This window comes from Ursus arctos, unplaced genomic scaffold, assembly GCF_023065955.2.
Source record: "Ursus arctos isolate Adak ecotype North America unplaced genomic scaffold, UrsArc2.0 scaffold_19, whole genome shotgun sequence".
In the NCBI taxonomy this organism is placed as follows: domain Eukaryota; kingdom Metazoa; phylum Chordata; class Mammalia; order Carnivora; family Ursidae; genus Ursus; species Ursus arctos.
This window is the reverse complement of record NW_026622863.1, coordinates 53,711,378-53,777,232: the sequence shown is the minus strand read 5'-3', so window position 1 is coordinate 53,777,232 and position 65,855 is coordinate 53,711,378. Positions and strand designations below refer to the sequence as shown.

Genomic DNA, 65,855 nt, shown 5'->3' with positions numbered 1-65,855 from the left:
CCGGAACAGCGCCCCCTGCCCCTTCCCCAGTTCCCACGGCCTCGCCAGAGCCCTCTGGCCCACTAGTGACCTCTGATTCTGTGCCAGAGCTCATTCCCGAGGCAGCTTCAACGCAGGAGGTGACCTCTGACCCTAATGACACTTTGACACCCAGCCCAGATCTGGCCTCCAGGATGAACTCTGACCTCACCTTGACAACCCCTGGCCTCACTCTGTCCACCCCTGACGCTGCTGTGATTCCAGCGCTGACACCTGATCTCTCACCCACCCCACCACCCACCCTGCCCAAAGAACTGACCTCTGACCCCTCTGCACCAGCAGTGGTGACCCACTTTTTTTCTACCTCAGAGTTGACTCCAGAATCTGACACAACCCCAAACTTGGACACTGCTCCATACTCCAACACAGTTCCAGATCATTCCAGATCCCCAGACCCCTCCACAAGCCCCCACCCCACTAGCACCCCTCACTCCACCTTGACCTCTCACCCCTCCATGACCTTTCAACCCATGACCACCCCTCACTCCACAACGACCCCACAACCCACCACAACCCCACAACTCACCACAACCCCACAACCCACCACAACCCCTCAACCCACCACAACCCCTCAACCCACCACAACCCCTCAGCCCACTACAACCCCTCAACCCACCACAGCTCCTCAGCCCACCACAGCCCTTTACCTCACCACAACCCCTCACCCCACCATGACCCCTCAGTCCACGACACTCCCTCAGTCCACTGCCGCTCAACCCACCACAACCCCTCACCCTATCACAACCCCTTACCCTGCCACAACCCCTCACCCCACCATGACCCTTAATTCTACCACCTCTACTCACCCCACCATGATGGCTGACCCTACCTCAACCCCTATGATCACTATCAAGTCCATTCTAACTTCCTTGGGCACAGAACTCCTCTCACCCACTCCAGCACCAACAGTCAAGCCTAGCCTATACCCCTGGTTGACATCCATAGGGTCCTCTCATCTCTCTACATCCCAGATGTCAAGCCTAGTGCCTTTTCCAGCCTCAGAGTCCAGCCACTCCAGGCCTTCTCCAGCTTCAAGCATGGACATACTGTCCACTGAGGACTTTGAACCACCAAGAAGCCAGAGCCCCAAACCAAGCCCACCACCCACCCAGACCCCACACTCAGCCTCTGACCCCACTGTGACCTCTGACCTCCACCTGTCTTCCATGGCCCACCCCTTGGATCAACCTCTCCCTGACCATCTCACCCCAAGGGCAACCCCTGGTCAGAGCCCAGACCCCTTTGGCCCATGTGTGGCTCCACCACCACCTGTAAGGGTCATGGCTTGTGAGCCACCTGCCCTGATAGAGCTGGTGGCTGCTGTGAGGGACGTGGGTGGCCAGCTACAGAGGCTGACCCAGGTCCTGGAGCAGGAGCAGCAGCAGCGCCAAGCCCTGGGACTAGGGCTGACGCAGTTGGTGGAGGCCACCCGGAACCTAGGGCAGCTGGGTGAGGTTGTAAAAAGACTGGCTGAGGGGGCCTGGCCCCCCAGCACATCTGCACCAACCACCACCACCCCAGAGGAGGAAGAGAGGCCTCTGAGGGGAGACGTGTGACCCTATATGGGATTTGAGGGGCTGAGACACACCCAACAAAAAATGAAAACCAAAGTATCTAATTAAAAACAAGATATCAACGACATTTGTGGGGACCTAGGGAACTCCAGAGAGATGGAATCACAAGATTGGTCTTGATTCGTGAATCCCACAGGCACCATGCAAGGTAATGATGTTTATGGTGATGGTTTGGGGGATAATGGGTAACCACCACGATGGTCATTGTGTTACAGTAGTGAGAAGGATGATGGTGATGACGGTAATGACCGTGGTGACAATGATGGTGATGGAAGTGATGTTGGCCGTGATCAGGGCGGTGATGATGATGAAGGTGATCGTGAGCATGGCGAGATTGTGGTGATTGTAGTGATGAAGATGATGCCACCACTGGCACTGACAAAGCCCCATGACGGCGGAAATCTTTGTCTTGTTCACGGATGCACGCCCAGCTCTTAGAACAGAGCCTGACGCAGAGTGCACACTCCTTAAATATCTTTTGAATGAATGAGTACATGATAATAATAATAATGACTAATATTTGTGGGGTACTTCTTCTGGGTCAGGCTCTGTTTTAAAGGCTTTAAGTGCATAATGTCACTTTATCTGCACGAACACCTGCTGAGGAGGGTACTGTTACCACAGCTCAGCAGAGAAGGGGTGAGCTTTGGAGCCTGAATGCCTGAGTGCTTGTGGCCATGAACCTGAGCCAGTTACCTAACTTCTTGGTCAGGGTTTTTCCAGCCACGAAAGGGAGATAGTAAGTACACACCTCATGGGTTGCTGTGCCGATTAACTGATAAGTTAATGCATATGTGAGAGTGCTTAGCAAGGGCCTGGCTCTCGATCATGCTCGTTCTGTGCCAGCTGTTACTGTATTTATCCCCATTTTACAGATCAGGGCACTGAGGTCCCAGGTCACTCAGGGAAGGTCTAGTGGAGCCATGATTGGTGCCCAGGCCTGTCTGATCCGGGGTCCTTGCTCATAAATCAGATTATCCTGGACTCGAGACCATGTCAGGCGGCAGGACTCTGGGGGGTTGTTTCCTTTCTCTGAACCTCAGTCTCATCACTGGTACACAGGGATAGTAATAGTACCTGCCTCTGGGGAGGTGGTGCTGGTGAGGATTAGATGAGGTAGTGTGGGCAGGGACGGAGCTCGGCATATCATGTGCTCAGTTAACGAGAGTGATCGTGATCCCTTCCTGACTGTGCTTCTCTGTGCCTGACCCAGTGTGGCCTCTTAACACACTATATCCCATCCTCACCACACAGCCCTTTGAGGGAGGGATTTGATCCCCATTTCAGAAAGGACACTGAAGCTCAGAGAGGGCAAGCACCTTGCCTGAGGCCACACAGCAAAGTGGGAACTCAAACCCAGAATAATCTGATGCAAATTCCCCTGCTTTGACCTTGGCCTGGGGTCCCAGGATAGGACTACCATGACGTCCCCTTTCTGAGTGACCTTGGGTGAGCCCCTTCCCTTCTCTGGGTCTCCGCTTGTAAACTGGGGGCCGTCTTGAAAGACCGAAAGAAGTTCAGATTCTGGTTTCTGTAGCCTCAGACAGGAAACCGTTCCCTCCTCCTCCTCTCCCTGAGCTTGGCTCAGAGGTCCTGGAAGGTCATGGAGCTGGCGCCCCCGCAGTCCTGCAAAGGCCAGCAGGGTCCAGTTACTTGTTGGGGGTGGGGAGGGATAATGTCCGGGGGTCCTGATAGATGGACTGTCTGCCCCGCCAACAGGCAAAGGAGCACGCAGAGAATTCTGTTCCCTGGGTCTCATTAAGCCCCAGACTTAAATAACTGCTGACTGGTAAACGGGGAGGGCTGAGGGGGCGCCTGCCTGCCTGCCCCTTGCCCTCCTGGGCAGTCAGGGGCTCAGAGGACAGCATATCAACCTGGAGGCGAAGGGTCTACTTTCCCATTTGCGGTTGGGAGCTGGTGCACCCCAACTCTGGGTCCCCCCAGAGGGCCCAATGTGAGTTTAGACTCCAGGCCCCCGTCTGTGAGCCAGACTTAGTGGGGGGGCGGTGCTGCTGGGCACTCTGGCCCCAGGTCCCTCCACCCTCTTCTGCCTTCTGCCAGCCTCAAAGAAGCGGGTGCTTAATTATCCGGTCACTCTATCCCTGCTTGGCCAAGCAGCTAAGCCCAAACATCTGGCCCCAGGGCTGAGGGCCAGGGTGGGTGGCCAGCCCCCACCTAGTGCTGGCCCTGACCTGGACACCTCCCACGGGACAGCTGAGCCCTATCCTATGCCTGCCAGCTTGCAACAAGCCCAGAACAGTAGCTGCAGAGGCCTAGTGAGCTTGACTGATGGAGGAAAAAAACATTTGACAAAATTCAACACCCATTCATGGTTTACACACACAAGCACGCACCCACTCTGAGCAGAGTGGAAGCAGAGGGGATTTCCTTAATCACAGGAAGGGTGGAAAGAAAGACACAGATCTGTCTTTCCCCGTGGGTGATAGGACAGTCCATGTAGAAAACCCCAAAGCATCCAGCAGACAAATGGTTAACGTTAATAAGAGTTTAGCTAGGATGCAAGCTCAGCACCCTAAAATTGTGTCCCTTGCACCAGTAAGTGTGACTCATGGCCCTGGAAGCATGGGCCTCACCAGCACCGTCTCAGACCCCCCCGGATCAGAATCCACATTTTAACAAGGTGGCGGGTGATTTCGTGGCCGGCTGCTGTCCATGTCTGAGAAGTGCTGCTCAAGCCATTTGCCTTATCTGCGTCCTAGCACCCAATGCAGAGCTCCCACCCCAGAGCTAGTTTATAGAGGCCTTGCCGGGCTGGCCCCTCTGGCCCTGGGCAAGCTCTCTCCCGCTGCAAGCAGGGTCCAGGTGGGGTGCGGCTGGGTTGGTTTAACACTATGCAGTCCCGGTCCCGACGTTCTTCGTGATTTTTGATTCTGTTTTCTTTTCTTTTCTTTTTTTTTTTTTTTAAGATTTTATTTATTCATTCGACAGAGAGAGAGACAGCCAGCGAGAGAGGGAACACAAGCAGGGGGAGTGGGAGAGGAAGAAGCAGGCTCATAGCGGAAGAGCCTGATGTGGGGCTCGATCCTATAACGCCGGGATCACGCCCTGAGCCGAAGGCAGACGCTTAACCGCTGTGCCACCCAGGCGCCCCTTGATTCTGTTTTCTAAGTGAAGTTGATGGGATGGGAGCCAGGCTCATGCTAAGTCACTTCGCTGATGGGTTCTGTAGCTGGATGCCTGGCCCCATCCCGGTGAGGGCCGGCCAGCAGGTAGCTCCATGCCCCAGGCTGAGGCGAGGGAGTGGCATCAATAACAAATAGCAGAGAGGGAGAGGGGAAGGAAAAGCTTTTTTTGAAACAAGAAACGCCACATTTTCACAATACACTGGACACCCACATGGTCCTGCTTGCAAGCTTGGGATTCCCAAGCTGGGGGGAACAGAGATTCCTTGGTGACCACCGGCCCGGGTATGCTTTAAAGGTGCTGGGCTGGGGTGAAAAGCAAAGACTCTGGAATCAGGCCAGAGCTGAGTTTGAATTCAGGCTGTTCCACCTTTAGACTTGTGGGTCTTTGGAAAGTAGGTTCCTCCCCTTTGGGGTCTCAATGGTCTTTTCTGTAAAACGGAGGGAGGAGTAGGGAGCGGGTCCTATGTTTAGGGGCTTGGTTTGTGATTAGTTCAGAGCTATTAGGAGGGCAGGGTTTTCTTTTTTCTCTTTGATGGGAATTCAGAGGCCCGGAGAAGGAAAGAAACTGACCAAGGCATGAGAACCTTGGAAATGCTTGTTTTGTGGTTTTTTAGCCTCATTGAGATGAAATCTACATGCCGTAAAATTCACCCTTTTCCCGTGTACAATTCAGTGGTTTTTAATATATTCAGAGTTGTGCAACACTCACCACAATCTAATTTTAGAACGATTCCACCAGTATCGCCACCCCCACGAAGAATAGCTGTGCCCCTTAGCAGCCATTCCCCGTCTCCCCCCGACAGCCCCACCCCCGGCAGCCAGCAATCTTTCCTCCTCTGTGGATTTGCCTATTCCGGACATTTTCAAAATGGAGTCCTGCAATGGCTCATCTTCCGCAACTGGCCTCTGTCTTCCCATGGTGTTTGTGATGTGGCATGTGTTAGGGCTCTGTGCCTTTCCATGGCCGAGTAGTAGTCCAGAGTCTGGATGGACCGCCTCGTGGTTCTCCGCTTAGCAGCTGGTGGACGTTTGGGTTGTCTCCATGGTTTGGCTATTGTGAGTAATGTCGCTGTGACATTACTGTGGATTGCTGTGGATGCATGCTTCCGCTGCTCGTGGGCACAAAGCTAGGAGCGGAATTGCCAGCCCACACGGTCATTCTGTGTCTAATGAGCTGACGAACTGCCAGCCTGTCTCCCACAGTGACTGCACTGTTTTTTACACTCTGCACTGCATGGGGAGTTCTGACCTCTTCATGTCCTCACTAGCACATGTCAGTGGGTCTGGAGGCTTCTGTGATCCCCCCACTTCTATCCCCATAGTTTTTCTGCCCCAAAGCCCGTGTCCTCCCAGGGAGGGATGGCCCCCTTACAACCCCTCATGCACACACAGCCCCTCAGCCCATTCACACGTGCACAGATACCAACACGCACCCTCTCACATGCACCCCAGGCGACCCATGTGGGGCCCTTTCAGCCACTGATGGCAGCAAGACACCCTGAAGTGGAGCACCATGGACCCTGGGCAGGACCCAATCTGGGCTCGAATTCTGGCTCTGTTCCTGCTGCTGACCCACGGTGGGAGCTCAGGTCCTACCCTGGCCGCCCTGACTGCCCTTGGGGCCCCCACCCGTGAAATGAGGAAGACCCTAGCAAGGGAGTGGATGTGTCTGCCAGGGGGGCTGCTCGAGGAGCAAGCTGCTTTGTTAGTGTTAAGTATCATGATTAGTATTAAGTCTTACTTAATTAAGTAACTAATACTTAATTAGCACTGCCCCTGCCCCCTTCAGGCCCTGCCTGGGAACTTTCATCCTCCTGCCGTGTCCTGGGCCCCCCACTGTCATTATCACTTCCCAGTTAATCCTCAGCTGCTGCCACCAATTAACACTCTCTGTAGCTGCCCCTGCCTGCCCTGCCCTCCCCTGCCCATCTCCACTCCTCTCCTTCCCACCTCCACCCTGCCCCAGCCACCTCCAGTTTTTTTGGGACACATTCTTGGCCTGATGGCTGGGGCTGTTTCATATTCACGGATAAGATGCCAGTAGGACCCTATCATGCTCCCACCTTGATGTACCTCCCTATCTTGTTCTCTGCAATGATCCCCTACTCCAGGAAGCTTACCTGGATTGCCCAGGACAGGGGCCAATGTCCCTAGTCCTCTGGATTGAAACTAAATTAAAGGGTCTTTGGGGTCACTCCACAGGTGCTGTTAACACCCCCCTCCCCAGTCCATGCAACAGCTAGGAGGCCACAACAGGGACCTTGGGGGGGATGGTAGGGACTTGGGAGAGAGTGACACACGATCCAGCTCTGAGTTGTAGACTTGGTCTGGGCGGGTGGCCAAAGAAGGCGAGGAGAGGAAGACAGAGTGTTTGCAAACAGGGCAGCTGCCAAGAAGGGGCCAGGGTGGGCGGGGGGGGAGGTGTGAAGGAGAGAGGGGCCCAGCTGGTGACTGGCAACGGCGCCTGGTGACTTTTCTCCTGCTACACACACGCGTACTCAAGGTCTTGTGGACACACAAACACGGGCCTGATGTCCACACACACACAGCCAGGTGCACGCAAACTTCCGTCCTGTCCCCTCACACACAGGCTCAAACACTCGGACACAGGAAACACACAATCACATCATCCACATGGAGTGGGACACAGCCACACCCTCACCCAGTCTTCCCACGCACCATGACTTGTGCACACCCATGGGCTCAGATGCTCATGGACACACGCATCTGCAGAAATTCCCGCCCCAGTGCAGTGGAAGCTCTTGTCCACGGACAGCTCTGATGCTCAGGGTCTCTGCTCTCACACAGGCCCATGCGGAGACAGGCTCACACCGTCCTGACACACACACGGCGGCCAGCATCTGGCACGCAGCACGGCCACACCACATATTCTACCACTCTGTCTCTCTGTATGTCTCTCCCTCACTCCATCTGTCTTCCTGACAACACACTGTCCAGTGCCCACACCCGGGTGCTGTCCTTTTCTTCCCCAAGGGGACAGACCAGCAGCATCATGGAGACCTAAGAGCTGGATGAAGTTGGGTGAGAGAAGAGAGGGCACATTATCGAGAGGGTGACAGCCTGGCATGTGGGTGCAAGACAGAGGGCAGAGGGAGTGAGTGAGACCCAGGCAGGGAGGAGGGACTGGGCCAGAACAGGGACACGGAGGCAGCAGCATAGAACTAGATGGGTTCATTTATTGAGCAAACATTTGCTGGCCCCTTTGTTCGGGCCAATATGGCTCCGGCTACGTGGGGTACGTCACAGGCTGGGCCGGACCCCTGCCCCCTGCAGCAGGACACGCAGAAGAACCACACTGACCTAAGTGGACAGCTGGAAGGGGATGAGCGTCACAGAGGAAAGGGAGCAGAAGAGAGAGAGGCAGTGGGAACATGGGCCAGGGCCTCCCGCCAAGCAGGCCTCACTGAGCAGGGCAGCGGAAGCACCCCGTTGTGCGGGAGGCGAGGGAAGGAGCCACAAGACTGCGGGCAAGGGGAACAGCAGGTGCCAAAGCCCTGGGGAAGATGGGACGGCAAGACAGACACACGGCAGTCTCAGGGACCCCCCTGCCCGCAGGCCACAGGAGGGGCACAGAATGCCCATGTGGGAGGTAAGGAAGGCGGAAAGGGGAAAACAGGCAAAAGAGAAGCCAAAAGCCACCACAAGAAGGCAGAGGTGACCTCAGGATGTGGGGCCCACCTGGTTCCCTTTCCGAGTCTCTGCAGGCAAGGTGGGCTCGGGCTGTCCCCCCTCACTCTCCGTCCTCCTCTCCATTCCCCTCCTCCTCCTCTTCACTAGCTTCCTCCTTCTTCTGCCTCCAGGGACGTCCCAGGTAGCCCCGAATGGAGCTCACTGGGCTCCTCTTCCGGGGGTGAGGGTCCAGCAGCCCCCACAGGAGACTGTCGGCCACAGACGTCAGGCCGAACCAGGGCTGAGGACGGTCCTCGGGCTGGCCAGACGCCTGCCAGATGAGGAAGTCCTCGTAGAAGGGGTCGGCTTCAGCCAGGGGTTGGTCCCAGGGGAAGTAGCCGGTGAGAAGGCAGAAGAGCAGGACCCCCAGCGCCCAAGCGTCCAGGGCAGGCTGGATGGGCAGGCCCTCGGGGAGGGGCGGGGGGCAGCAGAGCTCGGGGGCCGTGTAAGGGATGGGTGGCCCAGCCAGGCGCAGCAGCGTCCCGCGGGGCCTCGTGTGGCCGAAGTCGGTCAGCTTGACCCGCTGGCAGGCTGGGTCGCACACCAGCACATTCTCGGGCTTGATGTCCCGGTACACCAGGCCACGGGAGTGGATGTGCTCCAGGGCCGAGGCCAGCTGGTCCGCACAGCGCTGGACTGCCTGCTGCTGGAGGCCCACCTGTGGGGGATTGGCGTCAGGGCCTCTGCCCCTCCCTGGACAGCCGGCAGGGAACTGAGGCCGTGCAGCTGTTCTTCAGTCCCAGCGGGCCCGGGACAATGAAGGACCTCCAACAGACTTGCCATGGGGAGGCCCAGCGTGACCCTGTGAGGCCCAGTGTGACCCTGGGAGACACTGTGAGGCCCAGTGAGACCCTATGAGGTCCAGTGCGACCCTGTGAGGCCCAGTGTGACCCTGTGAAGCACTGTGAGCCCTGGGGAGGTCTAATATGATCCCCTCAAGGCCCAGTGAACCCCAGCGTGGCCTGGGATGAGTCCATGGGGGCAGGTGAATCTCACTAGAGTACAGTGTTGGGTCTGTGGTGCCCGTGAACTCTAGAGAGGCCCAGTGAGGGGCCTTTGGGGGTCTGCTCGGGCGCCACCTACCCACCTTGGGCTGGATGAAGGTAATAAGGTCCCCATACAGGACAGGCTCCGTCAGGAAGCTGTAGGAGTTGGCTGACTCGATGCCAATGCCGTAGGCCGTTACTATGGCTGAATGCGTGCCCAGCGAGAGGCCCACGCAGAACTCGTACAGGAAGCCACGGAGAGAAGTGGAGGCCTTTGGGAGTTGCTTCAGCGCCAGGGTTGTGCCTGGGGGCAGCAGGGACAGGTGTGGAGGGAGTGTGAGAGCCAAGGGTCGCCCTGGCCGCCCCCCAGCCCAGACTCTTTCCCACACGCCATTGCCCTCTCCTCCAAACCCTGCCTCCCTGCCACGCCACCCTTGACACAGTGTGGCCACGAACACGCCGTCAGTGGTGATTAACCCTAACAATAATGCAGGCTTTGGTGAGTTTCTGCTCTGCTGTGTTGAGCAGATGGAGGGGGCCCCTGGGAAACTGAACTCAACTTCAAATGACCTCGTTTGGCTCCTCGTTCCAGCAAACCCATGCCCAAAAGCCACAGGGAAGGCAGAAAAGACACTCTGCCATGAGGACTCCATCCCACCGAGGAATCACTATGCCAACAGTGTCCTGGAGTGTAAGTCCCCTGGATGCAGGAACTGGGCTTTCTTCACCTGCATAGTCACCCGCTGCCGGGGCCCCAGCCTCACCCACCAGGAACCCGTGAGGGAGGGAGAAAGGTCACTTCCTTGCCTAACGCGCTGACCACTCTTCTCCCGTTCCCCAGCTGGACGCAGCAGCGCCTTTTCCAAGCATCTGGGATGCCCTGGACTCCTGCCATGATGGCACATGCCACCTTCTATTTTGATGGTGTCTGTCCCTCTGTGCTGTGAGTGCTCAGCCCCTGCGCCTCCCAGCCCAGGGGCAGGCATCCAGAAGGTGGAATGAAGCAGGGCCCCTGTGCCCCATTATGGCTTGTGCCTCCAAGTTTGGTGATGACCCACGTCTGGATCTCTTGCTCTTTGCATCTTTCTCTGATGTAGGCTGAACTGTGCACCCCCCTCCCCAAATCCGTAGGTGGAAGTCCTCACTGCCCGTGTCGCAGAATATAACTGTATCTGGAGACAGAGTCTTGAAAGGGGTAAAATGTGGTCACTAGGGTGGGCCCTAGTCCACTGTGACCGCTGTCCTTAGAGGAGGAAATGGACACAGACACGCAGGTGTGAACACACCGGGAGGAGACGGCCACGGGGGAAGCAGCCCCGCCCACACCTGGATCGGACTTCCACCTCCAGAACCGTGGGGAAATGAACTTCTGTTCAAGCCCCCCCTCCCCGGACAGAGGACGCGTGCTCGCTTGGCAGGAAAGTACCAGACTAGGGGTGGGGGGAGTGTGTGCTGTACACCCACCGCGTGCTGGCCTTGCTGAAGGTCTGGCACATGGCATGGCTCCGAACCATCCCCACGGTGACCGCTAAGCTAGCCATGGGGGGTGACGCTGTTAGCTCCCCTTTCTCACCAGCAACTAAAGCCATCAACATGTGCTCAGAGAATCACGGTTTTTTCAGAGAAGGAATCATCACCCACATTTTTGAAGAAGGCTGAGGCTCAGAGAGGGTAGGGGAGGCTCCCAAGAACACACAGCCTGGAAGGGGCAGAGGCAACACTTGATTCCTGTTTACAGACTCCCTGGCCTTGGCTGGCACCTGTCTTGGCCCATTCCACCACCCGCTGACCCTCCTGCATCTGTCTCCAGGCCCTGGTACCTTTCTGACGATGGGTGACCAGCAGGACCCGGCCGAAGCGGCCCTGGCCCAGGGGACGCACTTGCTGGTAAAGCTCGTCCACCTCGGCTTGGACCAGGGTCTGGGCACTTAGCGCCATCATGTCCTCTAGCTCCAGGGCTGCCTCCTGGCCCTGCCGGAGCTCCTCTGCCGTGAGGCCCCCTAGGTCCTCCTCAGCTACGTTTTCAGCAGCCCCCGCCTCCACCTGTTTCTCATCTGACTGTTTGCCGGGCATCTCTGCAGGGCAGAGTAGAGACAGTGACCCAGGGCCCAGGTCCTGCTAGACCTGGGTCTGAGGGAGGAAGGGCTGGGGCCTGGACTCCTGGGTCTGAGGGAGAAGGGGCTGGGGGCTCGTTGGCACTTTCCATTGTGACTCAGTCTCCCTCTTCGTTAGAGGCATCTGAGGAGTGGGGAAACCAGTTGCTGGTTGGGGTGAGGTCAAGCCTAAGGTCACAGATGTCTCTCGCCCCCGCCCCCACATCCTGGCGCCACCCAATGGCCCAAGGATGAAAGATGAACCAGATAACTCGAGACACCCACCACCTTGTTTCCAAAGCAAACAGACTTGGGCCCTGGGGGTGGATGGGTAGCCTCTTTCTCCTAAGAGCAAACAGGTGCTCTCTGCCTCCAGGGGCTGGGAAGGGCGGCTGCGCACACCAGGGCCTTGGGGACGCCTGGGACCAGGATGGAAGCAAGCACTTGGAAGTGCCAAGTCCTTGAGACGTCTGGGGTCCAACTCTTACAGCCTCGGCCCCTCCTCCCTCAGACCCAGGAGCTCAGGCCCCCAGCCCCTCCTCCCTCTGACCCAGGAGCTCAGGCCCCCAGCCCCTCCTCCCTCTGACCCAGGAGTCCAGGCCCCCAGCCCCTCCTCCCTCTGACCCAGGAGTCCAGGCCCCCAGCCCCTCCTCCCTCAGACCTAGGAGTCCAGGCCCCCAGCCCCTCCTCCCTCAGACCCAGGAGTGCAGGCCCCCAGCCCCTCCTCCCTCGGCCCCAGGAGTGCAGGCCCCAGTCCCTCCTCCCTCGGACCCAGGAGTCCAGGCCCCCACCTCCCTCCACCCTCTGACCCAGGCCCCCAGCTCCTCCTCCGTCAGACCGGCAGTCTGGACAGCCAGCCCACCCCTCTCCTGGAATCTTATACAACTCACATATCTTCTGACTCCCAGACTCTGGCTCCCTAACACTCAACCACTCTACAGCCTCAAAGTTCAGCTCCTGACCCTCTGAGGGACGCAGGACTTTGGCCAGCTGTGAGGCTTCACTATCAGGTGCTCCCCACCTCAGGCTGTTTAACCCTTGCCTCCTCCTGACCTGGGCTCCGGCCTCCAAACCTCACCTTCTCCAAAGCTTGCCTGACCCTTCGCTGCCTGCTGTGGTCAGTGCCCAGAACTAGATCCCATGCCAGCAGAGGCCTGCCCAGGAGCAGACCCCGCCCCCACCTAGGGGGTCTTAAGCCCCGCCCCTGGACTCGTTTCTTTTACCCCACTAGGGCCAGAGCGACATCGTGTGTTGACTCCTAGAACTGGCTGCCACCAGAAATACGTCCCAGACCCAGGCCCCAGAGTCCCCTCCACTCTTACACCCAGGAGTCCAGCCCCCAGCCCCTCCTCCCTCAGACGCAGGAGTCCAGGCCCTCAGCTCCCCTCCTCCCTCAGACCCAGGAGTCCAGACCCTAGCCCCTCCTCCTCCCTCAGACTCAGGAGTCCAGGCCCTCACCTCCCCTCCTCCCTCAGACCCAAGAGTCCAGACCCTAGCCCCTCCTCCTCCCTCAGACCAGGAGTCCAGGTCCCCCCGGCCCCGCCTCCCTCAGACCCAGGAGTGCAGGTCCCCCGGGGCCCCTCCTCCCTCAGACCCAGGAGTCCAGACCCCCAGCCCCTCCTCCCTCGGACCCAGGAGTTCCTGCCTAGCCCCCCCACCAACTTTGAAGCCTGCAGACTCAGAACCAGGACCTCCCCTCCCTGTTTCTCCCAGTTGCTCCACCACCTGCTTCCCCTCTGCCCCAACTCTGAGATCATCTCTCACTGCATCATTCTGGAATCTGGTTGTCTCATCCTTTCCCCAAACAGGACCCCAGTGTCCCATCCCCTGGACACCCCTCACCAAACACTTGTGTCTGACCTTTCAATGGGGCATTGATGGGGCAGCTGGGTGGGGTCAAGGCAGGGGCAAACTAGAGAAATGATTTCATCCTCTACGTGGGACTGGACTCCTGGTCTGAGGGAGGAGGGCCTGGGGGCCTGGACTTCTGGGTCTGAGGGAGGAGGGCTGGGGGCCTGGAATGCCACATCTGATCCCCCGGTTTACAGCAAGATGACCACTGTGAACTCCTTTAATTTTTTTAAACAAACCTTTTATTTCGGAATAATTTTAGATTTCCAGAACAGCTGGAAGGATTGTGTGGAGAACTGCCAGGCTGTCCCCAGGGCCCCACAAGGTTGGTATCTCACGTGGCCAACGGCACTTTGTCCAAACAAAGAAATCACCGGTTGGGCGCTAGACCCTGCCTGTCTCACCCACCCTTTGGCCAACAACCTTCTGCTGTCCCGGGGTCCGATCCAGGACACTGTGCTTGGCGAACCCACTCTTTTGAGTCTAGAAAGCACGCAGGACTGGTTGCCCTGGAGGGGGAGCCGTTCCCTGTTCCTGACCCGGAGCTGGGTTGGGAGCTGGCGTCGGATGCTCGCCCTGGCCCCACAGGTGAGAAGCATCAGGCATCAGGCGGGGCAGGAGGCACATGGGGCCCGGGCTGGCGCAGGTGAATGCACGCTCATCCCTACCAGCCTGGGCTCTCAGTGCAGACGCCGAGGCCCACAAAGCTGGGACGGTCACACACCTCGGGGCTCTGTGCTGGCAGGAAGCTGGCACGGCAGGGAGCAGGATCGCTCCTCAGGCGGGAGCAGAACCGAAAGGATGTCGGAATGAGAAGAACCCAGTCCATCCTGGACAGCCCAACAGGTGAGGCCAAAAAACATGGGAGACCTAGATCGCCGGATATAGTTCCCGACGAGGCTGGAGAAGGCTTGGAGGCACGGAGCTGGAGAAAGGCATTCTCAGGGGAGGATACAGGGTGTGCGGACGGCTGTGGCAGGAAAGTGTGTGTGTGTGTGCAAGGATTTAGGTCCAGACGAGATGAGCTTTCCCAGTGTCACCCGGAGCCCAGGGAAATGGAGGAGTTAGAGAGTGAAGTTTCAATGGTGTTGGATCTGGAAAGCTCAGATTTAGTGCCGTGGATGGTGAGAGTCAACAAGGTCTTACTGGGGATGACTGGCCCCATCAGAACTCCATGAGAGGCCCTCAGCATGTCCCTGCACTGGGGAAATGTGTCTGCAGGGAAACAGTGCCTTCCTTCAAGAAGACACATTCAGGACAGAAGGAAGAGGAAGGGTCCTTGAGAGAGGGGAGGGCTGGGGGCTGGACTCCCAGTCTGAGGGAGGAGGGACTGGGTCTTGGACTCCCCAGTTGTCAGTTGAGAGGGGAATTGTGCGTCCCGGTCCAGCCCTCAGCAGGGAGAGATGCAATGTGTTCCATCTCTGGCCTTCTGGGAGCAGCTGTCTCCATCCAGGTGGCCAGGGCAGGGGGGTGGTGCTGGGGGAGGGGCCTTTGGCCCAGGCTCTGACCACCTGTCTCAGTCACCTGGTCAGGGAGCTCCCCCATCTGTCTCCGTCTTCCTGCCATCTTTGTCTTCCTCCTCCTCCTCGTCTGTCCACTCCTCCAGGCTTGCTCCCCTCTCTTCCTCCTCCTCCCCATCTTCTCTAGACATGCCCTCCAAGCTCCCAGGTCCCTCTCTGTTCCTCTCTAACCCCCAGTCATCCCCCAAGAAGTCCAGGACAACCAGTGGGGGGCTCCTAGTGTCGGGATCCAGGTCTAGGAGCCCCTGGAACAATGCCAGAGCTGGGGGTGCAAACTGGTCCCAAGGTGGGGGTGGCTGAGGGGGTTGGGGCCTGGTGGTCATCCAGCCAGCAAAGGCCTCAAACTCGGGGTCAGGGGCCAGTGCCACATCCCAAGGGAAACAGGCAGTGGCAGCGCAGAAGAGAAGCACCCCCAGGCCCCAGGAGTCCAATGCTGGTCGCAGGGGCAGGGTGTCAGGAGGCAGTAGGAGGCAGAGCTCGGGTGGGGCGGAGGGCAGTGGCCCCGGTGGGGCAGGGGTTGGACTGCCCTCAGGCCGGGTCAGACCCAAGTCACCTAGGGCCACACGGCTGCAGACGGGGTCAAAGACCAGCACGTTGTCTGGTTTGACATCCGCATGGACCAGCCCCCGGCCATGGAGGAAGTCCAGGGCTCCGGCCAGCTGGGCCATGACCCGCTTCACCAGCAGCTCTGGGAGGCCCTGGGGTCAAGGAGAGATGAAGGTCAGGGTGCCTTGTCCTCTTCTTTATTTGGTTTCTTGGAGTTCAAGAATTCAGAACCCCAGACCAGTGGCCAACTCTAGTGTCCCCCACACCTTCTCTGGATTATTGTCAGCCACACAGCCGCTCTCTCTGTACACCAGCCCCCAGTAGGTCTTCACTGGAACCCCAGACTGAACCAGAAGGTCTTTTAGCTTCCACCCAACTTCCCCTAACCCTAACACTCAAACTCACTCCTTACCTTTTTTATCTCCTCTAGCCCAAACACCCAGATCTCCAGTGGGAACCCAAATCTCATATTTAATCCTAATCTTAGTTCCTACTAATTTAGATGGTGTGTCTAACTCAGACCCCTTCTGAAGTCATTTTTCTTCATCATTGGATTGAGAAATCTATCCATCCAGCTAGCCAGGCAGCTAGGCAGCAATCCATCTGTCAAACCACTCAACAGTCTACACAGCAGGGTTTCTGCTTAACTTCTATTCCACCAACCAGTCAGCAATCCAATAATGTATTCAATTATTTATATCCAAAATTCATCCTTTCATTCTTCCTTCCATTTATCTACCATCCATCCACCCATTCACCCACCTATCAGTCCATCTTTTTATCTATTCACCCATCTTTTCATCATCCACCCACCCACTCACCCATCACACCATCCATCTTTTCATCCATCATCCACCCATCTTTCCATCCATCCATCCACCCAACCACCCATCAGTCTATCTTTTTATCCATTCACCCTTCTTTCCATCTTTCCATCTTTCACCCATCCACCCACCCATCAAGCCATCCATCTTTTCATCCACCCATCCACCCGTATTTCCATCCATCTATCCCTCTACCCATTCATCTGTCTGCCTCCCTTCTTTCTTTCCTTCTGTTTAGCTCCAACCCTATCTCAAATCCAAAATCTATTGCTAAACATGGCCCCACCCTAATCTTCAAACTCACGTACCCCCAGAAGCTCATGGATTCAGCCCTAACCTGGTCTCCTCACCAGAGAGAACCTCATTTCAGCCAATCTCCAACTCATTCTGTATACATATCCTCGACCATCCCTGCCTCACTCTACAACCCCACCTGTGCTTTTCATGCCCATTACCAATCTATAATCAACCCACCCAACTCCACCCACACCCACACTCCCAATCCCAGTGCTAACTAAAATCCCACCCCTAATCTCATTCCCAACCCAACCCCAACCCCCTGCCCATGCAAACTCGTGTTGGAGTGGTTGGATGGATTAGGTTAGGGTTAGGCATGGGATCGCACTGAGAGTTAGAAGTAAGGAGGGTGTCTGGGGGCTTAGGGCAGAGCTAGGTTGAACACTGTTTTGGGTGTCAGGATTGGAGAAAGAAATGGGTTAGGGACACAGTTGTACATGAGTTAAAAAAAGGATGACCTTTTTTTCCCCACCCGCCTCACCCGTTCCTTCAGCATCCCGCTGAGGTCCCCATATGGCGCGTACTCCTGGGCGAAGGCGAAGTGTCGGGGGGTTTGCAGTGGTCCTGCCAGGGTCTGGAGTAAGCCTGGGTGTGACGAGACACAGCGGCCCACACAGAACTCTCTCAGGAAGGTGGTTCTCAGGACCGAGTCCCGACGCAAGAGCTTCAGAGCCACAGCAGGACCTGCCAGGGAGATGGGTGCAGAAGGGAACTCAGGGAGCTCTGGTCTTGCTGTGGGGCCTTAGGCAAACTGCTGAACCGCTCTGAACCGCAGATGTTTCGTGTGTAAAGCAAGAGCGGCAGGGCATAGTGTCTGACCTCTCTCTGCTTCCAGTCTGTCCTTGTGTGAATTAGGGGTTGAAGGCGACCTTCCCTGAGGACGCCCTATTCTGCTCTGTGGCCTTGCATGACTGGTTTACCCACTCTGAGCCTCAGCTTTCTCTTGAATAAAGTAGGGGACGTGGTGACTTGGGCTTCAATCCAAACTGCGCTCCTGCCTTATTGTGTGACCTCAGGCAAGTCAACCGTCTTTGGGTTAGGTCTGTTCATTGGAAGATCAAAGCGTTCTTAACTTCCTGAGAGCTCCCATCAAGGGTTTCCATCATCTCCTGGGGATGCTCCTTGTCTCAGTGGCTTCTGAGAACCCTCTTATGGGGAAGTTCTGGAGTCTGCCCTTCGATGGCCAAACTCACCTCCTTGGCGAGGCCGGGCAAGTAGTACACGGCCATAGGAGCCGGAGCCGAGCTCTCGGATGAGACGGTACAGGACACGGAGGTTCCTCACTGGGGTCACCCTGGTGGCTGTCAGCTCCACGAGCCGTTGGAGGGCTGTAGCTGTGTCCTCCTGTCAGAGAGGAGCAGAGGTGGGGACGGGGTGAGTCTGGGGCCCACTGAGAGCAGTGGGGGAAACTGGAGGTCCAGCCCAGGGCTGAGGTGGGGGTGCCAGGGTGATGGGGTCATTGTCCCCCGGGAGGAGAATGAGTCACAGTGACTCACCAGCCTTGGGCCACCTGTTTTTGTGTCTTGGCAGGGTTAGGGGTGATTGTCTCAGAGACCCTGCCCACCACCATCAGGGGGAACCACCAGGAGCCCCCAGCCCCAGCTGGGACTGCAGCCTCAGCTAACGCAACCCGCACTGCGCCCATCTCTCTCTCCATCCTCTCCCTGTGCTTCCCCTTCTTTGTTTCTGAGTCCGTTGCCCTGACGGCCTCAGTCTTGCATTGTGCCCTCGGGTTTGTGTTATTCTGGGTCTCTGCTGTTTCTCTGTTTCCCTGTCTGTTCCTTCTCTCTGTGTGTTTGTCCACTATCCCTCTTCGCATCTATCTCTGACTGTTTTTCTGCATCTCTCTTTCTTTCTCTTTCCGTGTCTCCCGTCTCTCACCTCCGGGTCCCCATCCTCATGGTTCTCAGACTCCCCGAGCTCCGTTGCAGAGTCCCCTGACATCAGCTGGGCCTTGTGCAAGCAAGCACCCCTTGTCTGGGTTGCCCGTGTTCCACTGTACCCCACAGGTCCTCGCCCCACAGAGCCAAGGTCTAGAGACCGTCTGAAAGGGTCTGCCTCGGTCTCCCTCTGCCTGTTTAAGTCGGAGGATTTTTATCTGCCGTGCTCTGCCGGGCTCCTGCCTCGTTGTCAGCCCGGGTCTCTGTGTGTCTGTCTGTACTATCCTGCCGATCTCTCTGCTTCGTCTCACACCTCCTTCCCCTCTCTGACCTCGTAGGATCTTTGCTTCTGTGTGATTGTCTATCTCCCAGACTCTCTCTCCACCAGTCTCCCTGACCCGGTCTGGCCCCTGTCCCAGCTCTCGGATCTCCAGGTGGGTCTCCCTATCCTGTCTCTCGTCCCCACTCTCTCCCCACTGTTGTCACCCCTGTCTGTCGTTCAGGATATCCCACACTTTCCCTCCTTCTCTGTTCTCCTGCTCGGCTGTGCTCTGGCCTGCTCTCTCCAGTGTCTCTCTGTCTCCCTCCTCCTGTCTTTGTTCCTGACTCTCTCTCAGAGCCTTTGTCCCTCCCTTTCTCTGGGCCCGGGACAGGGGTGTGTGTGACAGCTCAGAGACATCCTGTCCCCCCCACACCCCTCCCTCACCCCCTCTGACCCGCTGCCCCCCTCCCTCCCCCTTCCAAACTTAGACCAGCTTGCACTCTGGGCTCTGGTCCCAGGACAGAGGGGACAAAACATATTGTGAACCCCCAAGGGCCAGGCCTGGCGGCAGTGAGAAAAGGGGAGACAGGGCTCCCTCACATACCTTACTTGGGATAGGAGACCCAGAGCTCCATGCTCTCTGCCTTCCTCCATGGGATGGGAGTCTGGCCTCCAGGAAACAGGGAGACTGTTCCCAAAACCGTGCTCTTTAATGTCAAGTCCCACCCCCAGCCCCCTCCTCCTTCAGACCCTGGAGTCCAGATCCCCAAACCCTCTTCCCTCAGACCCAGGAGTCTAGACCCCCAGCCCTTCCTCCTTCAGACCCAGGAGTCCAGACCCCAGCCTCCTCCTCCCTCAGACCTAGAAGTCCAGACCAGCCCCTCCTCCCTCAGACCAGGAGTCTAGGCCCCCAGCCCCCTCCTCCCTCAGACCCAGGAGCTCTAATAGCCAAGAGATGCATTGAGGGAAAGGACTTCTTTCCTGTTCTCAGCACCTGCTGTGAGCCTGGTTCTGGGCAGGGGCTGGGGAAGGGCTTTACCCTGGATCCTCGCAGCCATCCAGAAAGGGTGGAGATTTATCCCCAGTTCACAGAGCAGGAAACTGAGGTTGTGAGCCGGGACCGCCTTACACAAGGTCAGAGTGGGAGGAGGTGTCTGGTGGGACCTGAGCCAGGTCCGAGTGACTCACAGCCCTGAGCTCTGCCCAACTCGCTTTCCCTACTACTACAACCCTGCTATTAATAAAGACATGGCAACGACGCTACCCAGACTCCGGGAAACTGGCTCCAACGTTGTCCCTGGGAACCCAGGCAGGGGGTGGGGCAGGGGGCAGAGAGAGATCTTCCTTTGCTCTTTGATTTTGGGGGGGGGTTGACGGTGAAAAGCTTTGCAAAGGTGCAGAAAAGTCAAAAGACCCCCAACAGGGACCGCCTCCAGTGTACTGACCACACTTCACATGTCGACTTTTTCCGATGCTCGCTGTATCTCTGTTTTCTGTGGGGGGAATGAAGTATTTCAAGGTAAATTACAGCTTACTGAAATCTTTTTGGGTGAAACGGTATGCCGCCTGGTGTTCGCTTTCAAATATTCCGGCAAGAGAAAATCCAAGAATGCGTGCGGGGTGGGGAACGCTGGGACAGGAGCAGCACTCGCCTTACCAAGTGCGAAGAAGGGGATCCTCTACTCTTTATGTTTGGTTGTGCTGGACATTTTTCCCCATAAAAAGCTAAGTGTCGTCACATACACTACAGACAGCATGAGAAATTATTGCAACACGGGGTCTGCATCTCTATGAAAGCTAGGACCCTTTCCAGCTCTACGGCATTGCTTTTGTCAATCGCATCTAGTGGCTTTAACAGTAATTCCAGAAAATCAGCTGATACCCACTCCTGTTCACCCCAGTTTGTCCAAATAAATCCTCTGTTGCTGCTGTAGTTGGGTCAGTGATCTATGTCAACACCCAGCTTCGGGGGGAGTTTTCATTGCTGTGCCTTTTGCACTATTTGAATTTTTTCCCCCAGCATGGGTTACCTATTCAAAAACCAAAACTAAAATGAATAAATACAATGATGACTATTTATTCAATGCCTCTCAGATGCCAGATGCCAGGCCTTGGCTTTTTTTTTTTTTTTTTAAGACTTTGTGGAATTCTCCCTGTAAGCCCTGGAGGAGTAGAATGATGGTTTCCAAATTACCGATGGGGAAACTGAGGCATGGAGCAGCAGAGGCATTGGCCAGCAGACAGTGAGAGGCAGAGTCAGGATTCCATGAGGGTCTGGGGCCTCCAGGCCTCTCTCTGTCCCCTCTCCGTGCAGCTTGAGGGAGGCAGACCCCTGCATGTCCGACCAGAGATGAATTCTTCTCCTAGGGACTTGGGGCCGGATGTGTGTGCGCAGGGGGCCGTGGGGACCATGGAGCAGCTGCTACCTCGGAGCCAGAAGGTCAGCCTGCAGAGCCACCTGGGTCTGCCGGGAGGAGGGGGAGGGGGGAGGCTGCAGGCCTCTGCTCCTCCCCGGCCCCCTGAGAGGCTCACTGATGATCTGGGGAGCTTTGCACCTCCCCATTTAGCAACGCCACCCCACAGGGTCACCCGGAGTGACCTGGAGAAGGCAGGTGTGGGCAGGGGAGGCTCCAGTTCTGGCACCAGGGTGCACACACCCCTCATTAAAGTTGGCCTCTAGGCCTCCCGCCTGTCCCCTCCTGTGTCTGCTGTCCGCCAGTCCCCAAGGACTCTTCCAGTGACTGTTCTAGTTCAGTCCCTCCTGGCCCAGTGAGCACTGTCCTTCAAGCACCCAACTGCCCCCGTACCTCAGTTTCCTCCTTACAAGTTGGGAGTAATGGCAGGTTCTACCCAGAGCATTATCGTCAAAGAAACATTTAACATTTATAGTGTATGTTACATTTATAATATGTTATATATTGTATATAATACAATAATAGATGTATAATGCATTACCTTGTATATAATTATATTATGTATAATATATACCATCTTATATATAGTAGAGCATCTTATGTGTTATGTATATTTTTATTACTTTTTTAAAGATTGATTTATTAGGGAGAGAGAGAGAGAGAGCGCACAGCAGGGGGAGGGGCAAAGGAAGAGGGAGAAGCAGACTCCCCGCTGAGCAAGGAGCCCGATGATGTGGGGCTCCATCCCAGGACCCTGGGATCATGACCTGAGCTGAAGGCAGATGTTTAACTGACTGAGCCACCCAGGTGTCCCTGTTAGACATATATTTTAAAGATTTTATTTTTAAGTAATCTCTACACCCAATGTGGGGCTCAAACTCATGACCCCAAGATCAAGAGTCGCGTGCTCCACCCACTGTGCCAGCTGGGTGCCCCTATTATTTATATATTTTATATTTTTTCCAAATAACTTTAATGAATAAAATATAAATGGAAAGATCACATAAAAAATTGAGTTATACTTCAAAGACTGTGCCTTTGACAGCTTAACCCACCTGCCCTCTCAACCCAATCTTAGGCCAAAAAAAAAAGATCAATAGAAAAAGAAAAAAAAAAGTGGTAACATTGAATTGATTTGTTTTGTCTAGAAAGAATAAGATGAGGGGGTGCCTGGATGGCTCAGTTGGTTAAGCATCTTCTTCAGCTCAGGGCCTGATCCCAGGGTCCTGGGATTGAGTCCTACATCGGGCTCCCTGCTCAGTAGGGAGCCTGCTTCTCCCTCTCCCACTCCCCCTGCTTGTGTTCCCTCTCTCCCTGCCTCTCTCTCTGTCCAAATAAATAAAATCTTAAAAAAAACCAAAAAACGAAGAATAAGATGGGGGCACCTGGATTGTTCAGTCAGTGAAGCCTCTGCCTTCGGCTCAGATCATGATCCCGGGGTCCTGGATCAAGCCCCACGTGGGGCTCCCTTGCTCAGTGGGGAGCCTGCTTCTCCCTCTCCCTCTGCCCCTCCCCCTGCCTGTGCTCTCTCTCTCTCTGTCAAATAAACAAATAAAATCTTCTTTTTAAAAAAAGAAAGAATAAGATGATAAACTAGCAAAGCAAAATCTTGGCTTTTAATCCTTATCATGATGTGGCTGACAGTCTGGTGATGAAGGCAGGGTTGCTTTCTCTCCTGTTTTTGAAACAGTAATTCTCTTTTCTCTCTGGTGACCAGTGGTGCCCCTTGGCTCCTATGCACATTGAGTAAATATTCCTAAATAAAATAATCGATGAAGGGCACCTGGGCGGCTCAGTCAGTTAAGTGTCTGCTTTTGGCTCAGCTCATGATCTCAGGGTCCTGGGATCGAGCCCCACATTGGGCTCTCTGCTCGGCAAGGAGTCTGCTTCTCTCTCTCTCTCTCCCTCTCCCTCTGTATTTTCTCTCTCAAATTAATTAATTAATTAAATAACAGATGGAAACACTCAACACAGCACCTAGAATAGAGTGAGTGCTTAATGATGTCATTATCATTAAGGATCATCCCAATACTCTGATGGCGACGCGGACAACGGCACAGCTCTGGGGCTTTACAGACCCGTACAGGAATCACATTTAATCCGCACGACCTGCCTGGGATGTAGATGCTGTTATTTTCCAAGACACAGACAGGCCACGCATATCAACCTTCACTGCGCCCGACCGTAGGGCACAGCCGCACAAAACCTTGCTAAGGTTCCTCACGCAATGGAATATTTTGGCCATACACAGCAAAAATATCCCAAATAATATAACGAGCTCCTACACGTCCACCACTGTCCAGCTGAAGACAGAGAACTTTTCTGCTGTGGTTGGAACCTGGGGCGTACTTACCCACCGTGCTCCGAGGCTCTCCTCTGCCTCCCTGAAGTAACACTGTCTCTAAGGAGGTATTTGTTATTCATTTAAAAATGCATTTGCTTCCTATGTATCAACACAGCTACTATAGGGGGTCTCACCATGCCTGTGCTTAAATGTTGTATAAATAGTATCATGTCTGCGACCTTCTGCCGTTGGCTTTTGTCCTCACAAGCTCAACCCTTGTTTGCGAGCTTTCTCTGTGTCCTTACATGGAGCTCAGGCTCTTTCCTCTGCAGAGAGGCTGCATGTTTCAGCCTGGGAACCTGCCGTGTTCTAGGGACCCGTCCTTCTGATGCCGGGCACTCTGTGTTACTCCCATCTTGCACTCTGACAAGCAGGGATGCAAAGAATATTCTCACACGTCCTGCCCCCGCGCTGAGGGGCACACGTTGGTACTGCCACGTGCTCTCCAAGGTGGTTCTATCTGGCATTGACCTTTTATTGTCATTTTTTGAAATCGTAGGCCCCTGTGAGAATCTGAAGAAAGCCATAGAGACCTGCATTGTCTAATACAGAAGCCACCAGCCACATGTGGCTCTTAAGCACTTGAAATGTGGCTGGTCCAAATTGAGAAGTCCTGTGAGTGTAAAACAGACCACAGATTTCAAAGACTTAGCACGAAAAAGAGAATGTAAACTCTCTCACTGATGATTTTTGTATTAATTACATGATGCCGTGATGTTTTGGATACTCAGTCAATTACAGTCGTTGCGGATCCCATATTTCCAATTCGCCAGCCCACGGAAAGTTGCCTGCAGTCCTCAAGTCACCATCACGGCACTCTGGTGGGCTCGCGCTGGGTGCTGAAAGTTTGAGCCAGCCATGGGTGCACACGGGGACCCTCTGCCTTCTCGTTCCACCTGTCCCCCTGCAAACAAGCGTCCTTCCTGCAGCCTGGCTAGTGCCACGTTTTTCGCAGTATTCTGCTTTTTTGTTGGTGACTCTGTGGTTGAAAGCGGCCACCAAGCACAGCGCTGGAGGGCTGGCTGGTGCTCCCGGGCGCAAGAAGGCTGTGGTGGGTCTTACCGAGGAGTATGTGTTAGGGAGCCTTCAGGCCGTTGGCCGTGAGTTCAGTGTGAGCGAGTCAACGGTATTAAGTAAGGTGTCTTTAAACAGAACCCACGGAAAACAAGGTTATGTACTGAGCGGTTAGTGAGAATACTGTGACAAAGGCTCGCGAGAACCCAACGCCGTACTTCGCCCAGGGGCAGCGCTTCCATATTCCTGAGTCAGCCGCATTCACTATGACTTTACAGACCGTAACCAGGACGCGTAAGGAGAATCAAGTGTATTGAGCCCCTGGAATAAGGAAGACACACTGTATTGAACCAAATCAAGCATCAGAATTATTTTCACCGTGTTTCTTTTTTACTTTTGGAAAAATGGAAACACGATTTGCCAGACAGCATCCAGGCTGACCGACCCTGCTGGAATGCTCTAGAAGTCTAGAGACCACAGGTTAAGAATCACCGCCTTGTCCATGTCCACTGGGCTGCAGGCCAAGGTCCCTCACATATGTGGACCAGAACCCCACCTTCCTCCTGACCTCCAGTGTCTCCCGGTAGAGGGTCCCACCCACCACCCCAAAAGCATCTAACACAGAGACAACATGGGTCCCTCTCCTCAATAGCTTCCCGTGGCTCCCTCTTCCCCTTAGGATAGAGCCCAAGCTCCCCAGCCCGGCCTCTGGGCCCTTCTGGGGCTGGCACGTGCCCCATCTTATCTGCCGCCCCGCCCTGTCTCACCCGACACCCCAGTCACACGGAAGGACTCACAGTTCCCTGGAGCACACTGGACTCTCTCTCCCTCTCTCAGGAAATGTGTGTGGGACGAGACTGACGGATGGCTGAGGGCACTTGTAACCGCTCCGTAAATCCCGCGTGATTAACGATAATTATAGCTAGCATTGACTGAACTCTGTGTGTTACCGGCCCCTGTGCTAATCCTCACAGCAGCCGGGAAAGGTAGGTCCTATTCTTAGCTCCCTCCGTTTTATAGTTGAGGGAAGGGAGGCTCGCAGAGATTAGATCTCTCCCTCTCTGTCCCGCTAGGGGTCAACGGCACAGTTGGACTCGGCAGTTCACACCCCCCCTCCCCCGGCCTCCCTGCTGTGGGGAGATGTCTGCAGGCCAGGAGCTGGGACAGATGTGTGGCAAGGTTGCTGACTTCGCTCGTTTCCATTCAAATTCAACACTCATTTCCTGGGGCCTCGGTCGGAGCAAAGACAAGCAAATAGGTTCTGTCCCGGCTGGGGAAGAGTCTAGAAGGCGCCGTGGGCAAGGGTGCAAGCAATCATAAAACAAAGTGTCCCCTGTTCTAATGGAGGGAACAAAGTGGGGCCCGCAGGTGACTCTGAAAGGGCTTGACAGGATGACGAGCGGGGGAGAAAAAGGCCTCCAAGCAGAGGCCTGTCCTGTCTGGGGTTGACGTTGAGACAGGTTGGTTGAATAAGCGTGGAGTTACGGAGCAGGACTGCGGGGTCTGGGGTAGAGAGAAGGCCATGAGAGCAACGGTCCCTGCCCTCGAAGGCAGATCTGCAGAGGCCGGAATGGGACGGGTCGCTGCCCAAGGCCTAGAGGGGATGGGGCACTGCGGGGCAATGTGTCAGGGGGTTCTTTCTGGGGTGACAGCGTTCTAAAGTTGGTCATGGTGACAGTCACACGGCTCTGCGACCACACCGGAGGTCATTGACTGGTACACTTTAAATAGACGAATGGTGTGGTAGGAGAAGCCTATCTCAAAACTATAAAAAAAAAGTCCCCGCTCTGGTGGCGCCGGCATCCTCGCGGGGCCGCAGAGAACGTGACGGGGTGTGTGACACCCCTTCCGCCGGTGGATCACAGAGCGATTTTCAGCAACGATCATGGAACAACCATCAGCATCATTTTCTTGGTTTGGGGGAGGGGTTTCTTTCCTCTTTTTCTTTTATTAATAAACTTTAGTTTTTATTTCTTTTCAAGATTTTATTTATTTGTCAAAGAGACAGAGGGAGAGAGCACAAGCAGGGGCAGAGGGATGCGGGACTCGATCCCAGGACCCTGGGATCATGACCTGAGCCGAAGGCAGACGCTTAACGGCTGAGCCACCCAGGCGCCCCAGTAAACTTTAGTTTTTAGAGCAGTTTAAGTTCATGGCAAAATTGAGAGGAAGATACCGAGATTTCCCACAGACCTCCTGCCCCGACTCACTCACCCCCCCCATTATCAGTGTCCCCCGCCAGAGGGTACATTTGTCACCGTTGATGACCCACATTGACTCCTCAATCACGGAAAGTCTGTAGTTGACGTGAGGGTTCGCTCTGGGCGTTGCCCATTGCACAGGCTTGGACGGATGTATGACGTGTGTCCTCCATTAGAGCATCGCACGGGGTGGCTTCAGCGCCCTAGGAATCCTCCGTGCGCCCCTCTTCGTCTGTGTGCCCCTAACCCCTGGCAGCCACTCACCGCGTTACTGCGTCCATAGCTTTACCTCTTCCAGAACGTCCTACCGTTGGAGCCTTTTCAGACGGGCTGCTTCCCTTAGTGACGTGCACATAAGGCTCCGCCTCGCCTTTTCACGACCCGTTAGCTCATTTCTTTTCAGCACCAAATGATTCTCCACCGTCCGGATGGACCCTGTGGGTCCCCTCACCTCCCGAAGCCCATCGCGGTTGCTTCCAAGGATCAGTGTGATCGCACGGCCGTAAACATCCCTGTGCAGGTTTCGTGTGCGTGCGAGATTTTCACTTAATTGCGTGAACACTAAGGGGCTCGATCACTGGGTGTCTCTCACATAACAAAACGATTTTTAGGAGCCATCACTTGTCTTTCTTTTCTTGATTTTTTTTTTTTTGTTTAGTTTACAAACAATCAGAAATTGAACAGATCCCAATGTTAGAGCTGTTGGTTCCAAGGCAGCAAAGAGTTCAGGCGGGAGCTCAAACCCGCACTTCAGTAAAAGCTGTTATGTTGCACGGCGGACTCTGCTTCTCCGTTTCTGACTCGATCCGCAGACACGAACTCCATGGGTGGCAGCAAGGTCAGCACCCCGGTGTCTCCAGTTCTGCGTCTCTGTCTTTAGAATCACCGCGCTGTCTACGTCTACTTCGAAACCACCGTTTTAAACGCGGCAGGGCCGTGGAGCTGCACTGCTGCCGAGGGCGCGGGTGGCCTCCGACGTGAGCTCGGACGGTCTGACCCTCGAGAACGTACCCTCAAAACGCACGGCGTCTGCCCGCGGCAAGGCCAGCTGCAAACTGGGGTTCTCTGCATTGACTTCCGCGTGCAACAGAGTGCTTCACGAAAGGACGGGGGAGCCAAGTGATGAATCGTGCTAATTACGTACATGAATATATAGGCGTGCGTGTGTGTGTGTGTGTACACACAAATGTCCATGTGTAGTCATACAAATATGTATATGCTTAATATACGTGTGTATGCATACTACGTATTTACAATTCCGTGGTAACATTTGCAGCAAATGCTCGCAACTTAGACCAATAAAGCTGTTTTGCAAGGAGGGCTTTCTTTTTTTTTTTTAATGTATTTTTTAATTTAAATTCAATTAATTAACATATAGTGTATGATTGGTTTCACAGGTAGAGTTCAGTGATTCATCAGTTGTATACAACACCCCGTGCTCATCACGTCACGTGCCCTCCTTAATGCCCGTCACCCAGTCACCCCATCCCCCCCCCCCAGCAGCCCTCAGTTTGTTTCCTGGAGTTAAAAGCCTCTCATGGTTTGTGTCCCTCTCTGATTTCGTCTTGTTTTATTAATCAGGGAAGGGTGTGTGTCACTGACATTGGTTCCGATCGCCAGTGCGTGACATCAGTGAAAAGTGGGCCAAAGGTTTCGTTTGGTTTTCTTCTCATTCTTATTTCCTTGGTGGCCCGTCCCCTCCTCGTTGCCTGCATCCAGGGCAGGCTTGCCCCAGGGGCACCCCATTGAGTGCGGGTTCCATTGGCAGGGCAGAAGTTAGGAAGTGGTTGAGCAGGTGGGGAAATAGGGTGCTCGGGCTTTGCTGGAGGGCGTGTAGGCGGGCGCAGGCTCCTGGTGAGCGAGAAGGGAGACCTGTGTGAAAGCGGGGACCCCCCCTTCCCCACCGAGGATTCCCCTTCTGGGTGTATTCGTCCCTGAGAGATTTTCCACAGAAGGCAATCCAGATGTGCCAGCTACCTTCCCTTTGTCCATCTGTCTCCTCTCTGTCCGGGTGACCCCTTCCGACTGCATCACCTGGACCGCGTCTGGCGCCTGTTACGGTTCAGCGGGAAGCCTTGGCAGGTGATCAGAAAGCGGACACAGTGACCATGACCCTGAGCCGCTCATTTCACCTTTCTAAGTAAGCCTCGGTTTCCTCCTCTGTAAAGTGGGGGCGGGGTGCATTGTACCCTCATTTATTTGTTGGAGGTAATTTGCTGTGAATCTGCGGTGTGTCGGGCACTGTGCTGGGCGCTGGGGACACGGATGAGCCTCACGGGCACCTTTCTGTTCTAGTGAGGGGTGGTCGGCGGCCAGTTTGTAAACCAAACAAATTAGCAAATGAGAAGAAAACAGTGAGGACAGTGGCTCTATCCTCACCTGAAAGACGTGGAAAGAGGCTCCGAGACATAATTCATCAGATGATTTATCAAAAGCAAAATAATTTTGTCTACATTGTGCCAGGCAATATCGAGGCTCTAGGAACCCGGTGAAACCGAGCCACGATTTGCGCCCCAGCAGACTGCACCTGTGGATAGAGACTGTGCTAGAGGGTAAATGGTGCCCCCACCAAAATAGATACACAGAACCCCCTCGGGATGTGACCTTTTTGGAAATAGTGTCACTGCACATGACGTTAGTTAAGAGGAGGTGGGATTGAACGAAGGTGGGTTCCTGCACGATTCTCCCACAGGAATGATGGAAAGACGGCCAGGTGAGAACACCGGTGTGCGAAGACGAGGGTGGAGAAGAAAGTGATTCCTCTACAGGCAGAAGACGGCGGGCAAACCACCGGAAGCTCGGCAGAGGCAAGGAAGGCTTCCCCTGGGGGTTTCAGAGGGAGCATGGCCCTGCGATCTTCCACTGCTTCCCTCCAGAACTGTGAGTGGTGGGTTCCTGTGGCTCCGAGCCCCCTGGCGTGTGACACTTCGCTGCAGCACCAGCAAGCTGATACAGGTGGGTGGACCTCCTGCAAACAATGGAAGAAACCGACTTACTTTTGACGGCCAGCACCGTGAAGGAAACGAAACAGGTGGCAGACTGCAGGTGTTGTCTGTGGCGTAACAAATGACCACAAATGTAGCAGCTTAGACGAGCACCCCCTTATTAGCTCACAGTTGCTGTGAGTCAGAAGCCTAGGCATGAATGATGGGGTTCTGTGCTTCGGGAAGACTGAGAGATCCCCATTTCCTGGCTGCTTCTTGGGCAGAATCCACTCGTCCTTCAAAGCCAGGAACAGAGAATCTCCCTCTTGTTGAATCCCCCTCAAGCTTTGAATCTTTCTCCAGAAAGAGCCCTGTTTGTTTTAGGGAGTCTCCTGATTAGGCCAGGCCCACCAAAGGTCACCTCCCTAGCTTAGATCAACTGATTTGGAATCTTTAAAAAAAAATTTGTATTGAAATATAATTGACATAAAATATTATATTTGTCTCAGGTGCACAACATAGTGATTCGACAATTCTACACATTTCACAACGCTCACTGTGAGAAGTGTAGTCACCACCTGCCACCATACAACACTATTACGATATTATTGAATATTATTTCTCATGCTGTACTTTTTCATCTCTGTGACTTTCTCTTTTAAAGACTTATTTGAGAGAGAGGAGGGAGTGCATGCACATGTGAGCAGGGGGAGGAAGAGAGGGGGAGGGAGAGAGAATCTTAAGCAGGCTCTGTGGTGACTGCTCTGTCCCACGACCCTGAGATCAGGACCTGAGCTGAAATCAGGAGTTGGCCACTTAACACACTGAGCCACCCAGGCGCCCCTCATCTCTGTGACTTTTTTCTTACAACTGGAAGTTTGTACCTCTTAATCCCTTCTGTTTTCCCATCCGTCCACCCCTTTCCCCTCTGGCAACCACCAGTTCCTTCTCTGTCTTTATGAGTCTGTTTCTGTTCTGTGTGGTGTGTTTTTTACATTCCGCATATGAGTGAAATCATATGGCATTCAACCTTCTCTGTCTGGCTTACTTCACTTAGTGTGATGCCCCCTCACTCCATCTGTGTTGTCCAGCTCGGAATCCTAGTGCCGTGTGCATTTGGAATCCTAGTGCCGTGTGCAAAGTCCTCTCCCCGTGGCTCCTGGACGGGCACCAGGGGAGCCGGAGCCTTGGGATCCAGCTGAGAATTCTGCCTACAACAGGGGGTTAATAGAGGCGGGGTGGGGTAGGGAGGGCCTTGTAGAGGAGGCTGGAAGGGGCAGACAGGGGACTCATTCCAGGCAGAGGAATTGTGCATCCCAGGCTGTGAGAGGAGGCAGCTGGGAACCAGCCGAATGCGATGCGCGTGGCCTGCGCCCCGAGAAGGGGCGTGACGGTGAAGAGTGGCTACAATTATTATCCTGATATTAGAAGCCTGCAGGTGGCCAGTCTGGAAGGACTCTCTTTCTGTCTCTGGCCCCCCTGTCCCAGTGACCTTGGGCGGGTCACTTCCCTCTCCCTGGCTCCACGTGTGATGCCGGCAATGCCCGCCCCCCTCCCCCCGCCCTGAGACAAAGAGCGATTCGGGTGGAGGACAGATCGCGGGCAAAGCCCGGCGGTGGGAAAGGAGGGCGGCTGGGGCTCAAGCCGCTGGGTGAGTGGCAGCAAATATTTATGCGGCGCGGGTGGGTGCCTGGCACAGTGCTGGGCGTGGCGAGATAAGGGGCCCAGGAGGCGCCGGGGCTTGGCCTCTGAGGCTGAATTCCAGCCCGCCCCCCGGGAGGCCAGGAGCAGGCAGTGGAAACCGCCCACCGTGGGCCTGGTGCCCGGAGGGAGGCGTAGCTCCACGTCGCTGGATGTCTGTGGGCGGGTGGCTGTCCCCTTGGAGCCTCCCAGCCCCTCTGCAAAGGGAGGGTGTCCCAGCTCCCGATTCACACGCCCAGTTCCCTAGTTCATTTGGATCAAGCCCCAAATTACTCCTTCCCGGAAGCCCTCCGGGACCACCCCACTGAAGTCACAGCGGCAGCCAGAAGGCCTTGCTTCTCCATTAGCACTCTTCTGTCTTGATGGCACCTGGCACTAAAACAGGTGGGCTTCAATGAAGTCAAGAATGCAGGGGGCTGTAAGACACCTTTGCACGAGATCAATAGCATCGTATGGGACTATCGCCCAAAGTACAAAAGAAACATCGCGAGTCCATACAGATAAACCACTGAATAAGAGAACAAACGGGGAAGGAGAAGGGACAGAAAAATCTTCAAAATTGTATCTGGATGCTTCCCCCTCCCTTCCATGTGGCCTCGCTCAGTGACTTGTGTGCGGAATGGAGAGGGGGAGGGGTCGTGGTCTGCCAGGTGGCAGGGTGGCATCCTCAGCGGTGAGTCACGTGGATAGTGTGGCCCCCCCTGCCCCCCAGAGGATGTGCTGAAAAAGGCACTTCACTGGCTTTGGGATTTCTCCCCGCGACTTCTCAAAACTGTCAAGGTCATCAAAACCCAAGGCAAGTTTGAGATAGGACCACAGACCAGAGGAGACTGGGGAGGCACGACCCAGGCCACGCAGTACCCTGGGTGGGATCTTGGACCGGAAAAGGGGCATCAAGGGAAAATGAGCTAACCCTGGTTGATAGCCTTTCACAGTGTTGGTTCCTTGGTTTTGACAGATGGACTCAGGTCGCATGATAACAGGAGGGAAACCTGGCTCAGGGCGCCCGGGAACTCTCCGTGCTATCACTGCACCTTCTCCGTCAACCTAAAAGTAGTCCAAAAATAAAAGGTTAAAAGGTTATTTAAAAAGCAAACCAGGTGGGCTTAAGAGGACTTTTGCCCCACTCCCCACCAACCGAGTCTCCAGACAGAAGCCGGAGGGAATCCATGCTGTTCAGGAGTATGCAGTTCTCAGTGTATCAGCTGATCACACGTACAACGTATGCATTTCACCGTATTTAAATTTTACCAAGGACAAGGAGCTTAAATAAATATTTGATATCTTGTTATGAGATGCATGCTGAAGTGTTGAGGGGTGATGTGACCTAATATTTGCAAATTGCTTTGAAACGGATTTTTTTAAAGATAGATATACGGGAACTGTCTGCAATTTCCACTCAACCTTTCTGTGAATGTAAAACTGCTCAAAAGAAAGTTTATTAAAATTTTAAAAGATGAGTGGTGGATAGGCTGATGGATAGGGTAAATGGAAGACAGATACACAGATTCATTATGAAACAGCAGAACACTCACTGTAGACTCTAGGGGCTGAGGATACGCATTTAGTGTCTAATTCTTTCCATTTGCTTTGAGTTTTAAAATTTTCAAATCTTGGGGTGCCCGGCTGGCCCGGCTGGTGGGGTGTACGACTCCTGGTCTCCGGGTCCCGAATTTGAGCCCCATGCTGGGTGTACAGTTTGCTTTAAAAATTTTTGTCGGGGCGCCTGGGTGGCTTAGTGGGTTAAGTGTCTGCCTACAGCTCAGGTCGTGGTCTCAGGGTCCTGCTCAGCGGGGAGTCTGCTTCGCCCCCTGCCCCTCTCCCCGCTGGTGCTCTCACTCTCCTTCTCTCTCAAATAAGTAAATCAAATTTAAAAAAAAATTTTTTTCAAATGTTAAAAGGAAAAGGGAAGTCACATCTTGCCAGCCTCGTCATGATTCCCTCCGAGGCTCTCTTCCCATCTCACGTGGAATAGAACTCAGAGTCCTTGCGAGTCCCTCCGGGCTCTGGACTCCCATATTCTCCCCATGCCCTCTCCCTCCTCCCTCCTCCTCTCTCCCGCCTCCTCCTCTCTCCCTCCCAGTGGCCTCTGTGCTTCCTGAACACACCAGTCACGGTCCAGCCTACAGCCTTTGCATCAGCTGTGCCCTCCCCTGGGACGCGTCCCCGTGCGCACATCCCCTGCTATGGTGTTTTATAGAGTTTACCTGCTTACTGGTCAAGTATCTGTCTCCTGCCGGTAGAGTGGAAACCCCACAGGGCAGGGATTTGTGTCCGTTTCATTAACCAGCGGCTGATCGGCGCCTACGACAGCGCCCAGCACATAGGGAGGCTCCATACCTACTTGTGGAATCAGTGTCCCGAGGGCATTTGTCCATCTGTGTCTGCTGCCAAAGTGTAACCTGGTCTGTTTGTCTTCTGATGTTTCCCCCACATCCAGCATAGTGCTATGCACATAGCCAAGGGCTCCATAGTTTTAGGATGAATGAACGAATGAATGAATGAATGAACGAACGAATGAACGAACGAGTAACAGGGTAAGAATGAATCTTTGTATAAGGGCTAAGAGCACAGGCTTTGGAATCACAATGCCTGGAGACATACCCAGATCTGCTACGTACCAGCCGGGAGACCTACTGCGTGAGCTTCCTTCTTTCAAAAATGGAGCCCCCGTGGGGAACCCTCAGCCTCACATATCGCTGATGGGACTGTAAATGGTGCAGCCACTTTGGGAAACAGTCTGGCAGTTTCTTAAAAAGCGTATCATGAGCTTCTCACACAGCCTAACAATTCTGCTCCTGAGAATGTGCCCAAGAGAATAAAATCTAGGTCCGCAAGCGAGTTCACAGCAGCGCCATTGACAACAGCCGAAGCGCGGACCCAGCCCAGACGTGCACCAGCGTGAACGGGCAAACGAACTGCAGTCTGTCCGTCCAGCGGAGTGTTAGCCATAGAAAGGGAAGAAGTGCTCCTGAAACTTGACCACGTGGATGAGCCTTGAAGACAGCGTGTGGCGTGAAGGAAGCCAGACACGAAGGCGACATATGTACGACGCATTTATAGGAACTATCCAGAAGACCCAAATCTGTCAAGACAGAAAGTACATCAGCGGTTGCCTGGAGCTGGGGGTGCGGATGGGAAGTGACTCTTAGTGGGCACAGGAGATCTTTGGGTGGACGTGTCCTAACATTTGCTTTGAGTGATAGTTGCACGATCCTATAAAGTCACTAAAAGGCACTGAGTGCCTTTAAAACGAGTGAATTCTGTGGTATGCAAATGATGTCTTAAGCTGTTTAAGAGAAACAAAGGGAGGCGGTGAGGGTACCTACCTACTGATCTTGCTGTGAAGAGATGGTGAGCTGATCGGGGATCCCTTTAGAAAGAGCCGTTGGCTAAGTACTCAAGAAATGTGTTTTGTATGATTCCGAGCAGGTGGTTGAGGTCATACATATAAAATGCTCAGCACAGGGCAGGACAGGCGACATGGTTTGATTCACGAACAGCGGCACTGTTGCTTCACAATGATAGCGACCCTTTGTATCATGTCTCATGTCTGTCCCACGTGTCTCGGGCTCAGTCTTCTCGTCTGCAAGACAGGAGAACTGGGCTCCATTCTTAGGGACCTTTTCTCACCCTAAGTTCTGTGTTTTGTTCTAGGGTATTTTCTCTCCGGATGCAGGGGCTCCCCAAGGCAGAGTAAGCCCGCGGGGAGGGGGCAGGGGGTGGGCAAAGCAGAGGAGGGGTGGGACGTGATGCCTTGGGGCTTGGCGACCCGGGATGCTGGTACGGAGGGGGGTAATCCTACGTGTTAGATCGGCCTGGCTATGGTTGTGGGGGGGGGGTGGAGTTGGTCCAGCCTGGGTTCAAATTCCATGTCGCCAATTCCTAGCCATGAGATTTTGGACAAGGGCCTTCCTCTCTGAGTGCTGTCTTGGCCCTAGAAAGTGGGGAGAATGTTTCCTAACCCCAGTGGGGTGGTGAGGCTTCCCTGAGATCAGATATACACCAGCCTGGGAAAATAATCATAACAAAGCAACCACAGCAACTGCCTGTTGAATACAAAGAGCTCCATTCGTGGTGGTGATTTTCAAGTAGGACAAACGAGGTAGCTTTAAGCCTGTTTGCTCCATCTGTAAATTGGGCCACATAATTCCCTCCCTCAATGAGTTTGATCAGTGAGATTGTGCTGAAAAGGCATCTGGCCATGGGAAGTAGCCCATGTTTGGATATAGTAACAGGGAGCCACTGAAGATTCCTGAGGAGGGAGGTGGCTTTGACATCATGAAAGCACACCCCAGCTCCCCACACCTGAGGCTGTTACGGGATCTACTTAGTTGGAGAACTGGTCTCACTTGGAAACCCTAATTATTTATGCCAATATTTGATTATTGTCCACGTCCTCTGCTGGTCTGTAAGCGCCACAAGGGCTGGTGCCCAGGTGGTCTCACTTGTCACTCCATCCCCCACATCCAGCCCTGGGTGCGATGCATCGATAATCACAGGCTTACATGGATTGAATGCCTACTACGTGCCAGGCGCTGTGCCAAGGGCTTGGCCTGGGTGTGTTGAATCTTTGACAGGGAGAATTCTGCAAAGCTCTGGGTAGTTATCTCCCTTCCTAGACCCTCAACCTCCACGTTCCTGGCTTCCCTCCCTCCACCCCTGCCCCTGCCTGGTGTTTTCATCACACTAGGGAGTGAGCCTCCCTCCTAAAGCCTCTGTTTGTTGCCCTGGAAAACTGGGATGACCTCACCCCTCTTTTCCTGGCCTTACAGGCGTGAAGATACCTAAGTGGTCGACGTCGTTATTTGTATAGGAAAGAGTCATTGAAGGTGCTGGGGGAAGGCAGGACGTCAATAGAAGGAAAGAGAAGGGGTTTAAGGAGGATGGCTTGAGACATCTTTCCCTCTCGACTCCTTAAGACCCACATAGATGGGTGAAGAAAAAACCATTAGAAGGTTTCCAGAAAATGACACTTTCCACCCACCCCCAATTTCTTGTGGTTTCTCAAACATGTAGCACCAACCCACCTCATGGCCTTTGTCCCTGCTCTTCCCTCCACCGGGTTCTTCATTCAGGTTAAAGGTCACCAGAGGGCCCTCCCTCCCAGCCATGCAGTGTTCCCAGTAGCCCTTATTAGTACCTGGCGCTCTACCGCCGATCAGTTTATTACCCAGGGCAGCCCCGTCCAAGAGAATTTCTTGCAGTGATGGAATGTTCTAGATCCATGCCGTCCGACAGGGTAGCCGCCAGCCACATGGGGCTATTGAACCCTAGAAACTGTGTGACTGAGGAACTGAATGTTTTTAATTATTTTATTTTAAATCAATTTACTCATTCTAAATCCGAATGGAGGCAGCCACACGTGGCTAGTGGCTGAACTGCATTGGGCAGTGCGGGTCTAGAATTCCAGCCCCTCATAGGGGGGTAGTGGCTTTCTCCTCTCCAGCATCCCCAGGGCCCAGTGCTGTGCCTCGCAAATGTTTGCTGAAAGAATGCATGCCAGATTGCACAGGGGGGCCGTGGGGCTCCCCAAAGTTGCCTGGACAGATGGTAACCAGTGTTGTCACACTCCCGATTCTTCTCATGAGTTTCTTGCTGGCTGAGCACTTCCCTCCCATTCCCTGATGTGGGGATCTGGATCCTTCCTGCTTGGAATGCAAGCTCAGAGCCTGTTGGACGAATCCAGCTTACCCTAGACCCCCTCTGGCAGCCCCCACAGACAGCCTCACTCTCTTCTGTTTCACAAACTCACATTTATTCACAGACAGACAAAAGGACAGGGATGGACCTTTGCTCACTGGGGACCCCCAGGGTCTGGCAGTTCCAAAGAGGTGATGGTGTCCAGTGTGAATGATGGGAGACAGCCAGGCAGGGGATCCCCCCAGTCTCCAACTCTCTGGCCAATATTCTCCGCCTCCTTTTCCAAGTCGTCCTGCCTTCGGAGGCCTGTTGGGGCAAGCAGTTCCTAGCCAGCATCACGGGTCCTGGGGGTGGGCGGTGGGAAGGGAGGGGCGGTCCAGGCCCCCCCCCCCCTTAGTGTTGAGGGCTGGAAGGGGAAGGGTGGGTAGACAGGAGGCGCCTCTCCTTCGACTTCCCTCCTCCATATTGCAAACCGGGAACCAAATGGAGGGGCCAAGAGTAGATGTGAAGGTCAGGAGGCCAGGCCTCCCAATCCACGCAGGTGGGCCTTGCTGTCAATCTCTTCTTCCTCCATCTCGAAGGCTGAATGGTCTTGGCTGTCGAAACAGGAGGCGCTGAGGAAGACAGGGGGAGCCGGCGGCGGCGACTGGGGTGGGGTCCCCGGGGAGGGTGGCTCTTCCTTGATGTGTGCAATGGGCAGCGGGAGCCCTTCCTCCTCCTGCCCGGCTGGCGGGGGCGGCGGGGGCGGCGGGGGGCGACGGCGGGGCCTGGGCCTGGAGCGCCTGCAGTGCGGCGGCTCTCTCCAGCTCAGCCCGGTGGCAGCGCTGGTGGCGCAGGAGGCTGTAGGCGCGCGAGAAGCGGCGCGGGCAGCGCGGGCACGGGTGCGGGGCCGGGCCCCCTGCGTGGACCTGCGCGTGGCGGGCCAGGTCCGCCAGCCGCTTGAACTCCCTCTGGCAGCGCACGCACTGGAAGGGGCGCGCCCCGGAGTGGGTCACCCCGTGCTGCCGCAGGTGCGCGCGGCGCCGGAAACCTTTGCCACACTCGGGGCACCAGAAGCGGGGCTCCCCCGCGGGGGGCCGGGCCGGGGTGGCATCTCCTCCGTTCTGCCCGCCTTCTCCCCCCTCCGAGGCACTCCCGCACTCTGCCCCTTCGCCCCCCTCGGGCCCCTTCCCTGAGTTCCGTCCACCCGAGGCCTTGTCGTCCTTCTTGCCCGCCGGGGGCAGTGGGGCCAGGAGGCTGAGCGCACCATGGACACGCCGGTGCTGGCGGAGGTAGGAGGCGAGGCGGAAGGCCAGGCCGCAGTCTGGGCACACGAAAGGGCGGTCAGTGGAGTGGACCAGCCGGTGGCGGGACAGTGACCACGGCCTGGCGAAGGCCTTGAGGCAGATGGAGCACTGGTGGCGCTTGGGACGGGGCGGGGGGCCCCCTTCACCCTCCTGCTCACCCTCGGGGCGCAGACACGGGTGCGCTTTGAGCTCGCCCTTGGTGGCGAAGGCTTCGCGACAGCGGAGGCACAGCAGCGTCCAGTCGGCCTGGAGCAGGACCTGCTTCTCCTCCTGCCGCCCGGCTGCCAGTGCCAACTCGGCCCTCAGCTCCGCCGCCCCGGCCTCGGCCTCTTCCTCCTCCGACTCCCGGGGTTCGGCGCTCGTGGGGGCCGCTAGCGTGGCCGGCTCCCCCGCCGGCCATGTCTCGGGCCACGCGGCCTCCTCCTCCGCGGCCCCCGCCGCCGCGGTGGTGGGCTGCTCCGTACCGGCGTCCTGGGAGCCCCAGCTGGACTCGGCTGCCTCCTTGGCCGCCCTCTCGATGGCCAGCTCGACCTCGCCGCCTGCGTGCTCCTGGGCCAGGTGACGCCGGAGCTGGGCGGGCTCCGGGAAGGTGCGGGGGCAGGCCGCGCAGCGCAGCGGGGGTTGGGGCCCGTGGCCACGCAGGTGGCGGGAGAGGTGGGCTGGCCGGCGGAAGGCCTTGGGGCACAGGGGGCAGGCGTGGGGTCGGAGCCCTGAGTGGCTCAGCCGGTGCCGGGAGAGGTAGTAGGGGAAGCGGAAGAGGCGGCCACAGGTCGGGCAGGGCAGGGGCGCCCGAGGGGCTCCAGCGCCCCCCCTGCCACGGCCCCGGCCTCTACCACGGCCTCGGCCACGGCCCCGGCCCCGGCCACGGTGGGGTGGGCTGCCCTGGGCGGGTGGAGGGGGCTGCGGATCCATGCCTGTAAGGAGAAAGGGGAGACAAGGAGACATGGGGGGGGGCATGGAGTGGGTCAGATAAAGGGAGATGTGTGGGGTGAGGCAGAGCAGCAGAGACAGAGAGAGATGGAGATTCAGTGCCGGTCAGTTGTTTAGCCAGGCAGAGGAGAGAGCCAGCAAGACAGAAAGAGCAGAGGCAGAGACCCAGGGATAGACAGAGAGCAGAAGTGGTAAAGACAGGACGGTGGGAGACAGCAGGAGAGAGAGATGGGGACTCCCAGCAGAGACAGAGATAGAGAGAAAACAAAGAGATTTTGGGAGAGATGGTGCAAACACAGAGATCAGAAGAACCACAGAAGGATGGAGGCAGGGAGAGACAGAGAGACAGAGAGAGAGCACAAGCCAGAGATACAGACAGAAGAGGAGACAGGGAAACAGCCAAGTGATTTTTCTCCAGGGCCCCGCTGGAGCATTTTGGGAGGGGCTGGGATCCAGCTTGTGGTGCCCCAGTGGAGGGGGTGGAATTCAACATTGGGAGGCCCCGGAAATGCAGTGTGGGTGCCCAGACCAGGGTCTGGGAGAGGCCAGGGGTAGGAGGGCTCAGACTCTTGGGCAGGGGGGAGCCTGGGGCTCTGGACTCCTGGGACTGAGAGAGGTGGGAGCTGGGGCTTGGGACCCCAGGTTTGGGAGGTGACTGGAATCCACTCCTGTAGGTGGGGGTTATGGATCCCTGGGTCCCAGTGGCAGAGAGGATTGGGGGAGGGGGCTGGGCTCCTAAGACAAGGGAGAGGAGGGGCTGAGGGCTCAGCTGCCCGAATTCTCCAGGGAGAAGGCTGCTGAGGGCCCAGCCCCTGGACGCCTGCCCCCCACCAAGGCTGCTGGGGTCCGGAGCCCTAGGTCCCCATGGGGGGCGAGCTCCCCACCGGGCCCAGCCTGCGGTTCCCCGCAGGCGTGATCAGCAGAATTGGGACTGCGGGTGGAGGCCTCGGGGAATTCCGAACCCTGGTCCTGGGGCTCGGCCCTGATCGCTGGGCGCCTGGTTCTTACCTCCGCCTCCTTCGCTCCTTTCTTCCTTCCCCGCGGCCGGCCAAACGCGGACGGTGGTGGCGGGGAGGGAGGGAGGGCCCGAGCGTGGTGGGGGGTGGAGGAGGCTGGGCTCGGTGTCACCGCCTAAGCCTTCCCCCCGGAAACCCGGCCTCTCGACTGAGCCCAAAAGAGGAAAGACTGGCTGGAAGGCCGGAAACGGGAGGACGAGGGGACCCAGGGGGCGGGGAGGGCGGGCGGCTTGGATTCCTGGGTCCAGCACGGGGAGGGGGCTGGGGGCCTGGGAGGCTGGATGCAGCTATCCTCCCCTCCCCACCCCAGCAGACACACATATTCATTCATTCCTTCAACAAATACACATTTATCAGGTCCTGTCTGTGCCAGGCACTGTGTTGGGCGAGGGGGAGCCAGGGGAGGGAGGTGAATGAGGCAGTGGCAGAGGCCTCAGGCAAAGTAGAGGCGCTCAGGACTAGAACCCCACTCCCACCTTCACTTGGCTGCCTGAGCAAGCGACTGCCCCTTCTCCTGGCCCCAGTGGCCACCTCGGTAACGAGCCCTGTGGATATGCATTCGCTCCTAAGAGACCAGCATGGACTGAGCATCTTGTGCTCCCGAGTCCTTCTGCATATATTTTGCTGCATATAGTCCCTGGATCTTAAGCCAGAGTATTTACTGAGCACCTACTGTGGGCTAGCTCTGTCCTTGGTGCTGGAGCTACGGTGGCAGGCAGAGGCCATTGGACCCTGTCTGCAGGAAGCTCACTGTCAGACGGAGGAGGCAGTCAGACACAGATCCAATCGCCTTCCTGGAAAATGTACTGTCATGCGGGAAAGAGGATTTGGTGGGAAGACAGAGAACAGAGGAGGCCCTGAGCTCCTCTCCCACTGGGGTGAGAGCAATCCTCAAGGTCTTTCGGGAGGTAACCGTGTTTCAGCTGAAACCTGCAGGATGAAAGCCAAGGGTTGGGGATGAAAAGGATGAGCTAAGGGAAACGAGAGAGAAATGCACCTCAACGCATGTCAAATGCCCGATGCTTGGCGCAGGGGGGTTGCAGCAGGAGGAACGCCTGCAGCCTGTCGCCTTTTAAGGGGGAATACGCGGAACATTGTTGGAAAGAGTGTGGGAAATAGGACCTTTCCGTACATGGCTGGGGTGAGTGAAATTTGGAACAGCCTTAACACGTGAGCAATTCCAGGAACATATCTGTCAGATAGATCTGTTCAGAAACATGCGAAACGACATCGTCCCAGGTGAACCAGTGCAGTATTGCATACCGCTGCAAAAGACTGGAAATGAGCTAAATGCCCATCCTTGTGGGATTCGAGCGGCGTCATAATTGATCTGCCCAGTGGAATGCTGTGTGTCCAAAAAAAAAAAAAAAAAGGATGAAGAAATTTGCTGTGTAAAAATATGGATAGGCTCCAAGTGATAACACATGAAGGGGAGGGGGGGCAGAAAGGAAGGTGGAAAACAGCCTGCAACCTGTTCTAACTATCTGTGCTTATCAGTGGGTTGTGTCTGGAAGAAGAGAGAGGAAACTGGCAACATTGTCTAAGTCCCAGAACTGAAACTCGCGGCACTCTATCCTTCTGTACTTCTTGAATTTGAAACCATGTGAATGTGCTCCATACTCAAAAAAGTAAAGGAACAAGAAATAAAAAGGGGGGAGCAATAAAAATAAATCAAATGAAAATAAGGATTAGCTTAGTCTTGTAAGTGCTTTACAAATACAGACCCATTTGTTTCTCCTTACCTTATGGGCTGGGTCGCATTATTCTCCCATTTTAAAGAGCAGTAAAGCGAGGTACCACAACATTTCAAAGCTAGTGAGTCTCAGTGAGTGTTTGCAATTCACAAAGAGATGGGAGAAATGACAGTGGCGAAGAGCATGACTTTTAAAAGCACCTGGTCAATAATACTATTTTTTAAAGGATGTATACATAGGAGTGAAAGTCCAAAAATATCCATGGAAACAATAAGCACCAAATTCGTGGTAGGATTACGTTGTAGCAGGGAGAAGCAATCACATCCCAGAGGGGCCCGTGGAGAGTGAGGTATACCTCTAATGTTTCATCAAAGCTGATAGACAGTCTATGGGTGTTGGGTGTCTGGGTGGCATTAATAGTGGCATTAAGTACATTCTCCATGTCACGCGACCATCCCACCATCTGGTTTCAGAACTTTTTCATCTTCCCCAACAGAAATCTAGTTCCATTAAGCTGTCGCTCCCCATTTCCTTCTCCTCCCAGCCCCTGGCAACCAGTAATCAACGTTGTCGCTCTATGGCTTTGCCAACTGCGGACATTTCATATCAGTCGAGTCATACGATACATAATCTCTTATGACCAGCTTCTTTCACTTAGCATGTTTTCGAGATTCGTCTATGTTGTGGCGTGTATGAGTACGTCGTTTCCTTTTGCTGGTTGAATAATGCTCCACTGTACGGGTAAACTACATTTGTCCATTCATTCGTTCACGGATATTCAGGTTGTTGCTACCTTTTGGCTGTTGTGCATAGTGCTGTTATGAACGTTCGTGTATAAGTTTTCGTTTGAACGGTTATTTTCAATTCTTCTGAGTCTATACCTGGGGGGGGTGTTATTTCCTTATCTATATTTTAAAGGCTTAACATTCCCCCTCCCCCCCCCCAAAAAAAGGAAGGAAGGGAGGGAGGGCGGGAGGGAGGGAAATTCAGAAACGGAATGGTGGGAAATAAAATTTCAAGCAGAGGGAAGAGCATATTGCAGGGTGGGGAGGGAGATCTTGTCTTGGGGGAGACTCCAGGCCTTGGATTGGGACAGCAAAGGCAGCAGTGTGGTGGAGGGAGGCCGGGAGCTGCACGAGCCACTGTGTCCCACCTCTTAGTAGGGGCTGAATGCTGGACACATTCCTAGTGCACTGAGAAGCCATTGAAAAAGGTTTTAAGCTGCAGAGTCACATGATCCGATTAGTGTTTTAGAGAAATTCCTCTGGGACCCGCTTGGAGGCCCGGCCGGATGCAAAGGAGACCTAGGCTGGGAGCGGGGAGGAGGCGGGGCGCGGGCCCAGGTGAGAGAGGGCGCCTGGGCAGTGCGGGCCTCCGCGGGGCTGCAGGCGCCCGGGCAGGGGGCGGGACCTAGCGCTGATTGGCTCAGGCCTGCACTCCTGGGTGCCAGTCCCCCTGCGGCTGCCTCCTCATTGGCTCTCCTGCCTCCAGAGCCCCTGCCGCGCCGCCAGTCTCGCACACGCAGAATCACATCCTGTCAGCCTCCCGTGGCTTCCCATCCTTTCCTCCCGTGTTCCTCACCCCCTGCCTGTAAGGCTCGACAGGTCTGGCCCCTGGAGCCTCCCTCGACAGTTTGCTACCTCTCTCCTGCTTCACTCTGCTTCAGCCACACCACCCTTTTTGCTCTTTGTGGACTCAGGGCCTTTGAACGTGCCGTTCCCCCGCCTGGAATGCCCTTCCCCTAAATTTCGATAAAGTGTCCTTACTCCCCTCATTTCTTCCAGACGTCCTCAGAGACACCTGTCTTGTCCACCCAAGCTAAAACAGCCCTCCCGTCACCCTGTAGTCCTCACTCCGCCTTAATTTTCAACCTGTCCATATCGCAAACAAGCATTAGGCTCCTTGTGGGTTACCCACTGATTGCCTATCTCCCCTCCCCTGGAATATAAATTCCCTGAGGGCAGGGTTCGGCTTTGCCAGTTTGCTTCACTGCTCACCCGTCAGCGCCCAGCGGCGCCCAGAAAAGTGGATGAGGAATGAGTGAGGAGGGGTGAGCTGGGGCTTCAAGAGAGGGTGACGGCCCTGGAGGGAGAAAACTGAGGTGATGGGGACATGCCGAGCTCAGCTGAGCGTGCAGGTGGCTGGCTCGAATGGTCAGCTCCGAGAGTCAGCTCCTCAGGCAGACCCGTCGGATTCATCAGCTTCAGCCCAGTAATTGGCGCTCTGCAGAGATGGAGAACGCCCCCAGAGTAAAATCCTTCCCACCCCTTCTGCGCCTCAATTAGCACATCTATGAAATGGGGCCACAGTGAGAAGCGTTAGGTACAAGGTCCAGCCCTGCGCCAGGCCCTCGGGAGGCCCGCGGGAAATGGGTGAGTCCCTGCCGCTATTGTCTCAGCAGAGAAAAGATTGGGTTGGAGGTGAGGTGGGTGGAGCCTCAGCCCCCAGAGGTCCCTATTCATTAATACCTAGCCTGCGGCCATCTCCATGACAACCCTGGCCCTTTTCCAGACTCTCCGAGCTCCAGCCGAGCAGGTCTCGAAGTGGGCGGGTCTTGTCCGTGGGGCGGTGCCTGAATCCAAGGGGGCGGGTCTGTTGCTCCAAGACAGGTTTTTTTGTTTTTGTTTTTTGCCCCAGGGAATGAGTCTGGTTCCAGGTTCCCGGGCAGGATAGTGGAGAGGAAGGATCTCTAAGGTTGAGCGTCCCCAGGAGCTGACCTGGAGCCTTCCAATGAGCAACTGTGGATCTCATGGCAAAAATATCTTGTTTTCTCACCCCCCCCCCCAGATATATGTCTCCCTCCTCTATTTTTTTTTCCTTGTGAAATATAAGACGTATAAACTAAAAGGGCACTATACAGACACAGTTAACAAATAATTGTCAGTAGATCACCCGATTAAGAAACGGGATGTTAGCAGCCGCCCCAGAGTCCATAGAAGGTTTGACAAGTCCCATTCCAATCTGAACCCATCCCACCCCATGGTTCTGAGTTTTATGGGAGAAGGTTTTCTTGCTTTTCTAGATGGTTCACAATACATCCTAAACAATATTAGAATTTCGTTTTGCTTGCTTTTGAAGATGATGTAAATGGATTCATACTCTGTGTATTCGGCTTCGTGCATTGGGCTTCTTTGTAACCTTCATGCGCGTAATTGTGTGTATCTGCATCCTTTACTTCGCTGCTGTCTAGTATCCCATAGCCTAACACACCACCGTTTATTTATCTGCTACATTGTTGACAGATTCCAGCTCCTGTAACAAAATCTCACAGACTGGGTGGCTTATAAACAACAGAAATTTATTGCTCACAGTTCTGGAGACTGAAGTCCAGGATCAAGGCACCAGCATGCTTGTCTTGTGGGGAAGGCCCTCTTCTGGGTTTATGGCCAGTGCTTCTCACTGTGTCCTGGCGGGGTAGGAAGGGCTAGGGATCTCTCTGGAGCCTTCTAAATGAGGGCACTGGTCTCGTGCATGAAGACTCACCCTCATGACTTAGGCACCTCCCAAAAACTCCATCTCCAAATCCTGTTACGTCGGGCTTTAGGATTTCAACACAGAGGTTTTGATGGGAACACAAACATTCAGACCATAGCAATGACAGATCAGTTGTTCAGAGTTTGAGGCTGTACAGCTTGCTGCTGGGAATGTTTTAAATGTGTCTCCTGGTGCAGGTGAAGGAGTTTCTCTAGGGTCCGTGCCTAGCAGGGGGATCACTGTATCACAGGACACGCACATCTTCAGCCCTACTAGTGCATGCCAATCTCCCCAGCAACTTAAATTTAAAAAGCTCCAGATGGAATTCTTGATCCCCCTAAGCCCCCATCCAAACTTGTTCTTCCCCTTTTCTGGCCTTAACACAAATTGCCACCACCCAACCAGTTGTCCCTCCTGATTCCTCCCTTCCAATTACACACACACACACACACACACACACACACACTCACACTCCACCTACAGAATTCATCTTGAATCCACCCATTTCTCTCCACCACTCTGCTTTAGGCTCCTACAAACCTCTCCTGCTGTCTCCAGTTCCTTCTCCATTCAGCAGCTGGAGGGAACTTTGTAAAGTGCAAGAGTGGTCACACCCCTCCACGCGAAAATCTTACATTTGATTGCCTGGAGAGCACAGTGAAACGGCTGTCTTGGCCCACCAGGCTCTGTGGCAGGACCTGACCTCTCGACTTCCCTTCATCCCTTCCTCCTCTGTGCCCCTCAGGCTTGCTGGTCTCTCATCACCCTTCAGGTTTCAGAACAAATGCTGTCTCTGTAGAGATGTCCACGGGACACCTGAACTGAGATGGCATTGTCACGGAGTCACTCACTTTCTTAACATCTTTCCTCCCCTCCTTCAGCATGCTCAGAACCACCTGAAATAACTTCTATTTCTTTGATTACTTTTCTCCACCCCACTGCCCAAACGCTAAAATATAAGCCCCATGAGGAGTTCTTTGGATCCCCAGAGGGGATTACAGTGCCTGGCACAGAAAAGCACTCAGGACAGGAATGTAATCTAGTGCCTAGGAGAAAACAGGAATGACTGACTCCTTCCCTGATGGGTGAATACTATTCTTGGGGTTGAATACAGTGTCTAACGTATACATTTGGTCTCCCGGAGGCAGAGTCTAAGATATAGGGTCTCTTCTGAGGGGTAGGACTTTTCTTTAAGGAGACAGTTTGGTTTTTAGAGGGGCATGTCTTATGGGATCGATGGTTTCTAAAGGGCATGTTTGGTTCTATGGGGCACATTCAGTCCATTGGAGGTGGATCTTGTGCTTAAGGGACAGGGTTCCGCTGAGATGAAACTTAAGCCACTTCTGATTTTAATGGTCGTGCACTACCTAAGGGACTCAACATTTGTCAGGAGGGAGGAAAGATCTGTCTCTATTTAGGGAGCTCATCCTAAATCAGGGTGGGAGAAATCCCCCACCTCTCTGGAGCCAAGGATCAGAAAATGAGACCGCAGTGACCGACAGGACGAGGTTTATTGGGGTCCTGGAGACATTAGGGAGTGGGATGAGGGGCAAGGTTGAGGCTCACAGGGGGAAACCCCTTGGCCAAACCCCCCTTCCGCTTGGGGTTGAGAGGAACACATAGACAGACAAACCAACAGAGATGGAAAGACAGGTGCTCTGGCAGAGCGGGAGGAAAACCCCAATGTCCACTGCCTCCCACTCAGATGAGCTCACAGGACGGGGAATGATGAGGACTGGCCCGCACTCTACAGGAAGGGAGGAGTGTCTGCCATATTCGCCTAAGGAGGGTGGGGTGCAGGCCACAACCTGGGCCAGCCCATTCCAGTGGACAGGGGTGTGTATCTGACTCAGTTCATTCTACTGGGCAGGAGGGATTTCAAACCAGCCTATTCTAGTGTTTGGGATGGGGAAGATCATTAGGGTGGATCCATTCTGCAGTAGGGGAGGGAGACCTAATTGGGGAGGGGGGGGGGTGAGGGCAGGGGGCATCTACCCTGGTCCTCTTCAGCATAAGGAATGAAATGGGGTTGGGGGGAAGGCAGATCCGACTATATCCAATGTTTTGGGGAAGGGGCACCAGTGACTGGTGGGTAGCATTTGGGGGGATCCAGGGAAATTCGGGGCCTGTCCCCCCATTCTCCAGATCAAGGTCATTGGGAATGATGGCTCTTGGGGAGAGGGGCAGTCTTCCTTTGCGGGAAGGATGCCCATCTTTTATTACTAGGGTCCTCAAGATGAGAAGTACTTGTAGAGACCCATTTTTTCATTGCTAGGTCCCCACAGCTTGGGGAAACCTGTGGATTTGGGGGTGCCCAGCATTTATTCCAGGGGCCCCAAAGCTCGGGAGTCTCTTCCTATATCCCGGACCCCGGAGCTGAGGAGTCTCTCCGTTTAGTTGCTGCCCCCAGCTCAGGGGCCTGTGTGGGTGTCTGGTGGCCCCCTATCTCCAGCCGGGGTCCCCTGACGGCAGGGCCCGGGTAACTGGCCTCGGGCCCGGAGAGCAGCCCCTGGGGAGGGGCGGTGGGGCGGAGGCGCGGCCTGGCGGGTCAGTCCATGCCCCGGTGCAGCTTCAGGTGCCGCGAGAGGTTGCTGAGCGTGATGAAGCCCTTGCCGCAGATGTGGCAGGGGAAGGGCCTCTCGGTGCCATGCAGCAGCCGGTGGCGCTTGAGGTAGCACTCGTGGCGAAAGAACTTGCCGCACTCGAGGCACGGGAACGGCTTCTCGCCCGTGTGCACCAGCACATGGCGCTCCAGGTCGCGCGGCGAGCGGAACAGCTTCTCGCACTCGGAGCAGCCGAAGATCTTCTTGCCCCGGCCGGAGCCGGACGCGGCCTCCCCAGGCGCGGGCTCCCCCTCAGGGGCCACGGGGGCTGCCTCGGCTCCACCGCCCTCGCCGTGGCTGGCCCGCCGGTGCTCCTCCAGGGCCGCCAGCGCCGCGTACAGGGCCCCGCAGTGGCCGCAGCCGTACGTGGCGGGGCCCGAGTGGGCCTCCAGGTGGCTGGCCAGCGCCGCGGCCGACGCGAAGAAGGTCCCGCAGTCGCACTGGTACAGGGTGTCTTCCGACGCCTCGGCTGCGGCTGCCGGGGCAGGGGCTTCCCCGCCGCCTTCTGGGAGCAGCCCCCCGAGCTCGGGCACGCCGCCCCCTGCGCGGCCCAGGAGCAGCCCGCCGTCCCAGGCCGGTTGGGCGTCGCCCGCCTCCGCAGCACCGCCACTGTCGCCGGCCGGGTCTGGCCCAGCGCTGGCCCCCGGGGCCCAGGCCTGCACAGGGGGCGCGCCCGGGCCCTGCAGGTCGTGCGTCAGCTTGTGCCGCTCCAGCAGCGCGGGGGCGTTGAAATCGCGCTCGCAGCGCGGGCACTTGAAGGGCTTCACATCCGTGTGTGCCGCCCAGTGGGCCGCCAGCTCGCGGCCGTGGTCAAAGCGCCGGGCGCAGGCTCCACACGCAAAGGGGGGGTAGCGAGGCGGCGGCGGCGGCGGCAGCGGCCTCTGCCAGCCCCCAGCTGCCCGGGCCCGCGCCTGCCCCCTCTGGGCCCTCTCCGCCACCGGCCCCCGCGCCCCCGCACACCGAGCAGGGCCCGACATTGCAGCAGACGGAGCAGGGCGCGCTCAGGGCTGGCAGGCCTGGGCCGGATTGCAGAGGGGACGGGAGTACCCCGCGGTGCTGGCGCTTGAGGTGGCGGCCCAGGCTTGAGCGTGAGGAGAAGCGGAGCTCGCAGACCAGGCAGCAGTAGGGCTTCTCGCCAGTGTGGACGACCTGGGAGGGCAGGAGGGAGAGGACAGTGTCAGGGCTGAGGGTCTAGCCCGAAGGTCAGATTCCTGCACTCCCAAAAGGATGCGACCCGAGCTCCCTGCCACGTCTGCAAAGCCCCATCTAGCTTCAACCCTCTCACTTGTCTTCTCTAATTTGGGTCATGTTGGCATTCGTTCGGTCCCTTCATCCTCAGGACTTTTGCACGTGCTGTTCCTGAAGGCTGGAAGGCTCTTCCCCCCATTCTTCCAGACTAACTCTTACTCATTTTCAACAAGCCCGCAGAGGAGACTGGGACTCCCTGGGAGAGTGGCCAAGTACTAGGGCTCTGAGCACTAACACGCCTGGGTTCGAATCCCAGTTCTGCCCTCCACTCTCTGTGACAAGCGGGCAAGTAAACATCATCTCCGGGGCTCTGCTTTTCTCCTGTGTAACATGGGCACAGTAAGATGTGCCACCTTCGCTGGGTTCTTGTGATGATAGGATAAAATCACACTAAAGAACGACTCGATTCCTAGAAATTAGAATTATTGCCGGCAAACTTTCGGATGTCCTACTGATGTCCTCTACAGCAGTGGGTGTTGGGGAAAGGTGACAGGAGCTTTTAGAACCCCCTGGGGTGGGAGGTGGCTTTTCAAGGTAAGTGTCCAACTTCTAGAGCAAGAACTGTCCAACAGAACTTTCTGCAATGATGGAAATGTTCTATATCTGCCTCTAACCAATGTGGCAGCCACCAGTGACATGTGGCTCTTGGGCACTTGAAATGTGGCCCGTGTACCGTGCAAGACCGTGCCTTACAGAGACTGGCCTTTGTGAGTAGCAGAGACAGATTTTGAGCAACGAGTCCTTTCGACTGGTAGTGCCTTCCTGGAGAACTGTTAAGGCTAAATGAGAAAACACAGTGCTCTCTGCTGCCCAGCGTGGAGCCCTGCGGCTCCAAGGGTGTGTCCAGCCCATGGAGGCCAGCCTGCGTCCAGCTGTGGGACTCACCTGGTGGTGCAGCAGGCCGGTGGAGTCTCGGAACCCTTTAGGGCAGGCAGAGCAGCGGTAGGGCCGCTCGCCGGTGTGCGAACGCAGGTGGTTGGCCAGGTTGAAGCTGTGTTTGAAGCCCTTGCCACAGCGTGGACACGCGTGGGGTTTGAGTGCAGTGTGCCGGGCGAAGTGGCGCCGAAGGTCCGAGCGGTAGCGGAAGCTCTTGCCACACTCACTGCAGTGAAATGGGACCCGGGGAGCAGCAGCGGGAGGTGCTGGGGCCGGGGCCGGGGCCGGGACCGGGGGCACTGGCAGCGGGGCATCATCCATGATGGCGTGGTGCGAGGGCAGTGGCGAATGGAGGCTCTCTCTGGAGCAGGGAGGAGACACGGAGGGCAGGTAGGTGGAGTCAGCTTCCCATGAGCCCTCTCCATCAGGCTCCCTGGATTCACACACCCACCACCTGCCCCCTGGAAACCCTTCCCACTTCCCTCCAAGCCACACCCACTGCTCTGTAAGCCCCTCCCACTCTCCTACAAACCCTTCTCCCACTCATCTGCCAATCTTCCTAATCAGTGCCAGGTCGTTTCTATCCTACTGGACGGTTTTTAAGCCTCTCCCCTTCTTTTCCAATGTACTCTCCACTCCTCTCTAAACCGCGCCCACTGTTGGTAAGCACCGCCCACTCTCAATCAGGTCCCACCTACTCCTCCCAAAGTCCCCGCACTGTTCCCGAAGCCTCTTATATTCCTCGACAAGACCCTTCCCCTCTGAAAGTCCCTCCCACTCTTCTTCAAGAGTGAAATTTATCTTCAGATAAAGATTCACATTCCTAGGGAATGAGAGGACAAAGATTTGGGGCTAAGTGCACTTGAGTCAACCTTCCAGGGCGACCAGAACCAGTCCTGGAACCTCCAGTGAAACCAACTGAAACTCTGTCCATCTGCAAAATAGGGAAAACAGGAGTACCTACCTCATGGAGTGGAGGTGAGGACTACGCAAGACTGTGGCAATGCACACTGCGCGCTTACTTAGGGCACAGCAAGGGCTCGACAGGTAAGCTGTTCTGATTACTACTATTTGCTAAGTTCCTCTGAGTTCCCTAAGTCCCACCACCTCTTCTCCGTCTGCCTCCAAAACGCCACTCAGTTTTTCCTTGAAACCTAGCCTGGAAGGAAGCAGTCCTTTGCAAGGCCTTCCCCTCAACCTCTCTTTCTCAGCCTTCCCCTGGGAGTCCCTCCCCACCCCTCTAAGTCACTGCACTTAGGTTACGAAGACTTATTAATTCCAATACAACTAGCCAAATTGCACACCTCAATCCCATCACCTCACCGTGCCTACTCCTAGACCAACTACTTCCTTTCCACTCTAAGCCGCGCCCACCTTCTCCGTGAGCCCCATTTCTCCACTCAGCCCCAGGTACGTCCCTTCCATCCTTCAAGCCCAGCCCATTTCCATTCTAAGCCACGCCCACTCAGGAAGCTCCTCCCCGCGATTGCTCCGCCCCCGACACCACGAAGCCCCGCCTCCTTCCCACCCAGTCTCCTGCAGGGCTGCTGCCCCCTCCCCCCCCAGTCGGCTCTGGGACCGAGGCCCCGAGTACCGGCCTTTTGTGCCCCTCCCCCCTGTCCCTAAAAGGTGCGGCCCGGGGCGCCCGGGGCAGGAGCAGGTCAGGCGGGACCCGCAGCCAGGCGAGTCCACCTCGCTCGTTCGGAGCGGGGGTTCTGGAGCCCTGGGGCGGCCCCAGGAGGCCGGGAAAGTCAGTCGGCTTTTCTCTTTAATTACTTACACCTCCCTCTGGGCGCCGACATTTTGGGCAGCGGGGGTAGCGTCACTTCCACCCGGGGGCCTCTCGACTTCCGCCTCGACTCCCTTCACCCCCACACTCCTCCTTTCTCCCGCCCCCTTGGCTTCCCCCTCCCCACCGCCCGCCCTTCTCCCTGTTTCCCGTCCCATCCCCTAGCACTGGAGGTTGGAGAAGCCAGGATGGCGCCATCTTTGCTGAGGGCAGGGTGGGGGCGGGGCCTAGGGTGACTCCCGGCGCCATACAGACTAAGGGCAACAAGCTTCCCGCGCGGCCTCTTCCCCTCCGTGCCTGCCCTGACGGGTATTAACATGGATCAGGGCAGATTCCCTTCTCGCAGCCTCAGGCTCCTCCTGGTAGAGTTGCATCAGGATAAAAGAAAAATTGAAGTTCGGCGACTGTGGTAGAGTTAGGAGGAAAGAGGAGGTTCCATCTTGTCAGCCCTCCAGGGGGCTTTGAAGCCAATCAGGCGCCATGTTAATTATGGGAACAAGCAGCCATTTTCCCGCTCCTCATCCTTGCGGTACCTGTCTTTGATTGGGTCACCCTTCTGGGTGCTTTGTGGGAGGAAAGACATTTTTACGTGGTTGGGAATGTTTTGGTGGGGTTATTTCCCGCTCGGGGCCAGTGAGGGCGACCGGCGCGCAGGCGCGTGTTCTCTGCTAGAACGTGACCGGTCCTTAGGACCCAGCGCGTCCTCTTTGTTCCCCGCGAGCGCGGGCCCGGGCCCGACGGAGAGGGGGTGGGGGAGGGAGGGGGCGGGGCCGTCCCCGCGCGCGCCGCCGAGGGGCAGGGCCCCCTGGCCCCCGCCCCTTCCCACGCGCCGGCCCCTTCGCCCCCGCGCGCGCACACTCGCGAGCCCAGGCGACATGCAAATGAGGTACCCGAGAGGCGGGGGTCCGGGCGGGGAGAGGGGAGCGGAGGGAGGGGAGGCCCGGGGCCGCGCGCTCCCGGAGCGCGCCCCCACACCTGCTTCTGCGCCCGCGCCCGCCGCAGCGCGCGCGCCGACCTCGCGCCCCGCGGAGTCGGCCCGGGTGCGCGCGCGCAGACCCCCTTCCTGGCGGCCCTCGCCGTCTGCGGCCCGCGCGCCGCTCATTGGCCGCCGCCCCCGCAGGGCCCGCCCCGCGCGCTCGGGCCGGCGGGCGCGCGCCTGTACGGGGGTGACGGAGGGGCGAGGGGCGAGGGCACTGTCCCAGAAACCCGGGTTCTAGTCCAGGCCTTCCCACCGGAGCGAATCTTGTGATGGTGGAAACGTGGTGGCCCCTCTCTGGCCTACAGTCTGTGTGCCTGTTCCAAGGGCAGTGGCACCTGCAGCCCGGGCTATTAACTGCACGTCTGCTTTCCTCCCTCTCCCCTTCCTGACACCTTAGTCTGGTGGTCCCAGGCTCTGATGATGGAGGTGGTGCTTCTGTTGGTGGTGGTAGTTTATTGAGTGCTTACTATTACCACCCGACAACACTGCTATACCCATTTTACAGAGGTGGAAACTGGCCCAGAGAAACAAAGTCACTTGTTCATTATCGGCAGAGCTGGAGTCTAACACAGGTGTAAGGGACTCCATGATGTCCCCTTGTCTCCTTGGGTCCATGTCTTCTCACTCCCTGGACCGTTGGGGTCCTTGAGATCTGGTTCGAGTCTTGGTCCTGCTACTTACTGGCAGAGAGGCCTTGGGCAACTGACTTGGCTTTCCTGTGCCTCCGTTTCCCCAGTTGCAAAGTGGGGGTGATGTACCATTATTCAAAGTGTTGGTGTGAAGCTTAGCCACTCACCAGGATAACATGGGCTGTTGTCTCCTAGACACTTCTGTGCACTGAGCACTTCATGGGCATTATCCTCATGACGTCTGTATGAATAGGTGGAACTCTTCGTCCTATTTTGCAAAAAGCTTAACTGAGGCTCAGAGAAATGAGCGCTTTGCCCCAGACCACACAGAGAGTGAGCAACAGACCCCGGAATTGAACTCAGAACTCTGACTTGGGAGCCCAGATTTCACAGTTCTGGTACTTCTTCATCCATGACTCGGAGCCAAACATCACCTGGGACCAGTCCCTTTCTTCTTCTAGTCCTGAACTCCCACTTCTCCCACTTTGCCAATCAGAAGCGGCACAAAACATTTCTGGGCCTCCATGGCTCAGGTTTGATGGGCTCTTTGTATTGAGGATTGAAATACTGGCCCATACCCTTAGTTGGACTCTATCCTATCCTCCCGTGAAGATTTTTTCTTTGTTTTGGTTCAAGTTGACCCTGAACTTCTAAGAGAGGGTTTAGGGAGGCTCAGGGGACACCTGTGTGGCCCAGGGCAGTGTCTGTTTACCAACTGGTCCAGAGTTGCCTTGCTAGTTTACCTACCAGTGTGGCTATAACTGTCCAGGTGAATGTCTGCCATGCGAGGTGAAGAGACTCAGACCAAGGGATGGGCGAGGTGTTGGGGGACAAGGGATGCTCCAGACCCTCCCTGCACTGACGGCTGCCCCCTCTCTCCTCTTAGCCTGGCTCCAGTGCCCAGACCCAAGCCCCCCACTGCTCAATGGACACCCCCAGCCCAGACCCGTTGCCTTCGCCTTTGCCCGGGGAGGAAGAAAAACCTCTGGCCTTACCTTCTCCTGTTCCCCGGGGCCGCCGAGGCAGGCGTCCCGGGGGGGCCACCTCCTCGAATCGGACGCTCAAGGCCACCCTCCCTCGCAAACGGGGCCGACCCCCCAAGGCAGGGCAGGAGCCCCCGCTGGCACAGGGGGTGACAGCCCCTGTGGGCAGCGGCGGTGGCAGCGATCTCCTGTTGATCGATGATCAGGGTGTGCCCTATACAGTCTCTGAGGGGGCAGCGGCAGGTGTGCCTGAGGGCTCTGGCCCTAAGAAGGCCCCGCACTTCTGCCCGGTGTGCCTGCGGGCCTTCCCCTACCTCTCCGACCTGGAACGCCACAGCATCTCGCACTCAGAGCTGAAGCCGCATGAGTGCAAGGATTGCGGCAAGACCTTCAAGCGGTCCAGCCACCTGCGGCGGCACTGCAACATCCATGCCGGCCTTCGGCCCTTCCGCTGCCCACTCTGCCCTCGCCGCTTCCGCGAGGCGGGCGAGCTGGCCCACCACCACCGCGTCCACTCCGGGGAGCGCCCTTACCAGTGCCCTGTCTGCCGGCTGCGCTTCACGGAGGCCAACACGCTCAGGCGCCATGCCAAACGCAAGCACCCCGAGGCCATGGGGGTACCCCTGTGTTCCCCAGACCCAGGGCCTGAACCACCGTGGGATGACGAGGGCATTCCGGCTACGGCGGGGGCCGAGGAGGAGGTGGAGGAGCCGGAGGGGAAAGAGCTGGCTTGACCCACACCCTGGCCCGCCGCTCCCCGGGTCAGGTTTCGAGCTGGGATTTCAGTTGGTGCTGAGCCTGGGCAGGAAAGCTGGGACACCCTTATACCTGGTGGTCTTCCCGTCGTGGGAGGGGGTCGAGGGTGAGGACCTGAATTCCTGGGTCCTGCTGCCTTCTGCCACCCTCCCCTGGACTGACAGGCCCCTGGGGGCAGGGGCCTTGGAAATAAATCTCTGCCTACTGGCTTCTGTGTGTATTCGGTGTGACGGTACCAGGGCTCGTCCTTCCCTCAAATGTCCTCCCGTCCCAATGCCACCCTGATGGGAGTGCATGGAATTTGGGAGAACCCACGTCATGTGCCTTGTTATAACGCTTGGGCTGAAGGCTGGCTTGGAGGAAGCCTTTGCCCCTTCTCTCATCTCCAGCAGACCTCAAAGTACTCCCTGTAAATATCCACTCTAAGTAAAACATTGAACCTCTGTGCAAACGTGACTTTAGGTCCCCATCCCCCATTCCAGCCAGATTCTTGGAGATTCTGCACCCACTACTTTGCCCCATCTCATTTGTCCTGACACTGTAAGGAAATACCGAGTTCAGGGTTTTGAGCAGAACCGACAACTTTGGTAAGGCTTAGGTAGGTAAGAGCTTCGGCCACGGGGGGCGGGGCTAAGGAGACAGGGGCGGGGCTGGGACTGAGGGGTGAGGCTGTATGTGAGAATTGTAGGCGGGGCTTAGGGGAAGGTTCTGAGAACAAGGGTGGGGCTTGAATTGGTTTAGGGGTTAGCAGACAGAGGTGGGAGCGTTTTAGAAAGAATGAATAGAGTTTATCTGAGAGGAGAGGCCTCAAGGGAAGAGCAAGGTGAGCAAGGTGTTAGGAGAGGCGGGAGCTGAGAGGTGGTCATGCCTCTTATTCGGGCCAAGGGGAGCGAAGGGGGTACCTAAGAAGGGAGTAAGGAAGGGAGGCCCTGAGGCCGAGGGGCTCAGTAGGAAAGGGCGGGCTAGCGCAGGGGGCTGGTTCAGCCAAAGACCTCTAAGAGGCCCGATTTAGAAGAAAGAGCTGGGGCTGTGGGCGGGGCTGAGGAGGGAGAGGTGGAGTTCTTGGGAACTCAGAGGTCCGGAAAGAACAGGAGAAACATCGTGGGTGCCGGGGCGAGGAGGATGGATTTTTGAGACAATGGGCGGGGCTTAAGCAATTAAGCCAGAAAATAGGCGTGTTTCCGACCGGGGGCGGGGCTTAAGTGCGAAGTTTACGCGAGGGGCGTGTTTGAACCGGATGTTCGGAGCGTGTGGGCGGTGCCCTAGGAGGCCGGCGCTCAGGGCGCAGGCGCACGTTGCTCAGCTCGGCTACCGGAAGCGGCCTAGGCTTTCCCCGTCCGCGTCTCCGAGCCAGTGCGCAGGCGCAGTTCCCCTTCCCGGTCGCCGCCACCGCCCCCTCTTTCCGCTCCTCCACGCCGGCGCCTCGGAGACGGGCGCGACTTCCGCTTCCGGGCGGGCGGGCAGGCGGGCGGCGCGGGGCTGCCGGGGAGGGGGAGGGGGCGGCACTTCCGGTCGGGCCCTCGGGTCTCCCCGGAGCGGCGGCGCCTCCTCCGCCTCCTCGGCCTCCTCCCGGCGGAGACCCCTGCGCCGGTGAGTGACGGGGCGCGTGGCCCGGGGGCCCGGGGGCAACGGGGGCGGGGGGTCCCGCCCTGGCCCGCTCTGGTCCCCAGAACGTCCTCGTCAGTGCCTCTCCCGCCGGGCCCTCGCCAGGGGTCCCCAATCACTCTTCGCTCGTGAGACCTCTCCAGACATCTGCCCCATTAACGCCCCCATGCAGGACGGCTGCCAAAGCGCCCTCATTTGTGGCGATCCCTTAAACTGCTGCCAGGGCCCCCCATGAATGCTTTCTCAGAGGATCGCTGCTGCATAATCCCCCGTCATTGCTTTCTCCAGGACATCCCCCCAAATGCCACCAGCATTGCCCTCCCTCATGGAGGGCAACTGCCCGTGAACCCTCCATTAGTACTCCCTATAGGCTGCCACCAAAGAGTATTGCATTAGTGGCGTGCTGCAGGACTGCCCCTCTTATCTCTGTGCACACACAACAGCCCCCAGATCTCCTGACACCCCCCCGCCCGCCTCTTCCTGGTGTAAAAATACTTTCTATTCTGGTCTGCAGCCCAGAATGCCTTTTTGTCCTTCTGCACCCCCCTCTCCGCCGTAGTTCTTGAAAATACCCCTTTCCACCGCCCCTCGACCCCCCTCCCCAATAGAACAGCTCCCTCTAGAGTTCTGCTCTCACACCCACATCCTCTCCCCCTTCAGGTAGAAATCGCTGCCTGTTTAGCTCCAGGCTCCAATGAATACTTGTGCCCCGCCTCCCTCCCCTCCCCCACCTGGGGCAGCCCCTGTCTTCAGTCCTTCTCCCACGGAACAGTGCCCCACAGTGAGGCTCTCCCTCAGGCTGCACCTCTTTCCCTGGCCGGAAGGACTCTCCACCTGCCGCTTCTCACTCAGCTCCATTTCATCCTCCTGGACACCCCAGAGAGGAACCCCAGCCTCCCTATGGCCTGACCTCTTCTCTTCCCTAGGCATTCATTCATTCATTCATTCATTCATCCATTCAGTGTTCTAGGTACAGGACATACACAAGTTAAGGAGAGAGATACAGTCTTTCATTTTGTGGGCTTTACAGTCTAGTTGAGGAGACAGTTCAAAAACAAGTGAATAGGAGCAATGTTGTTTTCTGGGTTCTCCCAGAGCTGGATGGGCTACTTCAGAGGTGAAACCTGAATCAGCAGAGGTAACTTAGCCATGTAAAGATCTGGGTGGACTGTTTCAGGCAGAGAGAATGGCAAGTGCAAAGGCCCTGAGGTGGGCATGATCATGGTGAGTGGAAGAGCACCAGGGGAGGCCACTGAGGTTGGAGTAGAGAAATTGAAGAGAAGAACATGGAGAGAGAGAGAGAGTTTAATCTCATAGGGCTTTGGGGTAAGGGTGTTGCGATCAGTTATCTGGCCTTTGTCAGCTCTGCTAAGCCCAAATTGTTCTTCATTTGTTCATTCATTCATTTGTTCAACAAGTGTTTGATGAGGACCTGTTACACACTAGGGATGCAGTAGAGAACAAAGTAGACAAACCCCTGCCCTCGTGGGGTGCCTATGCTGGTTCATGGGACAGTTAAGAAATAAAATACCTGTGTGAAGAAAATACAGCAGGATCGGGGTAGAGTTACAGGGGAGAAGGCAAGAAGGCCTCCTTCAAAAGATCCCCGTTGTCATCTTGTTGCTCCAAAATGCCACACACCAAAAAGTTACAGCTGTGTGTGAACCCTGTTCCTCCTGGACAACTGTGGCCAAGAGGGTGATGCTCTTACCAGCTCCCCCAAGAGTGAAGTGGTTAGGAGGGTGAGTCCTGCATTCCTCCAGTGTTCACATCTCTGAACAGACCACTGCCTCTTTTCCTAGCCCCATTCATTCACTTATTTCACATATATTTTCAGAGACAGGCACTGTTCTAGGTCCTGGGAAAGAACAGTGAACAAAACAGATAAAAATCCTTGCCTGTGTGGAGCCCACTTTCTCAAGAGGGAGGCCGGCAGCAAGACAAGCAGGACATGCGCTTTATTAGGTGATGCTGACGGAGAAGGACAGAAATGAGCAGGCTGGGGAGAGCAGGAATGTTGGTCTGGATGACGGGGTACAGTGGTCAGGGAGAGCCTCACCGAGGAGACAGCATTTGAATAGAGCTGTGAAGGAGGTGAGGGGGGAGAGAGAGGTGTACTGATAACAATCAGAGCATTCCAGGCAGCAGCAACAGCCAATGCAAGGGCCCTGGGGCAGGAATGTTGGCACATTGGAGGAGCAGCCAGGTGGCTGTCTAGGCCGTGCAGGCCATCATAAAGACTTTGACTTTAAGTGAAATGGGTGTCCCTGCAGGTTTGAGCAGAGGAGGGACATGGTCTGGCCTTGGTCGTCTTGTCTGGTAAATGAGAATAATAGCAATGCTTATCTTATGAACCTGTTATGACGTTTGAGACAAGCCACATAAGGCACCTAGTAACGGTGCTTCGTGGTGTTCAGTACATGTTGGTGGCTCGTTCTGGGGCCAGGTGGCACGGAAGCGGGGTGAGGTGTATTTCTAGTTTAAGGCAGAGTGGGGGCCTTCCTTATTTTGGGGAGCAGATATTGAAGGACAGCATGCTGTCGTGGGTAACGCACTCTGGAGTCTTCAGTTCCTGGCTCTGCTACAGCCTGTTACTGGGGTGACCTCGGGAGATTAGTTGACCTCTCTAGACCTCAGTCTCTTCCTCTGTAAAACAGAGTTAATAATGGTAACCATCCTCTTGAGTTATCAGGAAGACTCACTGAGTCAACACACGTAAAGGGTTTAGGAGAGCACTTGGCCCGTAGGAAGCACTTCACTTTACATGTTACCCTATGTCACTGTTACTGTTGTTAACAGACTAGACTTTCATCACAGGTCAGCTCTGTTGCAACAGAAGGGCCCACAGGCCCTGGTAGGAGAGAGACCTCGAATCCAGTACTGCTTTCCCCTTTACTAGTTCCGTGACCTTGGGGAAATGATGCCCCCTCAGTTTCCCCACTGAAAAGCGGGACCAATACCAGTGCAGGACCACTGTGAGGCTGAGGCCTCGGGGTGATGCTACGGCTCAGACCGGTGAACAATAAACATGGCTGTCACGATTATGACTGCGGTTGCTGTGAAACTCCTGCCCCTGGGGAGGGGCTCCCCCCACCATGCCCCTCTCCACACGAAACCCTCCCAGGACACGTCTCTCCTAGAAAGACACTAATTTAGGGCTTGGAAAGACGAAATGCCTCCTGTTTCCCAGTGGAAGTACTGTGAGCCTGATCAGTCCTCCCCCCAGTACTCGTCCCTGGTCCTCAGGGCCGCGGCTCATCAGCACTTGCCCACTCGCCCTTGGGTCGGTCACTTCTTATAACGTCACTGCTCTTCGAATTCCCTCTTCTGGGGACTCCTTCCCCTGTGTCAACTCCTGCTCTGCTAAATGTCCCCCTCCCTCCCTCTGGGAGTTCTGGACAGCTCAGTCTCATCCCTTTGCTCATTCAATACATATTTATCAACAGAGGCTATCCGTTTACCTCTGAACCCCACTTTAGCTGCATCTCCACTAAGTTTTGGGATGTTGTGTTTTCATTTTTATTCATCTGGGGTTCCTTGAGATTTTTTTCATGGACCCACTGGCGATTTAAGAGAGTGTGTTTAATTCCCACATATCAGCAAATACTTAACCAGGCAACCATGCTGTCCTGGGTGCTGTGCTCGGTGCTGGGGGGCCACAGCGGCAAACAAGACAGGCCAAATCCCCATCCTCTTAGGTAAACACACGGTGAAGGAAATACATGCAGCAAGTCATGGCAGTGACAGTGGTGAAAAGTGCAGCAGGATGAGGGGTGAGTGAGGACAGGGTGGGCATGACATCTGAGCAGAGGCCTGAAGCAGGCACAGGATGGAGGCTGGAGATCTGGGGAACAGTCTCACCACATCACTGCTCCATCTGTTCCAGATGGTAACCCCCTCCCCTCCCACCCAGCCCCTGGCAAACCCCCCCATAACCTAGAGAACACCCCCAAATAAGGCTCCTACCCCCACAGTTCCACCCCACCTTTGTCCACCTTAGAGAACAACCTGGTAAAACAGCCCTGTGGGGGGAGGGCGTGGGCTGAGCTGCAGGCTTGCTCTGCGACCTTGGGCAAGTCACTTGACTTCTCTGTACTTTTGTTTTATTCGATGGGGATAACAGTAGTTCTTATGTCATAGTCTCATAGTTATGTGGGGATTGAGTGAACATGTGTAATGGGCTTGGAACACATTGGGCTTGTAGGAAATGCCCTGGCAACACTGGCTGTTATTAATATGTACTCCGGCGGAGGTGAGCCAGGGCAGTGGCTTCTTCCCTAAGACACTCGCCTCCCCACCCCCTCCATTCTACCATGTGCTTCTCTCTGCCCACCCGGCCCACTCTAGCCTGGTCTCCCGGATTTAGGGGTCACCCACAGGCTTCCACTACCACTCCAGCCATGCCTTTGTTCCTTCTGGAGATCAGATGAACTAGAGGGAGTGTGAAGGGCATGAGATGTTGAGTCTCATCCAAGGACACCCAGAGCTAGAGGCTAAAAATATCGGCCTCTTGGCGAGGGGAGTGGAGGAGACACTCACCTTTCACCTGTGGGGGGAGAGAGCCAGCTGGATGGATGGGGGCTGATGGGCCCTGGCCTTGGTGGTCATTGCTGACCCCTTCCGTGGGCTGGGCATAGAGCCAGGCCCCCAGAGGCCAGGGATTATGGCCAAGAAGCATGCCACACCTCGGGGGCCCTTCTCTCCGCTGGCTCTGCATCGGCTTGGTGGCGGTGTTTTCCCAGCCCCCTGGGTGGCTCAGGTTCAAAAATTAATTGTAGGAGCTGAGGTTCAGGTGGGAGTAGGGGGTGCAGACATGGACAGCTGCCATCTGGAATGCCCAGAGAATGGCTCCCATGGCAGGGAGGCAGGGAAAGCCCCCCCCGCCGGGTGAGGACGGAACTGCACTCCCCAGGCAGGGGCTGTCAGGCTCCTCCTAGGTGTGCAATGGTCTGAAGGTACAGAAGTTCTGGGGGCTGAAAGCCCTGCCAATAAGTACTTCCTCACATCCTAGGTGAGCTCCCTTGAGTCCCCCGCAGCCTAGGGGTTGCTGCCTCCTTTTAGAAATGGGGAAAGTGTGGATGGGGAAGGAGTTGGGACTTGAACCCAGATCTGCCCATGTGCAGGGCGCGCGTTATTTTCTGCTGTGTCAGGCTGCCTTCTCTCTCAGCGCCAGCCCTCCTGCCGTAACTTGTTTCTTCCAGGCAAACACATTTTGCTTCCCACCTTGTAGTAAAAGAACAAACCCCCCAACACTGATTTCATTTCCGTTGTCTTGGTTTGTCCTGACGTTGTATCGCTACTAGTGGTAGTGAGAGTGGTATCCACAGAATACCTTCCACTTTCCCAGGGTCTCCAAAGTGCTGGAAGCATCCCCCTGAGGGCCTTACATGGATGTGCTTGTTGGATCCTCAAGTCAGCCCTGTGAAGTAGGGATGTGCTTTGTCACCTCTTATTTGTAGATGAGGAAATTCAGGCACAGAGAGGTTCAGGCATTTGCCTGTGGTCACACAGCTACAGTGTGGGGCTCAGAGTCTGTCTGGCATTCTAGCTCCAGAGTCCACCCTCTTTTATTATCATTTTACAGAGGCAGAACCTGAGAGGATCGAGGACAGGGCTCATGTGTGTTTTGGAGAGGGTACAGCGCAGTGCTGATGCCCAAGAGTTTGCCAGGGGACTGTGACCAGAGGCCAGGGATGCTTGGAGAATGAGATTGGGGCTGGGGAGCTGAGAGTCTGCAGGCAGCACTGGGGAAGGGGTATGGGGGATGGTAGAGAGGATGTGTGAAGACCCTGGAAACAACGGGAAAAATGGAAGGGATGGGAGAGGAGCAAAGACCGCCCAGAAAGGAAGTGGCCAGCGGCGATGGAGAAGTCTGCCCTGTGTGGTGGAGGGATAGGGCAGGAGACGCGCAAGGCTGGAAGGTGGAGTGTGGCTCCGGCACTGCGACATGTCCTCCAGCGCGCAGCTCTGGAGCCCGGTCCTGTTTGCTCAGCCCCATCCTCTTCTCCGCAGGGTCTCCCGTCGCCCACCCCGCCCGAGATGGAGGCAAACGCAGCAGGCAGTGCCGCCGGGGGTGGTGGGGGCAGCGGCATAGGGGGCGAGGACGGGGTTCATTTCCAGAGCTACCCCTTCGACTTTCTGGAGTTCCTCAACCACCAGCGCTTTGAGCCCATGGAACTCTATGGGGAGCATGCCAAGGCGGTGGCAGCGCTGCCCTGCGCCCCCGGGCCGCCACCCCAGCCCCCGCCCCAGCCTCCTCCGCCCCAGTACGACTACCCGCCCCAGTCCACCTTCAAACCCAAGGCGGAGGCGCCGTCCTCGTCCTCGTCCTCGTCGTCCTCGTCGTCGTCGTCGTCGTCCTCTTCATCCTCTTCCTCCCAGGCCAAGAAGCCCGACCCGCCCCTGCCACCCGCCTTCGGGCCCCCCCCGCCCCCCCTGTTTGATGCTGCCTTCCCTGCCCCGCAGTGGGGCATCGTCGACCTCTCTGGACACCAGCACCTTTTTGGGAACCTGAAACGTGGAGGGCCCGCATCTGGGCCGGGGGTGACGCCGGGGCTGGCCTCTCCCACCGGGACCCCGGGGCCGCTTCCCGCCCCCTCCCAGACCCCGCCAGGACCTGCCGCGGGGGCGGCCTGCGACCCAAGCAAGGACGACAAGGGCTACTTCCGCAGGCTGAAGTACCTGATGGAGCGGCGCTTCCCCTGCGGCGTGTGCCAGAAGTCGTTCAAGCAGTCCTCGCACCTGGTGCAGCACATGCTGGTGCACTCCGGGGAGAGGCCTTACGAGTGCGGCGTCTGCGGCCGCACCTACAACCACGTCTCCAGCCTCATCCGCCACCGCCGCTGCCACAAGGACGTGCCGCCCGCCGCCGGAGGTCCGCCGCAGCCGGGGGCGCCGCTCCCGCCGCTGGGCCTGCCCGCGCCCGGGGCCGGCGCGCCCCCCACAGCCGCCCCCAACCCGGTGTCCTCCGGCCCTCCCGCCCCGCCCGCCGCTGCCGCCACCGGAGCTGCCACCGTGGCCGCCACGGTTGCGGAAGGGACCGGTGTCCCCGTCGGGGTGGGCGTGCCCCCTCCCGCGGCGGGGGGCGGCGAGGGCCCGTTTGCCTGCCCGCTCTGCTGGAAGGTCTTCAAGAAGCCCAGCCACCTCCACCAGCACCAGATCATCCACACCGGCGAGAAGCCCTTCTCCTGCTCCGTGTGCAGCAAGAGCTTCAACCGCAGGGAGAGCCTCAAGCGGCACGTGAAGACGCACTCCGCGGACCTGCTGCGCCTGCCGTGCGGCGTCTGCGGGAAAGCCTTCCGCGACGCCGCCTACCTGCTCAAGCACCAGGCGGCGCACGCGGGCGCGGGTGCAGCGGGGCCTCGGCCTGTGTACCCGTGCGACCTGTGCGGCAAGTCGTACTCTGCGCCCCAGAGCCTGCTCCGGCACAAGGCCGCACACGCCCCGCCCGCCGCCCCCGATGCGCCCAAGGACGCAGCGGCCTCGGTCCCGCAGCCCCCGCCCACCTTCCCTGCGGGCCCCTACCTCCTGCCCCCCGACCCTCCGGCCACAGACAGCGAGAAGGCCGCAGCGGCGGCGGCGGCGGTGGTCTACGGCGCCGTGCCGGTCCCGCTGCTGGGGGCCCACCCGCTGCTGCTGGGCGGGGCCGGGACCAGCGGCGCCGGGGGCTCCAGCGCCAGCGTCCCTGGAAAGACATTCTGCTGCGGCATCTGCGGACGGGGCTTCGGGCGGCGTGAGACTCTGAAGCGCCACGAGCGCATCCACACGGGCGAGAAGCCCCACCAGTGTCCCGTGTGCGGGAAGCGCTTCCGCGAGTCCTTCCACCTGAGCAAGCACCACGTGGTGCACACCCGCGAGCGGCCCTACAAGTGCGAGCTCTGTGGAAAAGTCTTTGGCTACCCTCAGAGCCTCACCCGCCACCGCCAGGTGCACCGGCTCCAGCTGCCCTGCGCCCTGGCCGGGGCTGCTGGCCTCCCGGCCACCCAGGGCGCACCAGGGGCCTGTGGGCCAGGCACCTCGGCCACCTCTGCGGGGGCCGCCGATGCACTGAGCTACGCCTGCTCGGACTGCGGCGAGCACTTCCCCGATCTCTTCCACGTGATGAGCCACAAGGAGGCTCACATGGCAGAGAAGCCCTACGGTTGTGATGCCTGCGGCAAGACCTTCGGCTTCATCGAGAATCTCATGTGGCACAAGCTGGTCCACCAGGCGGCCCCTGAGCGCCTGCTCCCGCCCACACCCGGCGGCCCCCAGCCCCAGGATGGCTCTGGCAGTGCCGACGCGGCCAGTGTGCTGGACAACGGGTTGGCGGGAGAGGTGGGGGCGGCCGTGGCAGCCCTGGCAGGGGTGTCCGGGGGTGATGACTCCAGTGGGACGGCGGTGGCTGGGGGCGGTGGGGGTGCCAGTTCAGGCCCTGAGCGCTTCAGCTGCGCCACCTGTGGCCAGAGCTTCAAGCATTTCCTGGGCCTGGTGACTCACAAGTATGTACACCTGGTACGGCGGACCCTAGGCTGTGGCCTCTGTGGCCAGAGCTTCGCCGGTGCCTACGACCTGCTCCTGCACCGCCGCAGCCACCGGCAGAAACGGGGCTTCCGCTGCCCGGTGTGCGGCAAGCGCTTCTGGGAGGCAGCCCTGCTGATGCGCCACCAGCGCTGCCACACGGAGCAGCGGCCCTACCGGTGCGGCGTGTGTGGCCGAGGCTTCCTGCGCTCCTGGTACCTGCGGCAGCATCGCGTAGTGCACACGGGCGAGCGCGCCTTCAAGTGTGGCGTGTGCGCCAAGCGCTTCGCGCAGTCGTCCAGCCTGGCGGAGCACCGGCGGCTGCACGCTGTGGCCCGGCCCCAGCGCTGCGGCGCGTGCGGTAAGACCTTCCGCTACCGCTCCAACCTGCTGGAGCACCAGCGGCTACACCTGGGGGAGCGCGCCTACCGCTGCGAGCACTGCGGGAAGGGCTTCTTCTACCTGAGCTCCGTGCTGCGCCACCAGCGCGCCCACGAGCCACCGCGGCCCGAGCTCCGCTGCCCGGCCTGCCTCAAGGC

The 65,855-nt window shown here is 56.6% G+C and overlaps 7 protein-coding genes across 16 annotated transcripts in view; 3 read left to right on the top strand and 4 right to left on the bottom strand.

Annotated features, from left to right (window-relative positions):
- The window catches only part of SSC5D (scavenger receptor cysteine rich family member with 5 domains), a 22,439-nt gene extending 20,296 nt beyond the window's left edge, over positions 1 to 2,143 (top strand). For 4 of the 5 annotated variants that reach the window (XM_057314571.1, XM_026488548.4, XM_026488546.4 and 1 more), the window contains one exon: positions 1 to 1,680. This exon is cut by the window's left edge and continues 51 nt beyond it. In XM_057314571.1, coding sequence (XP_057170554.1) covers positions 1 to 1,595 — 1,595 coding nt within the window. In that variant the 3' untranslated portion in view covers positions 1,596 to 1,680. The other variant, XM_057314572.1, reaches the window with a different exon arrangement.
- Positions 2,144 to 7,936: 5,793 nt separating this feature from the next.
- SBK2 (SH3 domain binding kinase family member 2) lies at positions 7,937 to 12,665 on the bottom strand. Of its 2 annotated transcripts, none has more exons than XM_026488346.4 (4): positions 12,607 to 12,665; positions 11,256 to 11,510; positions 9,537 to 9,739; positions 7,937 to 9,107 (listed from the first exon to the last, which is right to left on the bottom strand). In XM_026488346.4, exons 2-4 carry the CDS (start codon positions 11,506 to 11,508, stop codon positions 8,511 to 8,513), a joined length of 1,053 nt encoding a protein of 350 aa, XP_026344131.1. In that variant the 5' UTR covers positions 11,509 to 11,510; positions 12,607 to 12,665; the 3' UTR covers positions 7,937 to 8,510. The 2 variants fall into 2 exon arrangements, with proteins under 2 accessions (XP_026344131.1, XP_026344132.1); XM_026488347.4 differs by lacking the exon at positions 12,607 to 12,665 and adding an exon at positions 12,419 to 12,509.
- A 938-nt stretch (positions 12,666 to 13,603) lies between these two features.
- Positions 13,604 to 25,378, bottom strand: SBK3 (SH3 domain binding kinase family member 3). Of its 4 annotated transcripts, none has more exons than XM_057314612.1 (5): positions 25,278 to 25,378; positions 23,601 to 24,801; positions 17,760 to 17,910; positions 17,048 to 17,250; positions 13,604 to 15,597 (listed from the first exon to the last, which is right to left on the bottom strand). In XM_057314612.1, the coding sequence occupies exons 2-5, from the start codon at positions 23,634 to 23,636 to the stop codon at positions 14,908 to 14,910; spliced, it is 1,080 nt and encodes a 359-aa protein (XP_057170595.1). In that variant the 5' UTR covers positions 23,637 to 24,801; positions 25,278 to 25,378; the 3' UTR covers positions 13,604 to 14,907. The 4 variants fall into 4 exon arrangements, 3 of the variants coding, with proteins under 3 accessions (XP_057170595.1, XP_044236050.2, XP_057170594.1); XM_044380115.3 differs by having other exon boundaries at positions 23,712 to 24,801; XM_057314611.1 differs by lacking the exons at positions 23,601 to 24,801; positions 25,278 to 25,378 and adding an exon at positions 18,448 to 18,962.
- An 11,332-nt stretch (positions 25,379 to 36,710) lies between these two features.
- On the bottom strand, positions 36,711 to 40,259 carry ZNF579 (zinc finger protein 579). Its single transcript, XM_026488348.4, is given in 3 exon segments — positions 36,711 to 37,703; positions 37,705 to 39,149; positions 40,174 to 40,259. Coding segments are annotated over 2 exon segments (1,686 nt in total). The 5' UTR covers positions 39,148 to 39,149; positions 40,174 to 40,259; the 3' UTR covers positions 36,711 to 37,460.
- A 6,584-nt stretch (positions 40,260 to 46,843) lies between these two features.
- On the bottom strand, positions 46,844 to 51,557 carry FIZ1 (FLT3 interacting zinc finger 1). The gene is given in 4 exon segments (XM_057314607.1): positions 46,844 to 48,806; positions 48,808 to 49,101; positions 50,086 to 50,437; positions 51,041 to 51,557. Coding segments are annotated over 4 exon segments (1,560 nt in total). The 5' UTR covers positions 51,046 to 51,557; the 3' UTR covers positions 46,844 to 47,897.
- Positions 51,558 to 52,639: 1,082 nt separating this feature from the next.
- ZNF524 (zinc finger protein 524) lies at positions 52,640 to 55,432 on the top strand. The gene is made up of 2 exons (XM_026488350.4): positions 52,640 to 52,751; positions 54,360 to 55,432. Exon 2 carries the CDS (start codon positions 54,399 to 54,401, stop codon positions 55,188 to 55,190), a length of 792 nt encoding a protein of 263 aa, XP_026344135.1. The 5' UTR covers positions 52,640 to 52,751; positions 54,360 to 54,398; the 3' UTR covers positions 55,191 to 55,432.
- An 817-nt stretch (positions 55,433 to 56,249) lies between these two features.
- ZNF865 (zinc finger protein 865) overlaps positions 56,250 to 65,855 on the top strand; it is an 11,500-nt gene continuing 1,894 nt past the window's right edge. The window contains exons 1-2 of one of the 2 annotated variants that reach the window (XM_026488376.4): positions 56,250 to 56,802; positions 62,830 to 65,855. The exon at positions 62,830 to 65,855 is cut by the window's right edge and continues 1,894 nt beyond it. In XM_026488376.4, the coding sequence (XP_026344161.1) occupies positions 62,857 to 65,855 (2,999 nt within the window). In that variant the 5' untranslated portion in view covers positions 56,250 to 56,802; positions 62,830 to 62,856. The other variant, XM_026488377.4, reaches the window with a different exon arrangement.

What these genes read in the sequence shown, in the direction of transcription:
- ZNF524 (XM_026488350.4), top strand. Translation starts at nt 54,399, where the DNA reads ATGGACACCCCCAGCCCAGACCCGTTGCCTTCGCCTTTGCCCGGGGAG.
- SBK2 (XM_026488346.4), bottom strand. Translation starts at nt 11,508, where the DNA reads ATGCCCGGCAAACAGTCAGATGAGAAACAGGTGGAGGCGGGGGCTGCT. An exon ending in GGTCACCCATCGTCAGAAAG is followed by an intron (nt 9,740 to 11,255) that starts GTACCAGGGCCT and finishes TGCTGCCCCCAG; the next exon opens with GCACAACCCTGGCGCTGAAG. An exon ending in TTACCTTCATCCAGCCCAAG is followed by an intron (nt 9,108 to 9,536) that starts GTGGGTAGGTGG and finishes AATCCCCCACAG; the next exon opens with GTGGGCCTCCAGCAGCAGGC.
- SBK3 (XM_044380115.3), bottom strand. Translation starts at nt 24,005, where the DNA reads ATGCAGGTCTCTATGGCTTTCTTCAGATTCTCACAGGGGCCTACGATT. An exon ending in GGAAAGAGCCTGAGCTCCAT is followed by an intron (nt 17,911 to 23,711) that starts GTAAGGACACAG and finishes CCTCTCTGACAG; the next exon opens with GAGGACACAGCTACAGCCCT. An exon ending in TGCCCGGCCTCGCCAAGGAG is followed by an intron (nt 17,251 to 17,759) that starts GTGAGTTTGGCC and finishes TCTCCCTGGCAG; the next exon opens with GTCCTGCTGTGGCTCTGAAG.